We start from the raw sequence: 60948 nt of genomic DNA, 5'->3' as shown, positions 1-60948 counted from the left end.
GCCTCTTGTTGTAAAGTCTCCAGGCAAATAAATAATATGATTCAATCTCTGCTGATAGATTTGAACCTGAATTGGGAAAAGTTGGAGGAAGAGGCCAGTTAGGAGGATTTTGCAATTGTTAAAAAAAAAAATGTTTTTTTTTTAAGTAGCTGAATGCAAGCTAAGAGAGCAGCTGTGGGAAGAGAAGGAGGGATAATTTTTTTAAACTCATAATTCTAATCCATGGGACTTGGCGATTGTTTATACCTAAGGAGCTGAGGGGTGTGGCATCCCAAGACAACTCAGAGGCTTTGAGCCTGGACAGTGGGAAGGCAGTAAAGCCATCAGGATAAACAGAGGCCACAAATGCAGGTTGGGGTGAGTGAAAATGAGCTTGATCCTGGATACCCTGAATGTGAGGTGCTGGAATATAACCACAGGGGGAAGTATAAATACATATATCTAATCTTTGAAATGTTCATGATGACAAACTTTTGTTGGGTGAATGCGGGAAGGAGGGAAAGCAGGCGGGGAAGAGAAGAAGGAAGGAGCTCTCCAGGACAGAAAGCAACTGGATATGCAGGCCTAAGCCTAGGAGGGGTGTCTGTGTGGAGGTTCTATGTGGAGTCATGACATAGAGTCGGGAAGTGAGGAGACAGCAAGGGAAGAGGGCTGAAGACAGACCTCAGGCACAAGCTTCTTTAGGGGCCAAAAGACAAAGACTCAGCACAGAACAGGAAGAGCGTAGAACCAAGAACCAAGAGAACACAGAGCTGCCAAAATAGAAGAAAGTAGGTGTCTCTAAACAAGGAGGGACAGTGGTCAGAAGACTGAGAAAGGGTCCCTAGAGTTGATGACTCATTATGTGAGCTAATGATGTGCCAGGTCCAAGGCTAAGAGCGTTACCGGCCTTTCCCTTCCCAGCCACCCTGTAAGCCGGCACTGCTATTAAGCGCTGCACTAGGGGAGGCTTAGATCTGTTGAGGTCGCACAACTAGCAAGTGGAAAGGCAGGGTCACTAAGCCAGCTGGGCTTACCCAAACCTGTTACTCTCACACACCTGGCATTGTACTTCAATGACCACAGTGTCCGAGAGAGAGAGAGAGAGAGAGAGAGAGAAGGGAACAGGAACTCACAGTTATTCCATGCTCACTGTGGGTCTATATGAGACCACCGGTGGCAAAAGGAGAGAGAGGGGACAATAGCTGGAGGGGAGGGAGGGTGGCTATCTCAGGGTGAGGAGATGGTGCAGGAGGACACTGTGACTCTAGGTCCTATGCCAGAACGTGGAAATAGTTTCAGAAAACAGAAACCTTCATTAAAATGACCTTTGTTAAACTAGGATTTTACCATTATAACAGAATGTAGTGACTCTCTATTTCCCTTCTTAATACACATGAAAAGTGCTATTTTCTATATTTAATATATGTGTAAAAGTATTCATGCATTAGAATTGTACATACTTTTTTGGGTCCCTTGTTTTTTTCTGATGAGAATATGATATTTCCTTTCAAAATGATAGTGGCATTAAGCTCTGGATCATGGGAAACAAAAGGAAAATAGGCTATGAGAACATATGAGCTAGCAAAGGGAATACACACCAATGGTAGGAGTGAATTCTCTCAATTGTAGGGCAAAAGATTTTTGTGAGGGGAAGAAAATTCACTTTGCCCTTCTGAGGGAAAAGAGCATTTCTGCAGTGGCCTTTGTGGAACACACAGGTCTTCCCCTGGGAGCACAGGGAGGGCTTCTACCAGGGAGGCTGTCACATTTGTACGCCTCTGAGAGAAATACATTGCAGAGCCTGAGCTGGCTGCTCATCTGGACGCGTTTTTAGTCTAGTCATTGCCCCTTCAAAGCAGCTGTAAGCCTCATGCATCCCTGATTGTCAAGATAGGGCAGGAGGATCTCTTCTGTATCCCAAGTAGCATTCAGGGGAGGGAAGGCCAAACGTGTGCAAAAAGGTTTTAAAATCAGGGGAACCGCCAGGAGCAGAAAAGGTTGTTAATCAACCCTCGGCTTCAGTCTGTGAAGAAGCATTTTGATAACCTTGGAGCAGTTGTGTGCTGTTGGACATTCAGCAGAGGTTTTAATGCAGGGGATTTTAAATGAGTTCTCCAAGTCACAAATATTTGGGAAGTTTGAAAAGAGGTGAGATCATTAATGCTATGTCCACCTAGTGACAAAACAATGAATGAAAATGAGAAAAATCGAATCCACCCATTGTTTGGATGACCTAATGCTCAGCCTCAGGTCTAGAACTGCCCTGCCCCTCCACCACAACCCCACCCCAGGCCTGGATGTCTCTGTGAAATGCCCAAGGCTGAATTCCACAAGATCGCATGAGTTCCATGACAACCCCTCCATTCTAATGGCACTAGGGTCTTATTGAGGGTCCTCAACGAGCAGATTCAAACATCCAATTCAGACCTGACCTTGAGAAGCAGGTTTTCTGTTTGTACTAACCACCGACCATTGACGTTGCAGAATAGCACTACAAGAGTAGGACTGAACCAGAGCTTCCCCCTCTGACCTGATTGCCCACAGTTGGCTAGCATCAGGTAGAGAGTCTAAAGCAATGGCAAAGCTTGCAAACCGAAGGACCAGCTTTCTCCTAGCCCTCGCATAAATGCACCTCTGTGGAGGGCTACATGCTGGGAACCAGGATGGCTTGAGACCACAACAGCTTGCTTGTGCAGGTCTGACCTGCAGTCCTGGGCAGTCGTGAGCAGTGAGTGTACAAGCCTTCCTCTCTGGAATCTTCTAGTCTGACACTGCTTTTCATCAGAGGGCTGGTCTAGTCCCCTCAGCTCCTATCTTTGGCAGGGAACATAGGCAGCCCCAGGTCTGGGTCAAGACTTTGAACGCATCCCACATCCAGAAAGGGTCTGGGGTCACCATTTGCCTTGAGGTACCCCCATGCTAACTGTTCTGCTCAGGGGCCAGTGGGGTCTGTCCCCAAATTCTTCTGCCATTTCCAAATGGGGCCATGCCAGACTCTCGGGGAAAGCTCTCAGCACCTGCGCCACCACCAATACCAGGCATTACAGGGGATTTTTGTTTGTTGAGCTCTTAATTTGAACTATATGAAACTGCCATTTTTTGTAGATCAGACATGGACAAAAATGTCATATGTTCATTCTCATAATAGAAATTATGAGAAAAGTGTAGAGTATGTGGTAGAAAGAGCACAATTATGACAGCCAGACCCAGGTTCAAATCTCAGTTCTGTCACTTTTCTGTCACAGTATATTCAATATATGCAAATTCCTGCTATGTGCCTAGTACTGTTCTAGGACCTGGACACGTAGTGGTTATGAAGACAGACGGGCCTTACTCTTCATGGCACATTCTAATGGAAGCTTATCTTTGGGGGCTACTTCCTAGCTATATGATGTTGGGCCAGTCACCTGGCCTGTCTGAACTTCACCTAAGTATTGTGAAGGTTAAATGAGATAATGCCTGTTAGGCCAGAAATGCATTGATGGCCTTCAATAAGTGATAGTTTCTGTTATTTTACTGTGGCTCACATAGGACTCCTAATAAATATTTATTGGATGAAAGACCCTCGGAATGCATTGTGGGAATCTTCAAGCCCACCCTTAAGAGCCCAAACTGGACAGCCCTGCAGGAGAACGGTGCACCTGGGGCAGGGGCCACTGAAAGGGAAACCCACAGATCGCAGAGTTCACCACTCCGGCCCACCCTGGGACCTGGAAGAGACCAGCTGTGGTCAGCCCCCATTAAATCAGGAAGGCAGTAGGCACAGGAGTTTGGGGAGGTGCAACCTAGTTCATATTTCATTTAAAAAAAATTTTTTTTAAAATTTATTTATATTTTATTTTGGGCTGTGTTGGGTCTTTGTTGCTGCATGCGGGCTTTCTCTAGTTGCAGCGAGCAGGGACTGCTCTTCGTTGCAGTGCACGGGCTACTCAGTGCGATGGCTTCTCTTGCTGCAGAGCACAGGCTTTAAGCGCGCAGGCTACAGTAGTTGTGGTACGTGGGCTCAGTAGTTGTGGCTCACGGGCTCTAGAGCACAGGCTCATTAGTTGTGGCACACGGGCTTAGTTGCTCCGTGGCATGTGGGATATTCCCGGACCAGGGCTCAAACCCGTGTCCCCTGCATTGGCAGGTGGATTCTTAACCACTCTGCCACCAGGGAAGTCCCTAGTTCATATTTCTCAGTGTATGTGCAATCGTTTAATCTGAAGAAAATAATTGTCAAATTTATTGATTGAGGCAAAGCAGAGGTTGAGACCTCAAAAGAGACCTGGAGGGCTTCCCTGGTGCCGCAGTGGTTGAGAGTAGGCCTGTCGATTCAGGGGACACGAGTTTGTGCCCCGGTCCGGGAGGATCCCACATGCCGCGGAGAGGCTGGGCCCGTGAGCCATGGCCACTGAGCCTGCGCGTCCGGAGCCTGTGCTCCGTGGCGGGAGAGGCCACAGCAGTGAGAGGCCCGCGTACCGCAAAAAAAAAAAAAAAAAAAGAGACCTGGAAATCACCTGTAGGAACTTCCGGTTTTAGAAATCAAACACAGAGCTCGCTCCGGTTAGTAAGAGAACGTGCAGAATGACCAGTCCTTCCCCTGACAGTCTACCCCACTGAGGCACTGGCATGAATGTAGACATGGAGTTAACAGATTCCTTTTGCAGCTCAAGGGCCTATTTTCCAGGCTCTGTGTGCAAAGAGCCCGTAGGGATATTTCACAGGTCGCCCTGCATACCATTTAAAGCTGCATAAATCATGCCGGACAAGGTATGAGTAAGCGCACAGCTGCTATCTACAGTACAGCTTCTGACGGTACCTTCACTGTCATCATAGTCCTAAGCTCTGTCCAGTTCTCTGTGTCCGTTCATCTCAGGTGATGCACAGGGAGTTAAGACCAACAATTGCACTAACTTCTTTTCATACACGTTTCTGGTGGAAGCTGAGGAGGAATGTGGAGAGCAGTTAAGTTGCTCTGTTTGTGTATGTGATCTCACTGGATTCAAAATATTTCACAATTCAGGTCCTTATTCTTGTATCTTACATTATTGGCTAATTATGGCTTTTACAATAAGGTAGACCCCACAACTACTCAACTCACTCCTTTCCTTCCACCATCACTTAAGGTGGGACCTCTGTGGATTGGCCACGGAGTCAGGCATCGGGTACATCCGGGAACAAGACTGACTAAGTTGTACATCCTATCCATGGGAAATATGGACAATAAGTACATAAACAGTTAACACAGTGTACATACTAGAAATGCAAAAAGAGCCCAGGGTGATATAATCAAGAGTAACTGGTGTTTCACTATTGTTAAAAAAAAAAAAATCCTTTCTCTTTGGCACCAAATTTACTAATCTGTGAGTAAGAGCTGGGTTTTAAATTTTTCTCCTATTTCTATTTTAATGTTTTTTATTGCATAGGTTCCTTCCACTGTAAATAATTTTCAATCTTTGGAGGTAGCTTATAGGTAATCATTGAGTAGTCTCTAATACTTGCTGCATACGTATGTAGTATTGGGCCAGGTGAAAATCCAAGCTTGTCAAGTTCGTTCTGTAATTCAACATCACTCAGACACTTCACATCCACCATGGTGATAAAAGTTTGGTCTCTTTTCTGACAGTGGAATCCTTGAAATAGCAAAACATTAAGTTCCTTAAGACAGACTTACAAATGAGAACTAAAACTTTACCAGTCCACAGAAGTGTTTATGACCCCAGCTCCCCAGTCTTGAAGGCACACAAGCAATAAAGCAAAAATCACCATTTTCTGCCATTTTTCTGTCATAAATCTCTTCTGGATTTAGTGGCCTCAATGCAAATCTTTGGATGGGTGTCACTTTCCCCAGTGTCTTTGGGGTTCAATTATTTCTAACTTTTCTACTCAACCAATGGAAGAAAAATCTTCTGCACAAAATGAACAAATATTTCCATTACTGCTTAGGAACTCTAAGTTAAGACCCAAGCTCTGAGAGGAAGTTAATTAAACATGAAAGAGCTGAGAGAGATTTTTCAGTGAGTTAAATAAAAGTTATTTATCCCTGCCCTCCTTTTGATGAGAGCACAGAGAGTACAGAGCATTCAGTTATTGCAAACAGTAGTCTTTTCACACTTGTAATTTAACTCTGAACATAATGAGATGGTAGTTTTTAATTAACCGCCAGCAGACTTTGTAATTGCTGAATTGGCATTTGAAGAAAGTCAGCTATTCATTCTCTGGCACACAAATTGATTTATATAGATTTAGGCTAGTCTTGATATGGCTTTCCAAATCTGCACAGCCTCAAGTTCAATCAGTTTTATTCTGTTGATCCCTTTATCCCCTAAAAGTGACCCCTCCACCTACTTAACAAGATCCTAAAAAGACAGACGCATTTGTCAAACCTTTTAACAAACCTTTTAATTCAGGAGTTTATTTACTGTACCTCGTTTCTATTATGTTTCCAGTCTTTTTAATATTGCAGTGAAAATGACTGCAAGACAATTACTCAGCATAGGAGGATCTGGACCAATTTTAAGTGATGACTTTGCCTTTATTGTTGGTCAATCAATGTCCGATTAGGAAGAACATTGTATACAAGCTGGAAAAAGCTGCGAATTGTCGTGTATAACAGGGTTGTTCAAGAACACCTAGCTTACCAGTTCTCCACCTTAAAGCTATACTTTGACCAGAGTCACATTCTGACACACAGTAGGTTCTTAGTAAATGTAAGTTTCCTTCTTGTCTATGTGTTTGGGAAGCTGAATTGACACTTTCAGGCCACTAGTAAACAACCTAATGTTATGAAGGAAAAGGACAATGCACCTCAGACTTTTTTTAACTGGAAGCTAGCTTAGGCAGATCCTATGACACTTGTTCCCAAGACCAGCTGTCTGTTGTTTCACCACCTTCCCAAAAATAACCTCCAAAAGAGCCCTCATCAGTTTCAAGTGACACTAGACGATTGCTTAAAGGGAACACACATATGGAAGAAAAATACTCAAATGGAATCCAACTGAATGATTAATCCACTTACCCATTTACATGGTTGTCTAAAGTCTATGCAGTTGGGTTGGTTACTAAAACTGTGTGAGTTTCACCCAAGGGTTTCCATTAGCAACCAATCCCTTTTTGCCTGTTAGGTATTATGGTAATCATAATACTGACAGTGTGACATCAGAAGCCCCATGGCAACAGACTGATGTGAAAGTCAGATGATTAATTTAACCTGAGTTCAAACAGAAGGAGGCACTGGTCGACCTTACAGGCAGACTGCCATGGTAAAATGTCAAGAGACACAGAGAAGTTATCATTATGCACAGGGAGTAAGAAGGAGCTGCTACCAAACCAAATGGTGCCAAGAAACTGGGAAGATAAAGGTGAAATCAAACAGACTCAAGTGACTAGGCCATTATCAAAAGACTTACAGTAGTAGTTGGGTAATTTGGCCATATTACTCTAGGCGACAAGAGAAAGTGGCAGAAACCCATATTAACTTGTTAAGGAACTGCTCATGTAGGAATAAGAATCAGTATAGACTATAGATAAAGAATAATATGTCACAGAATTTTGATGGCTTTGGCCTTTTCAAAGCACTCTCATATCATCTCATTTCATCCTCTGCACACTCCTGCAAGACCTCCAGCACAGATATTATTATCCATATTGCAGAGGCTAGTTTTTGTTGTTGCTTTATTTTGTTTGAGGAAAATCCCTCAGACAATTAGCTTGGGTATGTCAAAAAAGACTGCTAAAACTTTAAAAACAATTATGCAAGACAATATAACTTTGTGAAAATACAATGCTTTCATTAAATACCAGAGATAGGAAGAGATCACTGGAAGGGGTTAAGGGGACAGTGGAGCCAGCCTGGCTAGTGTCAAATCCCAGCTCTGTCTCTTATCGGCTGGGTGACATTGGGTGGGGTAAGTTACTAACCTCACTGTGTCTCCTTTACTTCATCTGTAATGGGGATGAAAACTGTACCTATCTCACAGGGCTGCTATGTTCATTCGCTGAGTTATAATACACATAAAGTGCTTGGCACATAGTAAGTACTATATAGATGTTTTCCGGTGTTCTAATTTTTCATGAGCCCTACCCTCTGAAAAGTTCTACATCCAGTCTCTTTCTTAGGAGGCTCCATCCCACTTACACTTGCCCATGGGAGTCTATCATTTCAACACTTTCCAGATACTAGGAAAGGACTGACCATCTTTGCATGCATAGTCAGGGAGGCTCATTGGGTGATCCCAGGCTGTGGTTCCAAGGGCTATGGCTCTAGAGTTTCTGAACAGAGCATCAGTTTCCAAACAAACATGCAATGCAAACATTTGCCAACATATGAACACTGGATTTACCAAACAAAGACTTTGAAAATTGACACATTTGTCTCAGTCAAAGCAAACAAATGATAGGCTTGGGTTATTAGGATGCACAAGCGTTTTATCCACATTTCCCAGAATTGCTTTCAACAAAAAAGCAGCCAGCAGGTGGGACCGCTTCCATTTAAACAGACTATTGGGATGAAACTGGCATTTCTAAAATATTTTCTTGGTCAGGCCTGTGGGGTTTAAAACCAAGCTAGGTTGACAAAGGATTCAATCAGATGATCTGATTGGGTTGAGCCCCCTATTATTTGCAAACCATTCTATCTGAAGTTATTCTCTTGAGGAACCCACCAGCATATCCATGGTTCTATTCTCGGTGTTATTCTGTTTAAGAATTCCTGTACTCTGCAGTATCCTGAAATATTTGGTTTTGATGTTTACAGCAACCGTTTCCCTTGGTTTTATCTGTGAAGTCCTGGTCATTAGCTTGTTTTTCGTTATCCTCTCCACGGCTGCAAAGATGTTTTATTCCATTTCTCCAGGGAAACAAGTTTTAATTGCCAATCGACTAGGTATTCAACATGATAAGGTATCTAAACCCTGAGAGCTTCCTCCTTTCATTAAAATGTAGATCCAATTTCTTTTCCCTTAATGCCACATGCTGTTATTAAACTGAAATAACGGAAATAGTAAAAGCCAGATGTCACTTCAGTCTCAGGTTTGACATGGGGCACAATTTCCTCTCCTCAAGTTTAATCTGCTGTTATTTACTAACCCCATCTTTTGGAAGAATGAACAATTTAAATGTAAATGCAATTTACATAGGGGAGCAGATAGTAGATTTGCAGTTTCAATTGCCAATAACCATTTGCAAAGGGGGAAATCAACTAAAGCAAAGATCAGCGGCTGTCAGGCTGAAGTCTGCATCACTTGCCAGTCTCCTGCAACTTTCCTCCCGAATCCACCTGCCTCTGAACCTCAGCTAGGCAGGTACAAGGAAATGGAGAACTGAGGCATTTCCCCAGATATTTCAAGCTGTACTTACTATTGACTAGGGGAGAAAGAAGGAAGTTTGAGTTTCAGTGAGCTAATCCAGTTGGCATCATTCTTGAAACCATTAACTGACAACTTTATTTCAACAAATATTTATTGATCATCTCCTATGGGACAGACTTTATGCTTGGCCTAAGTTAGGGGAGAAAGAAGAGAATACAAAGATACAAAAGCTACGGTCCTTCTTTTAAGGAGCTCATTTCCTTAAAGAGAAAAGAAAGCAAATAACTACAAGAAAATAAGATAAGTTGTTAACAGAGTGCTCCAGGAGCCCAGAATTGGAAGGTTCTAAGGGTTGAAAGTTTCGTTTGGGCTTAGACTTCTAGAATGAACAGTAGTTTGCCCTGTAACAAAGGGGCTGGGGACAGTCATTCTAGGATGTGATGAGCGAGAGAGAAATCAACCAGGTGGACAGGTCTGGCCACTTTATGAAGAGTTCCATGGGCCAGGTTAAGGACTTATTCATCTCTAGGCACATTTGGAAGTTTGTGAGTGGCACATGGCATGACCAAATTTATGTTTGACACTAGGTAGAGGACGATGTGTTTATGCATTTGATACAATTTCAGTTTGATTCTGAGTGGAGAATGAGTTGGTATGGCAGAGTCTGGAGGCTACTTGGGGGAGTTATTGCAATAGTCCAGAAAAGAGTTGACTCAGACCTGGACCAGGCCAGTCTGTGGGAGGACAAGAGAGGAAGACACATGATTCGTGAACGATTTAGGAGCTGGAACAGACCAGACAGGATGTCTGACTGGAGGTTTCCTCTTTGCCTCACTTGCACAGGCACCACCTCAGTCTAAATCTTTTGTCTCAGCCATGAGCCCACTTCACAAGGAACTATCTGGAGTTTAGTCTACACAGCACTGACACTTAAAAAATTATTCTGTGCTCATGTAGTCAGCCCTTGATTCTCCACACTACTTTAAGGCGGCAGCAATGCAGATAATCCATAGCTCCCTTCTATTTGGCCTTGGAAATTATTACACTTTTAAGAGCAAATTTGCCTTCCTAATTAATCTTTCTTAGGCTAATATTAAAATTAACTAATATTCTCAGAGCCTGTGACAGTCGGGCAGGGGAAGAGGGGAGCAGGGGAGGGGAGGGCAGTGTGGCTCAGCTCAGTCTCAGGCTAAGCAGCAGGAGAAAGCCACGCCACACTAAGATCCCGCGTGGATCATCCACAGAGGCCACAAGCTGGGCCTGGCTCATTGAGAGGTGGCGGTGTAACTAGAGAGTCAGATCCCTTGGGAGTTCAGTTACTGAGCACCTACTACACACCCGGCACCCTGCTAAGACTGAAGATGAGCAGTTGGATAAAGCAGAGTGTCTGCTTTCAAGGAGCTGCCTGTTTAATGGGGACAAAAGAGGAGTGAAGGGATTGTTTAATCAAATGCAGTGAGGGCTCTGGCAGAAGCATCTTCTCAAGAGAATAAGGCATGAACAAGGTTAATGGAAAAAAAAACAACCAAATTTGTGTGAAACAAAGAGAAGAAAGTCGCTTAATTGCCATTTTATAAACACGACAGCAAATATGCTTTCAATAAGATTAAGTGCATACAGTTTCTTCTTTCAGCACCCAAATTAGTAAATGCTGCTTATGTGAAGTACAATAAGACATGATCTTCCCTAGTGGTTTTCAAGCTATGATACTCCAGCCCCAAGATTTCCTCTAACCTGCCATGGAGGGGTGGGGGGCACAGGACAGCCCCACTCCAGGGCAGCCAGAACTACTCCACCCCTGCCAGCTTTACATATTGGGCTCCTATGAGGATTGCCTTCAAAGGCAGAATTTCACTGCTACTCAAAGTTAGGAAGCTACCCGTCTACCCTGTTCTCTGTGCTGCTTCTTAAAACCAAAATGGTCTATCTTCTAGTCCTGTTATGAAGACAAACCATCCCTTAGATGCTGACAAATTATTATCTTGAGGGCTCCCTTTCTGGTATCCTATAGGTCCTGTACAGGGAGATTTATTGTGCATAACCCAAGTGCAAGAAACTTTGGATAATCTGTGGACAATAGAAAGACATCTAAAATGTGGTTTTTGTTCTCAAAGGGATTACTTTCTAAATAGAGAAACAAACAAAAAACATGTAAGATAAAAGGTAAGAAGTCGGGCTTCCCTGGTGGCGCAGTGGTTGAGAGTCCGCCTGCCGATGCAGGGGACACGGGTTCGTGCCCCGGTCTGGGAAGATCCCACATGCTGCAGAGCGGCTGGGCCCGTGAGCCATGGCCGCTGAGCCTGTGCGTCCGGAGCCTGTGCTCCGCAACGGGAGAGGCCACAACAGTGAGAGGCCCACATACCCCCCAAAAAAACAAAACAAAACAAAACAACACGCCCCCAAAAAAGTTAAGAAGTCAAAGTTCATAATCAGATACCAACACAGTACCCATAAACGCTGTAGAAGTTCAGAAGCAGAGAAAAAAAATCACCCTGGGTTAGGGGTGGGAGGTGTTCAGGGAGAGCTTCCTGGAGGAGGTGGAACTCGGAGTGGGACATACTGAACACGTAAAGTCTGGATACGCAGAAGTAGGAGGATGGGCATTACAGGCAAGGACAGACACATCATGAACAAAGACCTGGAGTAGTGATGGGGATGAGAGCAGTCTAGCTTCAGCAAAGGATTTGCTTTACATAAGTGGATGGTCACGCTTGGACCAGATGAGGCCTAGGATTTCCTACGAGGGTGTAGGGCCTCAGGTCCCTTATGCCTCCAGGATCCTCCCATTCTGGGGCCCTCCGATGCCAATGATGGGTTGCCCCTAGAGGCCTCTGACAGGGTGCTCAGTGATGACAGCAGGGACATCAAGAGGACTAATCTGACAGTGCAGGGCAAGAGAGGCCAGTAGGGAGGGAGGCGTGGGGGTCCTTCACCCTAGTCTCCCCATGGAATGATAATTAACAGTAGTAGAGGGAATTCAGGGAGGCTGTGGACTGCCAGAGTCTCAACCAGGAGCTCAGGACCCTCCAGAGGACCTCAGAGGCAAATGCAGAGTGGTTAGGAGAAGACTCTGGGGCCAGACTGCCTCTGTCTCTATCCTGGACCTGCCACTTACTATAAGCTCTGTTACCCTGGGCCTTGGCTTTCACATCTGTGAAATGGAAATATAGTAATAGTATATTCTTCATAGAATGACTGGGGACTGAGTTAATGCACCTCAAGTGCTTAATACACTATTTTCAGTAGTGCCCATAGTAAGGACTCAAAAGTGTGGGCTGTGGGTAAAACCCCATTATTCTGCCGGGGCACCAGTGTCCTATCCCAGGGTTCTTGGTGGGGCGGGACACAGGTGGGATAGGGCATCTCTCAACCTCATTTAGTATCATAGCCTACCTTTGGGAAGCTGAAAGTATATAGCTTGTCCTCCTATAAAGACCAGTCAGGGATCTGCTTTTCCTCTAAGGACATTTGAGAGAGAGAGAATACACTGGAGGAAATGGGCTCACACTGCAGGAGGAGAACAACCCACAAAAGAATAGCCAAATTTAATAAAAGACAAGACAAACCAAGATGGAGAGGGCATGGTGGGACATCCATTCCTGCCCTTAAAACCAAGGAGAAGCGAATTCCCATAGCTTAAAGGAGAGTCTGTGCCAGCAAGACAGGCACAGAAAGATAATCAAGGTAGAAGCAAAAGAAGAAAGAACAAGCAGGAGCATAAAATGGAACCAAGAACGAGGTTAAGACAGATGGAAACCCCAATGGCCTAAATATACATTTACTGTCCTTGAAGGAGGAGCTCCAAGCTGACCCAGCTTTCCAGCAGCCACATGCACACAAATCTACAATTCTATACTCATAAAATGAAAACAAAACTACTGTTCCAGAGAATTCTAACTGTTCCTGGTGCTAAGAAGTGTGGATGGGGACTTCCTTGGCGGTCCAGTGGTTAAGACTCCGCGCCTCCACTGCAGGGGGCGCGGGTTCGATCCCTGGTCGGGGAACAAGTATCCCACATGCCATGGGGCATGGCCAAAAAAAAAGAAGTGTGGATGTTTCACGGGGGTCCTCTCAGTGTGCAAAGCAATGGGGTGACCGGCAAAGGGTGAGGCTGGAAGACTCAGGGGCTGGTGAGTGAAGGGCATGGGAAGAAGCAGCTCCAAGGCTTTACCCTGAGGACAGTGGAAGCCACTGAAGGTTTTATGATGGTTTTTTGCTTCCACAGTTTTCAAATTCAATTTATTTTAAACGGTTTCCAGCAGAAATAAATTACAAGCAAGTAGAGTGAAAGTATAATGAAATCCACACATACCCTTCACTCTGCTTCAACAGTTGACAACATTTTGCCTATTACCGAAGGGGCTTTGAGCAGCCGAGTGGCATGAGGACATCTGTTTGAGGAAGATGCCTCTAGATGCTATGGAGAGAATGACAGGAGTGGCGCAGGGACAGGGTACCATTAGGTTGTGGCAACCCATTCATTCATTTACTCATTCATTCCTTCAACGAATATTTCCTGAGTCCCACCACGTGCCTGGCACAGCTCTTGGTGCTGTGGATTGAAAGGGTAAATGAAGCAGAAGGGGGTCCTGCCTTGCTAGAGCTTATGCCTCTGAAAGCATACAAACAAGCAAATGAAGTGAACAAGAGAATTTCAGAGTGTGATAATGAGACTGACATGGGACAGAGAAGGACTTGGGAGGGAGGGGTCTAAGTTTTAGAATGGGTGGTCAGGGAGGGTCATCTGTACCTGGAACAGCAAGAAAGTCAGGGTGGCTGGAGCAGCATCAGGGAGAGGGTGGTAGAGATGAGACCGGAGGGCAAGGTGAGAAAGGATGACGGCTTGGACTAAGGTGGTGGCCGTGGAGACGGAAGTAAGTAGATTTGAGGGAGATTTAGGAGGGAGAGCCAACAGGATGTGGTGATGGATCGAACGTGGGGTGGAGAGTGGGAGGTGTCAAGACGACTCTCTGGCTTGAATTGAGGGATGATTTCTGGCTCGAATATCTAGGTGGTCCAGGGTGCTGTTCACTGAGTCAGGGAAGAGGAGTAATGGGAAGAGACCAGGCCCCCAGATGGCCCCCTCACAGCCTTTCAAAATGAGGGCCTGGCAAAGTGAAGCCACTTCTACCACCAGCCCCAGTCAAGAAACCAACTAGCTGTGTAACTTTTGGATGAGACAGTTCCTCAGGCAATTCTGAATGATCATCACCTCCACCCCTAACCCTCCAAAGCAGGACCAACCCACTCTTCACCTCCAACACACAGACAAGTACAGAAGGACGCTTGTGAGTCCAGCTTAACTTGCTTGGCCAGTAAAGGAGACGAAGGAGATGCCACAGCAATAATATAACACAGCCGCACGGGAAGGGGGAGCACTGAGCCCACCCAGTGAAATATGGTATCCGTGGTGATGTTTTTTATCACTATAGCAGGGGTCCTCTGAAGCCATGTCAGTGTCTCATGCCATTTTGAGGCTTGGCCCTATTTCAATGTCCCGTCTCAGGAGGATATTAGGGCTGAGGTTTAAAGGGAGCAATATACAGGTCTGCCTAGAGGGAAGTCTGGAATTAGAACAGTGTTACACCCTCACCCTGTGACTTTGCATGGTGCATGGATTTACTAGAAGGGACATAAAAAGTGGCCTGTGAAGACAGCTGGGTGGGAGAGGGGAAGACCCTAAAATGCAATCTGGACAGGAGACCACAGGGGCTAGGACAGGTGTCTGTTTCTGGAAATGACTCCTCCACTCTCTTCTGCCTGATTTTTAGCTATTATCTATCCTTGCCGCCCTTGCCCTAGAAGGGCATTTATCCCAGCTGTCCCTAGGGGGAGGGGGCCGGCTGGGACGGGCATTCGGGGTCATTGTCTGGGAAAGAATCCTGGACAGCAGGAGGCCGCTGCTCTCACTCCTCACCCCGTCATCTGTCACCCAGCGAGGGCAGCCGGCCGCCAGGCTGCAGATTTGCCTAATGAAGACAGAGAGGTGGCTCTGGCTGTGTGCAGGTGTCGCTTCCCCATTAACAGAGGTGACATTCCGAAACAGTACTCATTACAGAGCAGACATTGGACGGGGCTGGGACACATACTGATGGCAGCAGAGCCAGCCAGCGTCTGTCTCAAATCCTACTGCCGCTGAGAGAGCGAGCGACAGCCAGAAAGAAGCGTCACAAGCGTCAAACCCACAGGCTCTTCACTTTGCAGAGAAAAATGAATTCTTGCCATCCCTGACATTTAAGGCTAAGTCATTCTCTCCACTGCTTGCAGACCCAGGGGGCCTTAGCTTCAGGCCCACCCAAACGTTGACCAGCTCCTGATGAATGCCCCAGCCCCTTCTTTCCTGGGAAGGGCTCTGGTATGGCTGTGTGTGGATGGGGGAACTGGTCCTCAAAATGAGACCTAGATCCGGAGCCCATGAGGTCTTGCTTTAGAGTTGGAATGGGCCTAAGGTGTAGCTAGGAGAGCTGATGCTAGGCTAGGGAGAAGAACTTCCAGGCTGAGGTTATCAGGGACTGGGGAGGGGTGGACAAGCAAAGCCGTGGAATCTCCTTCCCACTGAACCCTAAGAACAGGACAGATCTCCATCTTGGCTACGATAGGATGCGCGGTTTCCCTTAAGACTGGGGGAGCCTTCCCATCAGCTCCGGAGAGGCAGGAATGGCAGATTTGGGTTTCCGCGCCTACCAAAGCTCTGTGCAAAGTGGCGAAAGGAAGAGGCCGCACCCACGCACGCACCGCCTCATGTACAAGCATCGCCAGGGAGCCCCAGCACCCCGGAGCCGCTCTGCGCGCGCGCACTAGGCCCGCCGCGCCCGCCGCCCCCGCTCCCCAGCAGGGCGCCCCCGCCCCCGCCCTGCTTGATTTTAAACCCGCAGCAGACGGAACTCAACTTAAAATAACTATTTTGACAGTTCAGATGTAAATATGTGAGCGATGCGTGGGGCTGTTTTTCCTTCACACTTCCCTGCACCCCTCGCTCCCTACGGCAGCCCAAACTCTGCTGACGCGGAAATGATGGGAGAGCGCCGCCTGCAGGGTGCTCCCCAAAATGTGGCCAGGGAAGTGACTCGTCCTAGACCGCTCAGCCCTGGGGGGATGGACGGGGAGAATCAGAAGTTAGAGGAAACCCTGCTGACTTTCACCACACCATACTACTGTGCTAGAGTCAGTACAATACGTGAGATATGCAAAATCTCCTGCCACTTTTAATTCTTTCAACTAACCCCCTCCGTTAACTCATTGAACTCCTGCTTTGTGCCAGGCACTGAGCTAAGTAAGCATTTTAGCACATGCTGTCTTATTTGATCCTCAAAAAAAAAATGGGGCGAACATTATTATCTGTATTTTACATATGGAAAACAGAGGTTTGGGGAGACTGAGTTCCCTAGGTTGCCATAGCTAGAGAAGAGCACTGAGATCAGAACCCATGTCTTGTGTCTTCCCCACCATAGCCAGTTGAGAGGAAGAAAGGTGGAGGTAGAGATCCACCCATTCTATAAGGAGGGAAACCAGAGTTTAGACAGATGAAGTCACACGTCTTTCTGGCCACTAACAAGCATCTTAGCTGGAGCAGATCCAGGACACAAACACAGCATCTTTAGGACAGCCAGCCCATGCCTCTCTCCCCAGTCTGGACCCGGGCAGTGTGCTGGGACATGATGGGACATCCTTTGGAAGGAGGGTAGGAGAAAAGGTACTTGGAGAAAGAAAAGAGGAGGAAGGGAAAAGGAGGGAGGAGGTCTAGAGAGTGAAGGAGCTTAAGTAGGCATAGACTGCATAGCCTGGCCAGGCAGAGCTGTAAAGTAGGGGAAGTTCATTGTCAGAGCTCCCAGCTACCCCTTTCTCTGCCCCCTTTCCCCAACCAGGTGCCCTCTCCTCCCACCAACCCATGCCGCCCTGAGGCCAGATGCCCACTGATACTCTCATGCTTTTCTCCCATCCTAATGAGACCTGCTCTGGGAGGGAATCCAGTGTATTCTTCGATGCTGTGGGCAAATGCCTGATAACTGTCCAGTGTTCAACATCCTCCTGGATGACAAGCCCCAAGGAATCAAACCCTGAAGTAAAAGAAAGGAAGCACTACTGAAATGTCAGGCTCCTGGAGAGGAAAGGAATTTGGGAGCAATAGGGCCCACCTGCGACAGGAGAACAGGAGAGACTACGTATAGCACCTGTTTGCAAGGTGACTTCTGGCTTTGCATGTGCATACAGCTATGGGTAAATGTCGTAAACGTTAGCAAAGTGGAGAGAGGGGTCCTGGGATCTGTGCTTTGAACACGCCTTCTGGTCCATCCTTCAAGCCTCAGCTCAAATTCCACCTCCACTGTGAAACCTTCCCTGATCATTCCCCACTTTCCAAACACTTTGCTTGTACTCTACATCTTGCACGTTGCATCCTTCAAGCCTTTGCATGTTGCTTCTTATTAAATTGTGAGTTCCTCAAAGGGCAGGGCAATGTCTGATTTCCCTGTGTTTCTCCTACAGCTCTTCCCAGAGGGCTTTGCACAGTCGGGACTCAATATTGATGGGACGGATTGAATTGACAGGAGTGCACAGCACACATTTCCCCACACAAGGGGTAAGGACTGGGATACTGACAGCAGAAGGGCCAGGGGCAGGCACCCCAGCTGACTCCTGGAGACTGAAAGGTGTGGAGCACTTATTTGTCCCAGACCATCAGCGACCACTATTGAGTGCTCATGTACTAGCATTGTGGTCGCTGCACCACGAGAAGGGGCAGCCCCTCCCGGGAGCAGTCAATCCACCCTCTAAACTATAGAGCAGCACGTGACACTTCAGCCTCATCCTGCCCCAGCTATTCCATGCCTTACAGGATGCTGGCTTTGGGGTTAAACCTGATGGCTCTAGCTCTCTGGCCTCCTCAGAGCCTCTTGCTTCAGTGATAATTTGGAATTGCTGGGCCTCCAGTCAAAGTGGAGTTATGATATAATAATTCTTTTAAAAGATAGTTTTATTGATATATAATTCACATACTGTATGATATAATCATTCTTGTTCCTAATATTATGCCATCTTACAGCATCTGTCTCTCCTTCTAAGTCTGAAAATTCCCATTTGTTACATCACTAGTCTTGAGAAGTACAACTAAAGGTCTTTATTCTCCTGTAAAAAATAAAAGTACCTTTATATCTGTGTGATCATATTGTAGTCCTAAACCACCTTCCCTGTTCTCTACCTCATCTCCTCCAGCCAGCTTTATCCCACTATTTCTCTGAGGTGCCAAGAGGCAGGAGGCCGGCCTTCCCCCAGTTTCTAGATAGCACAAGTGAGGCTCACAGCCCCAGGGCTCAGTATATCTCCTGAAGCCACCTCCTAGGCCCCATCACCTCACTTTATGTTCACGCTCTTCTCCCTCCCAATCTCCCTTCTCCGCAACAGAGTTGGTGGAAATAAATGTTTAGCTTCTGCTGCTGCCGTGTATCACAGTGCAAAATAAACACTAGGGTAGATGCCCCATCTACTCTGACAACATAATTCATTTACTGCAAAGGGATATAATAAAGTCTGTTTATTACAGCAATTAACAGAGCAGCATTTGCCGGCATGCTTTTCAGAGGCAACCAGAAAGGCGCTTACTCCAGATGCATAGATTTTGGAAACCATGCATCTTGAGCCAAAATGAAACCAATTAGAGGCTTGGTGAATGGGTCCCAGCCCTCCTAGAAAAATTAGCCATCCAGGAGTCAGTTCACCTCAATGCAGGAGCCCGACACAATATGATTGTACTTTACTGGGTTAAGACCTGGACCTGTCTCCAGGGTCATGGTCTTAAGGACATGCATGAAATGCTCCCTCCGAACCCAACCACCCCAGCTGTTGGGCTCAAATCTCACTGACCATCAAAGCATATAGGTGGGGAAGGTTAGCACCATTGGCTCTCAGGGGTACCTTGCCACTGAGATGGGTGGTGCGTAGGGAGAGGACCAGAGGCTGGGCCAGGGAGAGAGGCTAAGAAATCCTTTCATTAAACCCTGCCTTCAAGAGCATCATCAAAGTTTAAGACCTCAAGCCTCTGGAAAGAAACGGCTGTTGGGGGGGTGGGGCGAGGGAAGGAGAGAAACCCATGACTCTGCTCTCCGGCCTGGAGAATATATGCTAACTGGCTTTGGGCATAAAAACTGGACAAAGGCATGAAGGAAGCCCAATTGCCCCAGTTCTCTGGTGGAGGGGCAAAGGAAAGGGAGGTACCAGTTTAGGTTCCCTAGTGATGTTAAGTATATCTGATTACTAATAAACCAAACTTAGCCCACCAGCCCCATTCAAGGGGCCAGGGGTTGGCTTGTACCAACAGGACATTCTTCAGAACCAGCTCTGGTTTCCCCAAGAAGGGCAGCAGCCCCAGTGTCATAGCTTTGTGGGAAAAACTCATTGCAAGCAGCAGCTCTTCCTTTTTTCTCTGGAGCAGACTCTCAGGAAGACGATGGGGAGTTTTGATCTCCTTAAAAACATAAAACTGAGCACCCAAGCCACTAGAAAACCAAAGGCTCAAAAGTGCAGAGGCAAACCGCTGTCAGACAGTTCCCCTGGTTGAGGGGTGACCCAGTGGGTTCCTGTTTCCTCCATTACTCTTTTTCCCTCTCAGGCCTCTGGGAGAAGGTACTGCTTTGAAGGATGAGGGCAGAAGCCAGCCTGGCCTCTCCGGAACAGAGAAAGTCAGACCTTTGAGCATCATGAACAATGGGATAAAAATAGCAGTGTTGCCATGGCAACGAAGGCTGGGAGAGTCCTGAGGATCTCTGGGTCCTGCCATCTTCCCCTTCAGCCTTCCTCCCGCCTCTCGCCTCTCAGATGGAACACAGGAATAAGCTGAGGGAGAAGGAAAGGCTGCCCAAGCGGAGGGAGACAGACCAGTAACCCACTAGGAAACGCTTAAACTCCAAAGCCTGAGGCTTCTGCCAGAGCCTGGGCTGCCAAGTCTTGGGGCTCCTGGGTTTTAGAATTTCTTCCTCGGTATAACAAGTTCATCCAGGGATGTCCAGGGTACCCCCCACACTTCACCCTCCTGGTGGATGGTCCTGACATCCTGGGCTCCCCTGTGAACAGCCAAGGTCGCTGTTTAGTCTTCATGGTCTGTGGTTCTGATCCCAGATAGGACTGGCCACAACAGCTGAGCACAGTGCGCAGTGACTTGGGAGTATGGCCTGAGGGATAGAGGATTAACTCCCATGTTCCTCCATTGTTCACAACTTGGCCTTAGGGAGCTGTTTGTATTGGGAACAGGGTTACAGCAGGGACAGCTATCTCTTGCTCTTGCTTTTGTGTCCGAGGGATGGAGCATTCACTCTTTGGGAACAGATTCTGGTTCTTGGTTCTCGTGGTGACAGCCCCATCACCTGCTGGACACAGCAGCCACCTTCAGGGTGAACACCACGCTTTCTGGGCCAGCATGCAAGGAGCCCACCAAACACAGCAGCCTGAGATTTTCTTCTCTGGTGCAAGTGCATCTTCATGGTTGTGGAAGACACTTGTGTCTGTCTCCAAAAGTTCAAGCCACACCTGGGCACATCTGATCCAATGTACCCTTGCAATGTATGCCTTCCTGTGAGGTAGGGAGGAAATGGGTCTTGTTGCCACCTTTTATAGAGGCTGGGAGAGAGGAAGCAAGTTGCCACGGTCAGGAGTCAGTCATGGCGGAGCTCTGGGAGACGGGCGGGGGGCTACAGCTCTCTATCCAAAGATGGTCATCAGCCCATCCCACCGCCGCTGGCACATCCCAGACCACTGGGCAAAATGCACAATCAGTCTGTAGACAGCAGATTGCAGCCTGAGGCACTTCCCCTTGCAGAAGGCAAGGTAATAAGGTGGGGTGGGTCAGTCAGCTTGGAGATGGGCTCACCAGCAGCTGTGCAAAGGGTTACATAAACTGGGGCAGGGAGTGGGTCCTTGAGTTCCATCTGCAAGGTGTGTGTGTGTGTGTGTGTGTGTGTGTGTGTGTGTAAGAGAGACCGTGCACAAAAGTGGCACTTGGCATGGCCCCAACAGGGCCTGGAATTGGAGTCCTGGCTACAAGAAGGAGAGACAGAACTTCAGGGCATCCTGGTTCCCTGAGCAGGGAGTGCTGGGTAGGATTCTAGCAGGAGAATCTCTGGGTGCCTTGGCTTTCCTTCTCACTCCTCCCACCCTTTCTTGGATCTACCATATCTCTCCCATCCACCCTCCCCGCACATTTGCTGCATGCACAAATCACACCAGCTGGGGCACAGGAAACCTGCAACCCCTCTGGTTCCATAGCCTTGAGCCCCACTGAGGTTCAACTTCTCAGACCCACAGAGCCCTGGACTCTGGAGGGGACTTAGAGGACATTAGTGCAGTCCCTTCTTTATAGTTGAGGAAACTGAATCCCAGAAATAGGATATAATTAGCCTAAGGTTATGCCATCATCAGTGACGAAGCAGGGCTAGAACCCAGGAGAGCTGGTTCCCAGCTCAATGCTCTTTCCATCCCACTGTGCTACTTCGTGCATATTTCGGTTAGTTAAATTATTGCTGTTTTTTTTTTTTTCCAAAAATAACAATCTCCCTATATATTCCCATTGACCCATATGCTACATGCAAAAAACCCTTCTCTGGGAATGGAGAAGGAAATGACATTCTAATAAAAAAAGACCTGAGACAAGAAGCTCCTTGGGATCCCTCCGGCCAGGGTCCCAGACAACACTCAAGTCATAAGAGCCTCAAGCACCCTTCACATCTCTTTATCCCGTCACACAACAGCCCACATAACTAGAGGGGAAATGAACCGGCGGAGTTCTCCCTTTCATAGATGGGAAAACTAAGCCGTCTCACCTGTCTGCAGGAGGACTCAGTGCCACGCAGCAAGACCGGGAGGCCCGACCCCTCCTCAGAATCGTCTACTCATGCTGCCACCTGCCTCACCCCTGGAGCTCCTGGTCCCCACCTCAAGGCAGGGTCTGGGAGAGAACATTGGAGTGGAGGGAACTAGAAACAGGGAGGACAAAACAGTCCAACCTGACCTCTGGGAAGGGGTGAGTTTCAGGGCAGGAAACAAGGCAGCCAGACGCCACTCCCAGCCCCTAAAAGGAACGGGAGGAAGAAAAGCCTGGGCTACAAGTCAGGTGCTTGGGGCACATGGTCTGTGGATGCGGGGGCTGCGTCTGCCTTTTTGGGTTAAACTTCTCCCCTGGGCTCCCCTTCGAGATGCTGAGAGGGGCCAAGTCCCCATTTCCTTGAGAAGGAAACTGAGGGACGATAGATTGTGGGGTGAGTTGGCTAGAAGCTGCTGCCGCCTCCTACTCAGCTGCAGTGTTGGCCTCAACCTTAGCCCTAGATGAAAAAGGGGCCACAGCTTGGAGGCCAAGGGCAGCTGTCTGCAGGTACAGCTGGGCCTTGACCTTGGGACCTCTTCATGTTCCCATAGCAGGGGCTCAAGATATCCAGTATCCCTCCGGAGCCAATGGAGGTCCCCTGGGGGAAGCAGCTCTCTGAACTGGCTCACTGCCAACCCCCTGCAGCTGAAATCCCTGCCAAGCCTGAGAGCACAGGCGAAAGCTCACATTCGCCACCCCTCCCGTATGTTTCCCACTCTCCTGACCTTTCCTCCAGGTGAGCCCATGTGGTCAGGACAGAACACCCAACACCTCTGTCTCCAGGGATACAATTTCATCCTCCACCACAGAAGTGACTTCGCTGGGGCTGCAGCCTCGCAGGCAACTGCTAGAGACGTACCTGGCCCCCAGGTGGGCTCTCCCGCCTACCAGGGGACCCTTGAAAGAGTTTCTGCCCATCTCTTTGCCTCACCGGAGCCCCTACTGTCCAAGAGGCTGAAGAACCAGGGGGTTTTTCTTCTGTCCCTTGTGACCCCACTGGCCTTTATTGCTCCTTCCTCGAGGGAAGGACTTCTGTTTATAATTCTTTGGATATAAAAGGAAATAACAGATTGCAGAAGGATGGGGCTGGGCAGTAAGGGCAAAGGAGGGGGTTGGAGGATGGGAGGAGAGAAATCTTAAGCTGTGCTCTAGCTTTGCAAAGAGGACCTGGATACCACCAAATCCGCCAAAAGCCCAGGAAATGCCCCTGAGTGTGGGGCTTGAGGGAGACAGGCAAAGGCTGCCAGGATAGAATGTGCCCTTGCTTCTGGATGAAACAGTGGAGGAGGTGTCCTGTCCTCCCTAACTACCCAGAGAGGTCCACATTCCAAGGAGAAGGGTACACAGCCCCTCCTGTCCTGGGGCCCTGACCTCCTCTACCCAGGTCACTTGTTATGTTTCAGAAAGGTTATTCTGTCCCTGGATGCCAGAGGGGATGTGACTTTGTTCCTGGGCTGAATTGTTCCTGTGATGAAGTAGAGGGCAGACTTGCTAAAGCTACAGAATCTGACTAAAGTGTCTCTGCCACTGGCGTTGCTGCGTGACCTGAGAGGTCCAGGCACAGTGACAGAAGGCCGAGTTTCATCAAAATGGGAGGCAAGGAAGGAAGCGAAGGAAGGAAATGGTTTTTAGTTTGCTTCCTACCTCCTGGAAATAGGCTGGGAGTGGGGACAGATTCTGACCCTGAAGGTTGCTGGAGGTAAGGAGATTAGGGGACAAGTCAAGGAAAGTCTTAGAGGGCCCCCTCCTCCCAGAGTGTCCCCTAAAGGCACCACATGCCAGCATTTCCCCCTCTATGGCTTCTGAGAAGAGAAGGAAGGGGCAGGTGAGTGAGGCAAGGAGATGGGAGAACAAAGGGAGGGCTCGGTGTAGTCCAGGAAAGGGATCCCCCGGTCTGGCCCCGGAAGGCAGTTCCTGAAGAGGGGAGTCAGGGCCTGGGAAAGAGGCCGCCCACATCTGAGCTGCTGCCCAGGAGACATAGTGCAGATGAGTGGGCAGAGAGGCCAGGCTGGAGGGAAGGCTGCTTTCTGGAGTGTGGGAGAGAACAGTGCAGAGGAGACACAGAGCCTGCTGTGAGCTGGGGCAAGGCGAGGACAGGCGTCTGCCCGGCCTCTCACTGTCCCTGCACAGCCGCACTACTCACAGCCAGGTGGCCTCTCTCTCAGGCCTGGCCCAAAGGGACGCTGGGAGGGGACAGACGGTAGAGGGCTCATCCCCCGGCCACATTCCTGTGGACTCGGCTCTGGGCTCTGTGGAGGCTCCTGCCTCAGATCCTGGCATCCCAGGAGAGACTCCGTCCGTCCTGGGCTTAGAGCGGGTAAGTCTCACGCGTCTACCTGCCTGAGGCCTCTCTTACAGTCAAGGCTGCTGGGAGTTTCTCTGGCAGAGCAGCCAGTTTCCCATTTAGCAACAGCTCCCCTGGCCCAAGGCAGCATGTCCCTCATGGGAATGGTTACCCTGAGCAGAGTCCCAGAGCCCTCGGGACCTCAGGACAGGAAGAAGCTCCGTTCCTGGGGCCTCCCTGGGGCTTCTCAGTCTCTGGAAGGCACATGGCAGGTCCTGGGCTTCCCCTGGTGTGACTGGGGCCTCTCTCCAGGGAGGTCTCAGGATTGGAAACCAGGGGCAGGAGGAGGCCAGGGCACACAGGAGGCTGATGCTCGCAGGTTAGATGGGGTCAGGTGGTCGGGTCGCCTGAGAAGAGCCCTGGCCAGATGGAAACTTCCTGCTCCAAGCCTCAGACAGAAGCAGGCGCCTCGGGCCTAGGACCTGCTGGGGGCTGAAGAAGGGGCCCTGGTTCCGCTCACACCGCCGTTTCCCGCTCTCTGTGAACTTCCTCCTTCTTCCTCTTCATCTTGCAGAAACCGTGGAGGCCACAGAAGCAAGCAAAAGTGAACTGGGGCATGCCCTGGGCCAGGCTGGGGGCTGCTCACCAGAGAAGATCTGCAGGGAAAGGCAGAGGAGGAAGAGAGGACAGGAGAAAGGCAGGAGAGAGAAGCAAGCCGGGGTTAACATCCTGGAGCCCTCCTGAGGCTGCCCAGGCCGCGCTAGACCTCTCACACCGGGCGCACCACCAAACAAAGGCCTCTTTGAAACCTCAGTGTTTCCCAGTCTCGGTGGAGTTGATGTCATTCCTCAAATTGGAGCCTGGCTGAGTCCAGGGTAGGGAAGAGAAGGCCCTGGCTGCAGCCACCTTTGTCCCCCTCCGCCCCTCTGCCTCCCCTCGTCACCATACACCTATGCTTGGGAGCAGGAAGCAAGTCAGCTCAAAAATAAGCTCTGTCTGGTGCCACCTTGCACAGGATAGAGGTGGGGGGCTCCCACTGGATCCTTTAGATCACACAGTCCGATAATACAAGTGTGGGACTTTGGGGACCTTGAAGGAAGTCCCTCATCCAGCACAGCCTCTACCCTGACACCTGGCACTGAGTCTCAGATTCCTCCCTTCCCTAACAGCCCCAATTTGTCTGAAATCCTTAGGGAAATCTATAGGGAACATAAGGCACTTCCTTTGACCACTCCGGGCAATACAAATCCCCATCCTCCTCAGTAGAGAACAGACAGCACAGAGTTCTTTTAGCCAACAGGCTATTTTATTGAGCACCTATGCTGGGCAAAGGGGTTGGGAGGTAAGAATATAAGGGTAAGGGTATATGCTTTCTTCCCTGGCACAGAAGTCAGTCTGAGGTAGGGGCTGCGGCTGGATTTACCCCAGCTGGGCATGTTGTCCCCCACCTCTGGCTGACACGACCCTCATCACAGGGAGCAGGGGCCCCTCTGGTATCTGCGGCATGGGAGGGGGCTTCAGAAGACCAGCTCTCGGTCTGGGAAAGTATCCCTTTCTCCAAACACTCACTGAGGTCTCCTTGGCCTCAGCCATCCGCAGATGCCTCCAGCTTACTTCTCTGCACTTCCTCTGCCCTTGGGCCTGCGCTGGAGGGAGCAGAAATACATTTAAGTCAGCTCCAGCAGGGCAGCCGGGACAAAAGAATGCACGCTGCATTGAGGTCACGCCTGCATCCTGGGCCTGGTTTGATCACTTGTCTCTCTGGGAAGAACACACCAGGGACAGCCCAGATGCTGAGAGGAAGGGGTTTGGAATAAGGAAGCATGAGCCATGTCCCTGGCCCAGCCCCTCCTACAACAGAGATTGAATAGAATGTCCAATGCCCCAGATGCTAGGCACACCTGCAAAGTGCTTCCATTGTCTTTGAGGAACTTGGCAGGTCCCGGCTGGTGGCTTTCTGGATAGTTCCACAGGCCTGGCCAACCTGGCTCCTTTGGACAAACTTCCTTCATGTTTCTCCAGGCAGAGCAGAGGGCCCAGCTGGTAGGCCCTCAGCAAGCACAGTGCCCACAGTGGAGAGGGTCCTGTCAGGATTCTCCCCTCCCTCCCCCTCTCAGTTTCCTGGTAATCCAGCTAATGACTGTAATTAATAGGTGCAATGCATTTCCAATGGCCAGCTGAGCGGGCAGGAAGCCCAGCTTGAGTCAGCATGGGTAGGTAGACTGGTTATTTAAATACCCGCTTTCTAGCACCATCCACACACCCACTCTCCTGGAGTATATATAGAGAGCAGAGAGCAATCTCCAGGATATATATAGACAGAGCCAAGACACAACTACTATATTTCTAGATCTATCCACTGCAGCTATCTCTGGATCCCTCCCGTGACAAACCTAGAGAAAGACTGGGATCTTAATGGGGGCTTAGGTGGCCTGGGTTCTATTCTTGGCTCTGACGCCGGCATGCTGTGTCACCCTAGGCAAGTGACTGTGCCTCTCTGGGCCTTCATTTCCTCATTTCAGTGTTTCAGGAGATTAATCAAGGTTTAACACTTAGACCCCAAAGCTAAGGGGCTGAAAGGGCACTAGGAATCCTAGCCTGATGAGGAAGAAGAGAGGGAGGGCCGTGGGTTTCCTTGTGATCAGTAATTGTTAATGCATACACTTTCTTCGCTGCAGGAGGTGGGGTATATCAAGGGTACTATCGACAAAGCATTCCCACAACTACAGGAAAAGTATTTGGGGGGGATCAGTAGGCGCAACACGTTTGATCTGAGGTAGGAATTCACAACTAAAACAAGTCCAGCAGGTAGCTGTGACCATCACTCCCCCATCACCACCCTCACAGTCTCTGGTCCCAGGGTTCAGAGATCCTCTTCCGTCCCCACCCTACTTCCCATCCAATGCCTGCTTTCTTAAAAACAGCAAAATGTACACAAAAACACGCCCTACATTCCCCTCCCCCTTGCCAGGCCAGTGACTGTGCCTCCCAGGGATCCTTTGGGGAAGATGAGAACGTGCAAGGTGGGGGCTGGGAGAAGGAACCAGGACCTACACATCAGAGGAAAGGTCAAGTGAAGCCGCTCAAAGCTGGGCTAGGGGCTGCAACCTGGCTCCCGCGGTGTATCTGAGAGGTGTATCTGAAAGCCAACTGCCTCACTGGCAGTGCTGGGTCCTTGTTTCTAAGGGCAGAGAGTATACCCAGGGGAGCTCAGGTCTTTGATCTGAATCTCTACCAGGGAGTGGCGGGAGGGACAAGAGTCTTCACTGCAAGGTGCTGACTCCAAGCCCTGGTGGCACAAAGGTCCCTGGGTCGGCCTCTGCACTGGACAGACCTGGGGCAGAGAGCCCCATCCCACTTTCAGGCCTGCTGTGAGCCCCTTCTTTCTCCCTCGGAATTCCTCTGCCCTACCAGCAGGAACCTGGGGACCCCCTTTGCCTGGGCTGTGGTCTCTGCTTCTCTCTCTGCTCTGTGCCCCCTGCCTTATTCTCTTCACACTAGCTGGGGGGCTCCCTGGAGAAGTCAGATCCTGAAGAACCTCCTCTAACTGTTTCTACTTGAGGGGAAAGGGGTCTGAATGTTTGAAATGAACAGTCTGGGAGTCTCAGTGAAGTCTGGGGCACTCCCCACTCGCCCCCCCCGCCCCGCCCCTGGCTCATCTGTGATCCGTGCTCACTATGGAAACTTCCGCTCCCACTCTGCAGCTTTCCCCTCTAACCTTAATTTCCATGCCCAGGAGGGGCTAAGGATTTGAAAAACAGCCCCCCAAAACCCAGAATAGGGAGGAAAGGGAGGTGAACACTGGACAAACGGCTGCTATCCCATGGTTGGCTGCATCTGACTGCAAGCTGTTGGCCCTGGTTTCTTTTGCTTCCTCCTCTCTGGCCTGGCCCCAGCTCAGGTCCAGATGAGATGGTGTGGGGTATGGGGGCGTTAAATATCCTCTGCCGGTCAGCTTTGTGGGGGCCTAGCAGAAGCACCGCCAAGCCGCAGAGCATCATCCCCAGCCACTAGGAGTTTCTCCAACCTCCCTGCTGCCCCCTCCCCAAGACTCTCACCCCCACTTCTCCTCTCTTAGAGGACCCTGAAGATACCCTCCAGGGTCCTCCGATTCTAGCCCCTTCAGCAAAAATGGGGCAGTGGGTCAGACTGCTTGAATGTTGGAAGAACCAAGAGGAAGAAGGGAGTCAGGGCTGGCTAGAAACTAAGGTAAGGAAGAAGCTGGGGCTCCAGGCTTGCAGACCACAAACTCCTAGGTGTCTCAAATTTTGGCAACGTCCTTCATCAAAGTGGGGGCAGTAGGGGTTGGAAGGATAGGCAGATATTTACAAGTGTTGGGACAAGCCTGGAATTCTCTGACAGACAGAAAAGGGACATATCCTTCCCCTGCCCCCCACCCCAATCCCCTCACCTCCCGAAGCAGAGTAGCTTCCAGCAAGGCCCTCCCACCTTCACTCTGCCCCACCGCCACCTCAGGTAAAGGGCAAAAGAGAAGTGACCCAGAGAGGAGGGGTGCCCTCAGCCTCCAGGACAATGCTGAGCCCCCGCCCCCTCCCCAGCTCCCCTCTGCACCGCGCCTCAGTAATTAAAATATGAATTCACCTTCCCTCCCCGAGCCATTCATCACTGCGAAGGGAAGCAGCTGCGGCTTAGGAGACCGGATTTGGGGGATTAGCTCCGGCGGTGGAGCAGACACACCAGGAGAAAGAATTAAAAAGGGAGTGCATTGGGTTTTCTCTCCCCACCTCCTCCCCTCTCCCTCTCGCTCGGGCCTCCTCGGAGCCTCACACCCCACCCCTTTCCCCAAAGCCTGGCCTCGGTAGGTTTCTGGGAACTGTAGTCTCCAGCACTGTGTTGATAAACAGGAAGGCCAGGGGTGGGTGGTGGTACAAACTACAGATCCCAGGCCTTCTTCCCAGGGTTGGCAGCAGCAAAACTGGGCACAGGCTTCCAGTCTGGGAGAAGCCCAGTTCTCCTTGGAGATTAACTCCTTCTTGGCCTGCTTGAGACTGAGTTCCAGCCTCTGGCTTACTGAGTGCCTGGAATTTGGAGCCAAGGTCCCCTCTGCCTTTGATGTCTTGCCTAAGCCAATCCTCCCCCCTTTTCTTGCTTGCCCACTGATGGAGAAAGAGGGAAACTGCCTCCACCTTTCAAAAGTACAAGGGCAGCCTTGCATTTACCAGTGGTTCTGGGGGACTTGGGGGCCTTGGGAGCTCAAGGGGTCAAAACACTAAAAGTCTTGAAATGTCTACCCTGGCTTCCGGGGTCTTCCAGGCCTGCTTGTCTGAGGCTGGCCTATCACAAGGGTCATCACAAGCATGACTGGGGTCATCAGCTTGACATGGTGATGTGGTGGTCCAGACCACCAGTGCTATAAGGGCCCCAGAAGTCAAACGTTAAACGTTAATGCCATCCCCTTCTAAAGATGGGAGAGAGATTTTTTTCAATAGTCTTTGCGGAGTTTTAGCAGTCCAACTCCATTTCCATGGGACGAATACAACCAGAGAGATTCACTCGAATCACAGCAAGTGTTAAACACGGGCCCACTCTCCCAAGGGAGGCCTTATGCTGGGTATCTCTGAAGACCGTGAAAAAGACTTAGATGGCTCAGAATATTTTAGGTTTCAGCTGTCTGCAGGCAGGTGACAAGATATATGCAGCCCTCTGATCTGTGAATCCTCCGGGAGGGGGCATGAGGCCAGCTTGCCTATTCAATTCAGTTCAACAATTATGTGAACTATATAACTGCATATCTCCTCTAGGCCTGCCCCAGTGGCAGTGGTCGAGTCAAAGAAGAGAAAGGAGCTGCAACTTTTTAACCCCAGAAGCACCCCAGGCCCAGGCACAGCAAGGTAGGACTGTCTCAGGTGAGTTGTGGGCTTGGTCTTGTGCCCCTGCTTGTGGCAGCTGACTGCTTTTACCCCACCCAACTGTTCTCCCAGTTCACAGTTTATTCAACAAACATTTACCCAGCAACCCCTACTGAGAGCCTTGCCTTGCTGGAGCTTCACAGAGGCATAATAATCCTTGCAGGGGTCAAGTACTGTCCCTTTCTTCCCAGGCCCAGCCCAGGGCCAGGGCCTTCCTGGCAAATTGTGCAACAGGATTCCTGGGAGGGACTCAGCTGTAGGCAGGAAGGGGGCACGGCTTCAACCTGACTTTTCAATTAGGACATGGGGAGCTAGGGGGAGCAAATCAGGTGCCTGGATGTCCTCGTAGGAATAGGATAGGCTCATTCTGAGCAGGGGTGAGCAGCAGGACAAGGAGAGAGGTGGGGGAAGGTACCAGCCACCTCTGATCTCTGGCCAAGAGAACCCGGAGGGAAAGTGGGAAACCCTGGCAAATTCTCACCCCTGTTCTTGCACCATCTAAGCTGGGGCAAGAGGGGAAGTGGCTTGGATGAGCCCCAGCAAAAACCCAGCTGGCTCAGGCTTTCTCTTTGCTTCTCCTATTGTTTTAATTCCCGCCCCCCCTGCTCCTGCTGGAAAAGGAAAACCTGTGATGGACAAAGGGTGATTAGAGTTGGACCATTGGGCCATTTGTAGACATACATCCAAGAGACTTGGTGAGAAGAGGCCCTGGTGTGAGAGCAGCACTTTCCCATGCATCTGCCTGTTGGCTCTCCCAACACCCAGAATGATGTGTTAAGAACACAGATTTGAATTCCAGCCCTGCCTCTTTCTAACCATATGAACTTGGGCCAGTTTCTTAGCTCCCTTGTGCCTCAGATTTCCCACCAGTAAAATGGGAAAATGATAGTATTTTTTTCATAGGGCTGTTTCCAGGATTAGATGAGTCAGTACAGGTGAGATAGATAGAATCATGCCTGGTAAATGTTGGCAGGGGAAATTAAGGGCTCTGAGACATTCTAAGTAACTTGCCTTCTGATTCTCAGTACCAAATATAGTACCCTCTGATTCTTCAGTGGTCTTAGGCAGACAGGGACCTGGAAGGAAAGGGGAGGCGAGGGTTGTTCCTCTGCTGCCCTAGCCAGACTGCCTTATTTGCATCTGCTAGAGTCTTCCAGGATGGCTGGGATGGAGTTAGGCAGATTTAAATGTGAGAGCAGAAATAGGCTTGGGGAGCTCGGCCAGATGAGTGGCAGGCAGGAAGGAATAGGGAGAGCAGGTACCATTCACAGACCCAGAAGGGGGGACGCAAATGCCTGGACTGGGCGGCAGACCAGAGGCTGGGGACCCTGGGCTCCAACTTGCAGCCCATGGGGAGCAGCTGCCTTCCTAGTTTCACTCTGTTGCCTGAGCTCTCTCATTTCAGCCACTGAGAAGTCCCGAGGTCTCTCTCACACAGAAAAAGGCTGAGGATTCCGAGCTGACCACAGAGACATGAGCAAGGCCGAGAAGCAGAGGCTGTCCAGGAGGCACCGAGCAAAGGCCTGAGTGCTGTGCTGTGTGGTCCAATGCCCCTGACTCCAGTCCCCAAAGCTCTGATGCAAGACACGCCTCGGTAACTTGGCAAGGGGGAAGGAACCAACTCAGAAATCCCAGCATTCCCTGAATGTTTTCCTCCAGCCTAAGGGAATTTCCCTCTGGAATCACTCATCCAGCCTCTTCATCTCAGAGTGAGAGACCAAGTCCAGAGAGGGGAAGTGACTTGGCCAAGGTCACACAGCCTAGCCTCGATCCCGGGTTACCAGATCCCCTGCACGCACAGCCCCCAAGCGGAGTCCCCTTTGTGGCTGCCTCCTAGCCTGGTCCTGGGGGGAGATGCAGGTGCTGCAGGAGTAGGAGCACGCCCCTCACTGTAGCCCATGGCTTTTAGCCCTACATGAGTTTGGAACAGTAATCACATAGGAATGAAAAGCCATAGGCCACAGCAGAGCTGAGGGGGTCCAGCGGCAGGAATCTCAAACTCAAATGGACGCAGGGAGCTGGGGGTACCTGGGGAGCCCTCACTCACCTTCCCACCAACCCCACTCACACACCCACACTGCCTCCCTGGGAGTACCCGGCCCCCCAGGTCACATTCTCTTACCATCCCCCACCACCTGCCCGGGGCCCCTGAAGCATTAAAGCCATCGCAGTAATGAGTTTCCAGTTCTTGCCCTACAAAAGCCCCGCACAATGGGCCTCACTCCGGGGTATGAGGAGGGGTGGCTTCCTGGCCATAAAGGACCTCCTCAAATTTCCTTAATTAGCCTTCAGCCCCCCGCCCAGGGTCCTTAACTACCTCCTCCTCTAGAGAATAAGGCCGGATCTTTTCAAAGCTACTGCTGCCGGTGCCCAAGACCAGCCCCATATTAGGCTCTCTCCTTACAAAGCTTAACCCTTTCAAGTCCAGCCACAGGAAGCAAAGAGGGCCGAGGAAGGCCTGGGCTGAGAGGGGTGAACGAGTTTCCTGAGCACCCCCAAGGCTGGGGGCTGGCCCGCACTTCCTAGACTAGTCCAGGTGGCTACCAACTGCACCCATTCTTGCATGACACACCAAGGGTGGGAGTGGTCGGAAGGATCTCTGTCTTCAGACCTAAGTGGAGGCAGGAAAAGGTCCTGACCTTGAAATCCCCACCAACTGAGGGCAGCCAGCTTTGGAGCCATCCCCGGGCGATGCCGTTGGGGGAGGGGCGCTTGGCGCCCCGCCTCCCTCATCGGCAGGATATGGTGGTTGGTACAGGCACCTCTAGGACTAGGGTGAAGAGCCGAGTCGAGGTGAACCAAGGTCTCAGGACCCTGGAAAAGATGTGCTCTAAGCACAAGTACTGTCTCTTCACTCCCTCTCCCGCGATGCGTCAGTTGTGGGCATGCATCAGCCTCGGAGAAAAGGAGTTCAGGGAAGCCCCAAGGGATTCAGATCCCTGCGCATGGCCTTGACCTCTCTCAGGGACCCCGAACAGAACGGTAAGAGGCCTTAGGACCAGATTAGGCCCCAGCTCTGCCAGGGTGCAGCTGCAATCCCCACCTGAGCCCTCCCCCCACCTCAGAGGCCCTGGATCTCTGCAGGACCCTGGCTGGAGCAACCTCCTTCAACTGGGCCATGCACACTCCCCAGCAACGCCACACAGCACTCCCCAGTCTTACTCAAACTTAGGGCCAAACTACCCACCTGAACTTTGGGTCATCGGCCCCCAACCCCAGAAGCCTTTGGTTTTCCTTCCCTTCCTCTCCGGTGGGTCCCCAAACCCCAGACTCAGGACTTGTAAAAAACCGTGGGCTCCAAGCAGAATGACCACAGTCCCCTCCCAAGGGACACTGGGCTCTGGGCAGGGGTCCAAGGGGCTGCTCACCTGGTGGACCCAGCAAGGGCCCCTCTCCCTCGCGGTCTCCCTCACATTCCCGCAGAGCAGAGCCACTTCCTGACTTCCAGGCAGCCACTCACTCCTCCACTTACCCCCAGAAGCTCCAGGCCCAGCCCTGAGAGGGCAGGCCTCCTCCCTCTTCCCGCCCACCACTGGCCGGGTCTGAGCTGTGCCCAACTCAACTTGACTCACTAGTGAAGACCTGGCCGCCCCTCCCCCAGCCGGTAGCCGGTGGGTGAGGGCAGGCCGGGCAGGCAGGGGAGGTCAGGTATTCCTTCAACCCTGACTTGGGCCTGGGTAACAAAGGTCTCATTGAGCCTGTGGCTGTCTGGTTGGTGAAGCACAAACCTCTTGTATCTACTCGCTTTTGATCTCACTCCCTCTGAACTAGCCATGTATTACTCACGTCCCCCTGCTGGGCTATTGGTGTGGAGGGGCTGTTTTGTCTCCTCCCTCCCTCCCTCCCCATCTCTTTTCTCTCCTTCCTTCCCCTGCTGCTCCCCTCCAGCGTTTTTATGGTTTAATTTTTGGCAGGAGACCTGAGGCGGCTCCCTGGAGGCCCCCTCTTCTGCCTGACTGCCTCTCTCCATCTCTGCAGGCCTAGCCCCTCTCCACGCTCCCCCAGCCCCCGACTCTGTGTCCCTCCACATCCTCTGCTCCCTCACTCGGCCTGCCTTCTATTTCGAAGACCCTCAGACCTGTCTGGTCCTTCCCTGGGATTCCTGGCCTCAGCTGGGATCCAATCCTGGCTTCCAGGCCCTGAGCACAGGAAAGGGTCAGCCTGCCTGCCAGCCCCAGCCCACCTGACAAGCCCAAGGAAGCTCCAGAGCAGGGCAGCCTCTCTCCACGATGTTTCTGGGGCCAGGACTGGAGGGTGAGGGGCAAGAACAGCTATCAAGTCTCAGGTATTAGCCTGTCCAAGACCTCTTTGGAATGTGGAGTAAGGGAAAGAGGTCACTAGGCCTCACCTCCTTTTCTGCTTCCTCCAGTCTTTTTTTTTTTTTTTTTTTTTTTTGAGGTACGCGGGCCTCTCACTGTTGTGGCCTCTCCCGTTGCGGAGCACAGGCTCCGGACACACAGGCTCAGCGGCCATGGCTCACGGGCCCAGCCACTCCGTGGCACGTGGGATCTTCCCGGACCGGGGCACAAACCCGCGTCCCGTGCATCGGCAGGCGGAATCCTAACCACTGCGCCACCAGGGAAGCCCCCTCCAGTCTTGAGAATCTGCTTTCTAGTGAAAGGCCACCACTTGGTAAGAACCCCAAGGATTCACCCTCTCAAGCTAGGACCCCCACCACCACCCCAGTTCCTGTCTCCTCTGTGGCTGCCTCTGAGCCCTTCTGCAGCTCTGCTGAGGGTGAAGACTGGGTGGGGCTCAGGCAGCTCAAGGAGCAGTGCATATAGGCCACCCCACAGGGTCACTGGTATGACCTCTCTCTGGCTTCCCTGGTTCTGCTCCCCAGGACAGGCCACTCCAGGGAAAGAGACAGTCACCTTTGAGGTCTGAGCTCTCCATGGAAAAGCCAACAGAGGCTAAGAATTCCCATGCTAGTGACCCCAGAGGGCCCTGCTAGTTCCCCCATGCCTACCAGCTGTGGCCACCTCTCCACCTCTGGGAGTTTCCACCCCTCCCTGGCCCCCAGGTACTCCCATTCAGCTGAGCTGAGGATTTGGGAAACTTCTGCCCTGACAGAGGCCCCATTCTTCCTGCTGCTGGCTCCCATTGTCCCTCATGACTCCACACATTCTTGGGCCTCTAATGAGAAGCCGAGACAGCCCTTCCAGCTCTGCTGTTGTTGTCAGCACAGCCTGGGCCCAGCCACCAGCCTGTGGCAGGAGTTGGGGGGTGGGGGTGGAAATAACAGGGAGTAAATGGAGGTTGGAGACAGAACAGAGGAGGGGAGGAGACAACTGGGAGAGACAGAACAGAGACGCTGAGAGAAATTGTGAGAGGAAAGGAAGTGATATAGGAGAAAAAGGGAAAGGAACTAATATTTTATTGAGTGAAAACTGTGTCATGCACATGCTAGGCCCCTGTTATTTATAATCACTAGGTTAATGCAAACACTATCGCTATTATTCCCATTTGGTAGATGAGAAAACTGAGGCTTGCAGAGGCTCGGTGGGCATTTTGCTCTTAGAGAAGAGGGCAGGAGAAGGCAGAGAGAGAGAAAGGAGAGAGCTGGCAAAGGAAGAATGCTGACCACGAGGAAAGTGGAGGATTGCAGTGGAAAACAGGCAGGACAGGAGGAAGCAGAGAGGGATGGGGGAGCCGGCTGGCTCGTGAAAGCAGACCTGAGGGATTCCTGGCCTCCTGCCCTCCCCTCAGGGTTGTCTGCCTGACTGGAGAGCAGACACCCTGAGGCCCTGCAGGTGTGCTGTCCCCTCTCCACGAATAAGTTCCTTGATGCCCACACATGCCGCAGAACAGAAGTCCAGCCTGGAAACTGAAGCCTGTTTCACCGGGGAATAGGCTGCAGCAGCTCCCGTTCTGGAAGCCCCCGGTCCCACCATTCCCTTCGAGGGCACACAGTCACCCTGGATCTCAGCCTACATCGGGGCACTGGGGCTGGAGATGGTTCCAAGCTGAAGGTAAGCCAGCTGGGGGATGCACTCTTTTGCAAGGAGAGGAGTAGGGATGGGGCCGGTGAGCCACTCACTCTCCAGAGAGAAAGCCACAGAGGAAGGGGCGAGGGGTGCAGACTGGGCTCAGCCCGAGAAAGGACTGGAAAACTAGAACTGCTCCAGTGCGGGCCAGTGTGCTCCCTGCCACTGAAGGGTGTCAAACACAAGGTGTACAACCACTTCTCAGACCAAGGCCAGGCACACAGCAGGTGCTCAGAAGTAGAACACTAGTGTGGAAGGGGTTTTTGCACCTGGAAGTAAGTTAGAGCAAAACTTACGTCCCGTCAGCCCCAAGACAATGAATCTACATTGGAGCTGACTTCTCCTCTCAGAGCTTTTCATAGACTTTTGTACTTTTGGGGGGCAGCGTGGAGCCCAGCAGCCCTGCCTCTTTGTCCATATTGGCAACAAATCAGGACATTAGGAAGGTACTGAAAAGGAGGCACTCACTCTCACCTGGAAGAGAGTAAACTGGAAGCATATCCACGATTATAAGGATGTTGGCTGAATGATATGGTTATGGATTTGTTGAATGAAGGAATGAATGAATGATGAAGCTTTTGGAAACAAGGGCAAGAGATATCTAGGTTGCCCCATATTTCAGGCTTTGTGTGTGCCTGGAGTGCCCTCATGCCTGTACTCTCTGGGAGGAGGGTCCCTGTACTGGAGCAGGTTGTGGGTAGGAAACACACCCTGGCATCTGACTCCACCCACAGAGGATGGGGGGCGAATTAGTGTTGAAACTTCAGAGGAGCCTTAGGGGGTTTGATTCTGCTGCCTCTGTCCTAAACAGGCCTCCAGATTTGGAGTTGCAATTGGACTGTTGCAGTCCCTGGCACAGAACCGACCCGGGAAAAGACTAGTTCCAGATGGACCTGGAAGTCTCCCATATATCGTCCTCCAGACCTGAGCCAGACCAGTGGTGTGCTTGCCACCAAGAGCAGGATGACCATCCTATTTCTGGACCCCTAGGTAGTAGCCTTCCCCATGGCTCAAATTTCCTGTTTCCCAGCTCCATGTCTACTTCAAAGTATGATCAGCTCAGGTTCCTGCTCAGTCACTGACTTAGGAGCCCCAGCCTCACTCCGGGAGGGGGGCGGGGCACAGGGGGTGCTGCTCCACTGAGCAAGAAAGCAGAGAGGTCAGGCAGGAATTTTCTTTTTCCCAAAGGCTTTCTCTAGTTGTCTCGGGAGCCTCAGTTCTGAGCCTTCTCAGGCAAACAGAGAGAGCTCCTTGCCTGGCTGCAGGGTCCCTGAGCTCTTAAGGAAAGAGAAGGGAGACCTGGTGATAGCCTCAGGCAATGAAGGCAGACAGAGACTAGGGAAGGAGAGAGCCTGGGCGGAAGCTGGGGGCAGGAGGTGGTCCCTACAGGCTTAACACCTCCAGCGCCTGCCTCTGATCTCTACTAAGCTCCAGTGCTGGGCTGTGAGAGGGAGAACACAGGGAAGCACTTGTGTCACCAGAATCCAGCCTCCCCAAGCACAGGACCCCGGCCACAGTTTTGCCTCTCAGAGCAGTCAAGCTGTTAAAGAAAAATACAATAACACGGGTCATTGGCGAACTCTCATTCGTTTCAACCTGAGCAGTTTGTTAATGTCAAAAGGTTCCAGTGCCTTGCCCAGGCCCTATTCCTCCCCTGACCCCTTTTCTCCTATGCCCTCCTCAACTCACATAGGGCAACTGTGGTCCAGTCTAAAGAATTACACAGCTGGGCTCTTCCAAGCCCCAGTGGAGTACCTCTCAAAGGAGGAGGTAAGCAGAGATGAAGGGTGGGGAGAAGGTCTTCGGGCAGCCCCTCATTTAGCAAACATGCACTGAGCACATACAGTGGGACAGGTACCATGCTGGGTACTGGGAGACAGCACTCACTAAGGCACGGCCACCAAGCAGGCAGTCCAGTGGCAAGACAGGCCTAGATATGGATGTATATGATTGCATTCAGAGCAGTCCTACCGCCCTGCCCCTGGTCTTCCCCACCAACCAGAACCTTCACAATGCCTTTTGGGGGTTAAACTGAACTTGACCCTTCCCCTTATTTGATGGTCAGTCCTTCCTCTTCATGCCTTTAGGAGAGTGGCCTCAGCTGGGTATTCTGTGTGTGTGTGTGTGATGTAAATAGGGTTTGCAGGCCACCAAAACCGCTCCCCAAGGGGGTTTCTTAGAGGACAATCAATTCAGAGCTTTCTGATCCTGGGGCTCCCATCTCAGCCTCAGAAGAGCTGAATTTCTCTCCAAAGTCAGCTTAAGGCTTACTTAAGTTGGGCTAGGTTGTTCACTGGCAGATGAAGGTACATTGAAAAACCACCAGGAAAAAGTAAATTCAAACCTGAAGAAGAATTTGTCAATGAGGGTTGAGAGGAGAAGAGCAGGATACTAGTGCTTCCAAAAGAAGACTGTGGAATGTCGGTCAGGAAGGGAGGGCTCTCCCTCCAGCCCCCAGGCGCCCTCTCCTGACCAGTTTGGTAGAGGCAGGGGCTGGTGGCCAGCCAGGTTCCCTAGGGGCACCCTGTCACGGACCCTTTCTCAGGAAAGGGAGCAGCCATCCTCTCCATAGCTGCCTCCCCAACCCCCAGCCAGGCCAGCGTTCCTGCTCCCTGGCTCGCCTCCAGCTCCAGCCCCTCTAAGGATGCCAGGGCCCTAGGTTGACGAAGGAGGTGGGAGAAGGACCTAGGGCTATGAGTTGATGGTTTTGCCCAAGGAAATGGCTTCTCCAGCCTCCCAAGCTGGCTCCTGAGGACTTCTGCCCCAGGGGTACCGGACACCTCTGCTTTTCCCGTCTCAGTGCCAAACAAATGCACAGGTGTCACAAAGTCCTGATCCCCGCCTCGTTTATAGCCCCTTCTCCGTCCCACCCCATACCACGGGGTAAAGGAAAGCGGAGAGGCACCCAAAGCAGGTTTCTCCCAGCCGGGAGAGGGAGACTCGGCTCCCTCCCGAACCAGGGCTCTAGCTTCCATCTCACACTCCCCCCTCCCCTGAATCCCACCAGCAGCAAAGACCTTTAAAGGGAACAAAGACAATGGGGTCGGAGTGGGGGGCTTCCCTTCGGCGGACCTGGGGCGGCAGGTTGACGCAGCCTGAGGCTTGTCAGAGCTGGCTTTCAGGTGAGTGCCTGAACCCGCATCCTGGGGTCCGCCCAAGGCTCAAGGACACCTCATCGCCCAGCCAAACCACCCCCGGCGAAGAGGAGGGTCCTCAGCCGCTCGGCCCTCAACCCGGCCCAGGGGTTTGCAGCACTTTCGGCCTATTTGTTTTCGCTCAGTACTCACAGTTCGGATGCCAAGCCGTCTCCTCTCTCGCACTCACTTCCTTTGTCTCTTTCTCTCTCTCTCTCTCTCCCTCTCCAATCTCTTTCTCTCTCTCTTCACTCCTTGTCTGATTCTCTGCTGTAGCTTCCAGTGGAGAAAAATAATTATTCTTCTCAATGGGTTCGCACGGGGCGCACGCACACACACGCGCGCGCGCACACACACACATACACACACCGCCATGGTACCCAATCAATGCACAAATCTTTGGGGTCCCTTTAACCTCTGCGGATGCTTCGGGAGTTAATTATGAAGCCTATTTCGGCGCTGCATAAATATGCATTAAGGTATGAAATGACAACCGATGCGCTGAACTTCAGGGAATTGGCATTTAGACAGACTTCGTCTCGCCGCCTCCCATTCCCTCCATAGCCCCACGAGCCACCTTCGCAGCCTCGCCCCTTCCCCGGGCTCGCAGTAGCCATCGCGAGCGCCCACCCCGGGGCCAGGGGGCAACGTAGCGGCGTCGGCGCCGCGCTCGGTGCCCGGAGACCCCCTGGTGCGCCCCCTGCGGTCGGGGCAGATCCTTTGCGGGAGGTTCCACTCCCCCAACATCCGCGGGCCCGGCCCAGGCCAGCGCGCCTCCCCGCACAGTGCCTGTCTAACAACAAACTCCGAGCTCAGTCCTTTGAGAAGCTGGCGAGAGCGGGACGGCTACCTGCTCGCTCGCCCGAGTTCCGGGCAGAGCGAGAAAGACCCGGGACGCGATTCAACTCCCCTTCGGGCACAGCAGCCTGGCGCCCTCGGGTCCCGCCATCCCCGGCCGGTCCCGACCCGCACACGCAGGCATGCATTTGCACACGCGCGCGCACACAGGCACGCACACACAGATGCACACACTCGCACACAGACACTCCCGCGCGCGCTCACGCCCGCACACACTCAGGGTTATAACAAAGGAAGAGGGGGCAGCGCTGCCTTACTTTTTTCTTTCTCTTCTCCTCTCTTTGGCAGCCCCCCAGCCTCGGGGTCGGCGTGCCAGACCCCCCACCCCGCCCTCCGCGCCCCCCGACGGCAGCGGGCGGCCGGCATTCCGGAGCAGCGCGTCCGCAACTTCGCGCCCAGGCGCCCGCGCCTCGCAGCCCGGCGGGCGGGAGACAAAAGCTGCGGCGCCGCCAGAGGCCGCGCGGCCAAGGTGTGCTCGCTAATTGTCAGGAAATGTGTGTGTGCGCGCAGGGAGCCGGCAGGGGCGGGGAGGGGCGGCCGGCGGGAGGGGAAGAGAAGAAGAGGAGACTCCCCCCTGCCCAGCCCCCGCCACTCGCCAGCGCCCGGCACCCGAACCGGGATTAGAGAATAAATTATCTGCTCTCTTCTCATTGGGCTGTGGCTGAGGACGCCGTCGGCGGCGCGGGGCTGGGGGCTCGCCCGGCTCTTTGCATTCACCGCACAGCTCCGGCTCGCCTCGCTTCGCGGGCGCCGAGAGCCCCAGGCCTCGGCTCCAGACGCCAGAGGACACCAGCCGGCTGGCCGCGCCGCCCCTCCCCCGCTGCCAAGCTTGGCCCGACCCCTCTCTCATCCCAGTTCTGGCTGGTGTCTTGGGGACGGCGAGACTGGGGAAAAGAATCCCAGAGGGTGGCGATCTCCGAGTACCCTACCCCTTCGCTCCTTTCGCCTCCTCCCCAGAAAGGCGAGGGCAGCTGGGGTCAGTCACCTGAGCCAAGCCCACCTCAATGAGAGAGGACTTTGAGAGCCCTTGGAGAGGATCCCTTCGATGACTAAGTCCCCTCCCTTGGGGCCATCTCCTGCCCTCCACACCGCAACAATAACATGGAGGAGATGGCACTCAGGCTGTTTGCTTTCTCCTCTCTCCAGCCCCATCAGCTCCTGCCTAATCCTGCTTCCCATTTCCTGGGCCTTCTGTTGGCCAACCTGGGAAGACAGCTCATTAACTGACTGCAAAGGAAATGCCCTCTGGTTCAAAGCAGCTCCCTGCCAAGAATTCACTCATTCATTCCTTCAGCAAGCAAGCAATGCTCAGGACCACCCCTGTGCCACAATGTGGGCTAGGCACCAGGAATATAAAGGGAAAAGATTCAGATGAGACAGTCATGTAAAAAAAATAGAACCAGAACTGTGTGAGAGGTGCTATACCAAGACAGAGGCAAGTTTTGAACCCAAAGGTAGAAGTGACTAACTTCAGACATTTATTCAACAAATACTTTAGCATGTCGTAAGTGCTAGGCTCTGTGCTGAGCATTGGGGATACACAGGCTAACTGATGGGCTTGGTGCCCACTTCCCTGGAGCTGACAGGCTGGTGGACAAGATGGAAACTGACTGGTGTGATATGAGTTAATCAGGAGACACTGGGGGTAGGGTGGGGATGGTGAATAGCAGGGGCTCTTAATCTACTCTGGGGAGTCCAGAAAGGCTTCTCTGAGGAAATGAGATCTAAGTGGAGACCTGAAGGATGAAAAAGAGATAGCTAGGTTAAGATGGGCTGGGAGGGGCACCGGAAGAATTCTGGGCAGAAGAAACTTAGAGAAAAGCCCTTGATCTGCTGGTAACGGGCCCTGAAGAAGGCAGGTAAATGTCCACCGTGCAGAGAGGGAGGTGGGTTTGAAGACTCAGACCCTACAGGCTAATGTTCTGGAAAAGGCTCACTTGTGTGTTGTTTCTCATTCTAGGCCAACCCCACACCCTACCCCCATCTTACTTCCAGTCACTGTCTGCTGCAACTGGACTAACTCTATGCCTGCTAAAGACAACCCTGAAATAAAGAACATAGATGGGGCTTCCCTGGTGGTGCAGTGGTTGAGAGTCCGCCTGCCGATGCAGGGGACACGGGTTTGTGCCCCGGTCCGGGAAGATCCCACGCCCAGCCGCAGAGCGGCTGGGCCCGTGAGCCATGACCACTGAGCCTGCGCGTCCAGAGCCTGTGCCCCGCAACGGGAGAAGCCACAGCAGTGAGAGGCCTACATACCTCAAAAAAAAAAAAAAAATGATGATAACTGATTCTGTTTATCATATCCCAGCCGCTTGTATTGAGTTGGCTAAAAAGTTCATTTGGGTTTTTCCACACTATCTTATGAAAAACCCAAATGAAAATTTTGGTCAACCCAATTCCACACTGGCCATAGGAGCCCCCTAAACTCCTTCCCATATGCTGGAATTATATGCTTTCTAAGAACTTCTGCATTTATTATCCCTAGATTCTCACAACAGCCCTTTGAGTTAAGTTTATTGGATGGTTAAGCTTATCCCCATCAGACAGATAGGGAAACTGAGAGTCAGAAAGGGAGAATGGCCTGCTTAAGTGCCATATACAAATTCCGTGGCCAAGCAGCGTTTGTGAAATTTCTACTACACTTCAGGCTATTTGTCGGCCTCCTCAAACTCTTCCATGAGCCTGGTGAGGGTAGGGGCTAAAGTGATCCCCTGCCTCTACAAGAGCCTTCAGCACCTAGGACAGGGCCCTGCACACCCAGGCTCTCGAGCCAACTCTGCTGAGACAGTGGCTGTGGAAGGAAAGCAAAGGGAAGGGAAGGGTGAAACTGCAGACTGGGAACATGTTAGAACAGAAACTGTGTGGGCTTTGGACTCACACATACCTTGAGTGGAATTGCCACTGTTACTAACACACTCTGTGCACGTTACTTAGCCTTTCTGAGCCACAGTGCCCTCATCTTCCAAAGAGGATTCGCAGTACCCACCTGAGAAGGCTGGTGCGAAGATTAAGTGAAATTAGATATATGTGGAATATCTATAGAAAAATACACAAGACATTGGTAACAGTAGTCACTTCTGGGAAGTGGATCTGAGTGAATGGGGCACAGGAATAAGTAGAGAAACTCACATTTCATGGTTTACCCTCCAGTAGTTCTGATATTGCACCCTGTGTGTGTATTACCTGTCCAAAATGATTAATGAAATATCTTAATGAGATAATATGTGAGGCAACATAACAACAACAATAAAATAGGCACTCCATACACATTTGTTGAACTGAATTGAGTTTTACAGTGTGAAACACCAGGATGTGTTATCAAGGAAAACCACAGAGTCACTTTCAAAAAGTGACTCTGGCCTGAAGGTTTGCACGCTGTTCTGTCTACAGGCAAAGACGAAGATGTCTAACTGGGTAAGATATTTTCCAGCCCAGAAATTCTGTAGTTCAAACTCTCAGTCACAGAGGGAAACAGCATCCCAGCAGGCTCATTGTTCTCCTGAGAGACCAAATCCCTGCAAGAAACATGAGATGGATGGGGATGGAGCAGGGGTGATGAGGGGGAAAGGCCATGGAGTCTGGGCAGCCTCTCAGCAGGCCCCATTCTGTCCAGAGAGGATAGGGCAGGAAGGACTCCTGGACCTGCTTCCTAGTGTTGCTCTTCTAAGGCTTAGCAAGCAAGCAAGCTACCTGCCCGGGCACCCTGTGGCCCCCGAGGAAAGCTGAGAGCAGCAGGTGCAGAGCCTAAGGAGGGGAGTGGGCTTTCTCCTGTTACCTTCCAGGTATTGAGGTCCTGGACAGGACAGGGCAGCCATTCATCAACCAACACAAAGAGACACTCTCTCAGCCACACAGAGACCAGGCCAGGTCACCTCAGACACTGGGGCATAACATCAGTTGGAACTTTAGAGGCCTCTTAGAAAAAGCTTTGGACTCATATCTAGTGGTATTGGGGGAGGGGTTGGGACAGGAGGGAAGCATTTTGTGGGATATTCTGGGGAAGAAAAGACAGAGATAGTGGCCCCAGACTCAATGAAACAAAGAGGAGACAAATGAGATGAGAGAAGCTAGAAAAATAGGAGTAAAAATATAGAAATCATTTATTTTGGAGGAAAAGCACCTAGAGGGAAAAGGAAGGAATGCCAAAAGCCCAGGGCTGGTATGGCCATCTTCATTCTAACAGAAGGATGTAGCTACTCTTTATTCTGCGCTGAGTTTCCAGAGAAGGACCTGCAGTGATGGTGCTGGGTTTTAGTCTGGGGCAGGGGCTAGGGGACAGGGATGTCCTGAATCTCCAACTTGGAACAGGTCACCATCCTATCCCCACCTCTGCCTCCTGTCCACACCTTGCTAATTAAGGCAGAACACAACTACACTCCAGCCCCTGGTCAGTCTAAATACAGGAATGACTTTCATCAGAAGGGACAAAGTGCAAACTATTTCCATATTAAGCAATCAAAGGTACTTAGAGATTATCATCACCCACAGGATTCAGAGCACCTACTGTATGCAATGCTCTGGATTATGACTTGCTCCTATTACAGTTACCAGAGCATCAAATATATGCAGTTTTAATCAATGAATATGCCATGTGCCTGGCACAGCACTGGACATCTCAAGGATACAAGAGTTCATTTCATTCATCTTTTTCTTCTCATACTTGCCAGCTAAATACTCTGGACTGTATGTAGCTTTAACTGACCGCCCATATTTCCTCAATGACAATGTCGGAACATGCCCCATCACGCCTCATATCACAAGTCCTAGCTTCCCATATCATCCATAATCCCATAGACCAGAATCCCCAAACCTCTCTGCATAGCTACTAATTTAATCCTGTCTCCCACCTCTCTCCACCCTCCTAAACCTTTCCGCTGTATCCTCTGGCATTCAGTCTGCAACCAGTCAATGCCCCCCTATCCTGAAACCCTTGCCTGAGCATTCCCTTCACTGTCTCGCTCTACTGACATCTGGCTGTCCCCTGAAGATACTGCGTCCTCGACAGCCCTATCTACAGGCAAGGATGAAGGGAAAAGAAAACAGTGAAGGGTGTTTTTTTCTCTTGCACCCCACATATCTCAGGGTCTATGGAGGTGCTTCCAAACTACTTCTCCTTCCTCCTGCAAAAACTCCAGCATCTTTGATATGAAAGGGGTTAGGCCCCACCCCTTGCTACCTTTTTGCTATCTTCTCCACTGACTTACATGATCATACCCTAAATGCTGCCCTCACCAATACCTGCACCTCCAATAATCTCATTTCAGGCATCTCAGTCACTGATGCCTCCTACGCTTCCAATTCACTTTCTGTGGGACCCTCCTTCCAAGTATTCTTTGACCTCATAGGGACCTTATCCACCAAAGAAGTTTTTATTGTATTCTATGCTCTACATGTGACCACTTCTTCCTTATCGAGCTTAATCTCCATGGTTCATTACTATGATCTGTCTCTTACGAACACCCTCATCTTCCTTGCCTCTCTCCATTTGGAAACTCCCTTGTATTTATCTGGTAAAACTCCAATCCTAGTTAAATCCTGCTAGCCACCTCCCCTTCACCTGTACCCAAGCAGTTGAACATTACTGAAGAAAATAGCACAACCATGCCTATTGACTGGCTGCTATAAGAAAGTACCACAAACTTGGTGGCTTAAAATAAGAGAAATTTATTTTCTCACAGTTCTGAAACCTAGAAGTCCAAAATCAAGGTGTCAGCAGGGCCATGCTCCCTTGGAATCCTCTAGGGGAGGATCCTTCCTTGCCACTTCCGGTTTCTGGTAGCCCCAAATGTTCCTTGGCTTGTAACAGCATCACTCCAAATCTCTGCTTCCATCTTCACATGGTCATGTTCCCTCTGAATCTGTGTCTTCACGTGGTGTTTTCCTCTGAGCGTGTTTGTCCCCAGATTTTCTCTTCTTATAAGGACACTAGTTATATTGGAGTAGGGCCACCCTAATGACTTCATCTTAACTTATATCTGCAAAGACCCTATTTCCAAATAAGATCATGGGTATTGGGGATTAGGATTTCGATATATTTTTGGGGGGAAACACAAGTCAACCCATAACACATATTTACCAGATATTTCAAACTTAACAGGTCCACAATGGAATTCTTTTTTTTTGTGGTACGCAGGCCTCTCACTGTTGTGGCCTCTCCCGTTGCGGGCCACAGGCTCCGGACGCGCAGGCTCAGCTGCCATGGCTCATGGGCCCAGCCGCTCCGCGGCATGTAGGATCCTCCCAGACCGGGGCACGAACCCATGTGCCCTGCATCGGCAGGTGGACTCTCAACCACTGTGCCACCAGGGAAGCCCTGGAATTCTTGATTTCCATACCTCTTGCCTCCAAACTGTTCCTCCTCTGTTTTTCCCATAGCAGTTAACAGTGCCATGAGCTCTGTCCAAACACCTAGAGAACATTCTTGATTCCTCTCTTTTCCTCACACTGTATATCTAATCCGTCAGCAAGACCCATTGCCCAAACCCAACCCTCTCTGCCTGTCTCCCCCTCCTGCCACTCGAGTCTAGTGATGACCCTTTCCCCTGGACCCCTGCACCAGCCTCCTGCCTCCTTCCACTCCTCCTTCCCACCTTGGGCTACTTTCCATCTCAACACCAGAGTGATTATTTTAAAGCATAAATCAGATCACATCCCTCCCATTTCTTAAAACCTTCCAAAGACTTCTTACTGGAATTATAATAAAATCCAAGCTTCTTAACTTGGCTTATGAGGTTTTATATGATCTGACCCCTCTTCTCTATTTCCTACAACTCTCCGCCACACTGCCTCCTCTCTACGGCACAAGCCTTCTGCCTCCCTCAAACATTCTGAGCTTGTTCCTGCGTCAGGGCTTGCCCGTTCCTTTTGCCTGGAACACCTTTCCCCCATCTTGGCACGAAGAGCTTTTTCTCTCATTCCAGTCACATCACAAATGTCACCTCCTGAGAAAAATCCCCACTGCAACAGACACACTCTCTCCCTTTACTCTCTCTCCCTTTACTCTGCCTTTTTAAATTCAGAACTTTATTCCCATCTGAGATTATTTTACTTGCTGGTTTCTGTGTTTACTCTCTGATTCTCCTGTTGGACTGCAAATGTCGTAAGGGCAGGAGTCTAATCTGCTTTTGTCACTGCTGTATCCCCAGCACCTACAGCAGAGCCAGTGCAGAGTAGGTGCTCCATATTAATTAAATAAATAAATGTACTACTGTATGCCAGGCACTGTACTAGGGTCTAGGTATTCAGTGGGGAATGAAAAACAAAATCTGTTCCTTTTCCATGTATTGGACAGTGACCATCCCTCTGAGAAGCATATCACAGAGACAACAAGCTCTTGACCAACCTCTTAGCAACACAATCTATAAGGATGGGTATGCACCCTCTCTCCAGCCAAAGAAGCTTCTACAAACCTACACCACTCCTGAGACTTCACTGCCTCATCATTGCAGTGGCTGACTTTGTTTTCTATTTCACAGAGAAAATTGAGGCCTAGACCAGGAACTCCTGCCTTTACCTTCCCTTTCCTGCCTACCCTTCTGGAAAGAGTGTGTGGCTTTGTGTTTAGGCAGGACGTGGGTGCCAGCCCTGGGTCTGTGAGAACTGGGGACAGATCACGTAACCCACGGGTCTCGGTTTCCTCATCCGTAAAATGGTCATAATGACGCCAGCCTCATTAGCTTCTCCTGAGAACTAAACGACATCCTATGTCACATGCCTGTCTATTCATAGATGCTCAATAAATGTTTCATTTCCTTCCCTGCCCCTCTCCCCGACACCCTATGAGGTAAGTGTTACCGTTCCTGTTTGACGGATGGAGAAACTGAAGGCAGGTCTACAGATGTTCAAGTGCGCTGTTTAATTTACCCACAGTCACACCCTGCTAAGTGGCAGACCCCAAGTGAAATCCCAGATCTCCAAATCTGGGCCCAGGGCTTCTTGCTCTGCTGCAAGAAGCGAACGTAAAGACAATCTTGTGACTTTTTAATAAAGCCAAATTAATTCAATCTAAAGGATTGTCCTTCAGTCTGACATGTTGTCCTCTCTCTTCTTCTCTCCTTTAGTGTTAGAATGTCCTTCGTCTTAAGAAATTATTGTTGTATTTTTTTTCCTCACTTGACAAGAAGCCAGCTACACACGCTATTACAAAACCGCCTCAAATATGCCACGTAGGCAGCCCCTCACTCCCCTCTGGCAGAGGCGTTCGATGGGGCTGAAGGGTATAGTTTGGTTGGAGGGAGGGGGTTTAGGAATTGAGTCGAAGCTCGTTGCTGTTAACTTTGGTTTGGAAAGATCAACGGAGATTTCAAGAAGTTAGAGTCCCACCCCAGCCACCCTCTGTGACTGTGGTGTCATGCTTACACAGGCACAGACCCTTCTGAGAAGGAACACCAAGCTGCTTGGACATGCGGCACACTTCCTGTAGTCCTCCTTCCCTGGCTGCTCCTAGAATGGTCTCATCCTTTTTCCTCTGAATGTTTTCCAGCCTGTCCCATGGGGGAAATTTTGGATTTGGATGAGGAGCATAGAAATGGATTGAGCATATTGGCCCTGGTATTTTATTTTCTTTATTCCAAGCAACCGACCCCCCGGAGGTGACTGACAAGTTGGGCAAAGTGCACGGAAAGCGCAGTCTCTGTGAGCCCATAGCTCCTGAGCCGCACAGACCCCTGAGGACCCCACAAGATGGTGGAGAGCCATAAATCCAGCAAGCTGGAGGCTGGGAGCTCACTGATTGCACTGGGGAAAAAGCAGCCCTATCTGATTGCTAGGTGAGCTGGAGAGAGAAAAGGTGGTAACTGGAGTGCTGGAAATACAACCCCTTTGGAACAAAATGAAGCAACGGAGGGATGGCAGGGGGGACTGTGGTTTTTTCATCTGCACAACAAAGGGGCTGCATTAGACTGCATCTAAGGCACTTTCATCACAGAAATTCTGGGTTCCACTTTGTAACCAAGGTCAAGTGTGATCAAGCAGATGTAGGAGAGGCCAGGGTAGGAAAGCAGGATTGGGGGACCCAGAGAGGCCAGAAGGAGGCAAGGAGGAAGAGGAGACATTGTTAACCGATTACTATCACTTTTAATCCCCCAGATAACAAGGAATTTAGATACAGTTATCCCCACTTTACAGGGAAGAACCCTGAGGCACAGAGGCTAAATTAATTTTCCGGGGTCACATTGCCAAGTGCTCGGGCTGGGATTCTAGCCCAGCCAGTCTGACCCAGAGCCTCCCCTCTTGGGCATGGAGCTGTCTTGCCCGAGTATGTGGTGTGACCAGGAGAGCACTAGAAGAAGCATGTTATAACCCCTGCTTCTCCACTCTCACTCTGCAAAAGAGGAATGGAAAACAGACGGCCTCCAAGGAGTGGACTGTCCAAAGTGTGTACTTGTCTTCTAGAGGACAGGAGTGTGAGCGTGTGTCTGTCTGTCTGTCTGTCTGTCCATGAGGGATATGGCAGATAGAACCACAAATGACACAGCTGAAAATATTCCATAGGGATGAATGTAAACTTCTGTCCCTGGGCACAGCATCCCTAGTCTATAAGAATACGATGGGGACGTTAGGACCAAAAAATATCAAGTTAGGGGTTTCACCTGACAGTGATCTCAAATTGAGTCACCAGTGTGGTAAGGCTTCCAGAAAAGCCCACCATAGGGCTGCATCAATATAAGGACAGTGTCTTGAACCAGAGAGGTGAGAGCCCCCAGGAGCCCCCGTGCTGGGTTGAGTCCCAGACCCCTTGCTGTAAGAAGGGCGGGGATGGGCTGTGGAGGATACAGAAAAGAACACCTGGGACCAAGATGGATGCCTGAGGAAGTGGTAAAACATCCACCAGTTGAAAGAACTAAGTGACCTTGTACAAGTTATGCAATATATGACAGTCCCAGTTTTCTTTTTTCTTTTTAAATTTATTTATATTTATTTTTGGCTGCGTTAGGTCTTCGTTGCTGAGCCTGGGCTTTCTCTAGTTGCGGCAAGTGGGGCCTACTCTTTGTTGTGGTGCGTGGGCTTCTCGTTGCGGTGGCTTCTCTTGTTGTGGAGCACGGGCTCTAGGTGCGCAGGCCTCAGCAGTTATGGCACATGGGCTTGGTTGCTCCACGGCATGTGGGATCTTCCTGGACCAGGGCACGAACCCGTGTCCCCTGCACTGGCAGGTGGATTCTTAACCACTCTGCCACCAGGGAAGCCCAGTCCCAGTTTTCTTATCTGTAAAGGGGTTTAACAGTAGGAGTGGCATAAAGAATAAGTGAGGTAATACATGTAAAGTGCTTAGCTCAGGGCCTGACACAATAAATGTTAGCTGCAGGAGCTGTTATTAAACACTGGGCATGCTCATCTCAGACAAGGGGAACCATCAGAGACAGCCTGGGGTCAAGGACAGGGGTCTCCATGTCGTCAGTGTGTTCAGAGACACTAGCTTTGTGGAGTAGACGAGGCTATCCAAAGGCCTGGGGTCTTGTTTCTCATCCTCTGACATTAGTCCTGTTAAACCTCAACAGCCCATTCTTCTTTGTGGCCTGGTGAGCCCTCGTGGTGACTAAAGCAGAGAGGTGTCTAAGTAGCAGTGTTCCCTCTTTCCAGGCAGGCTGTTCGGGTGGGCAGGAACCAGCAAGCAGCCAGTTAACTTCCAGGGTCTGAGTGCACGCACCTCCTGTTTGCCCACTCAGCCCTTCCCACCCTGGTCTCTCACCGTCCCCAGCCTACTGCCCCATCTCAAGCCCGCCCTCCCCACTTTCTTGCTAGGAGCAAGGACAGTGTTGCTAGTCTACTGTTTGGCTAGTCCCCTGAGCCCTGGCTGAGCTTCAGTCTCCTACATTGGCAAGATTGAGGCACACAGTAGGCTCATAATGACTAGGAAGATAGAGACTGAAGGCTTAGGAGATGGAGATGTATGTCACAGGCTGTCACATTGGAAACACCTATGGGATCACCTAGTTTCATCCTTAGTCTGGGTGGTTTTCTAACTTTACAGAGCGTAGGATTATTTGAAAATATTGTTGAAATGCAGATGCATGGCCCCCACCTGCCTCCTCTATTGAAATACAATCTCTTGGGTGGCTACCGGGGAAGGTCATTTGTAACCAGCTCCAGCAGGAGGTACTCCATGCAGGTGGTCTGGGTGGACACTTTGAGAATCACTGCTCTGATTCATGACTCCTCTCTGTATTTCTACTACATACCTGGACCCATGGGGAAACCATAGCAGCTACAAAAGGCACCATCCCCAAATGGTTCAGAGTCCAGTTGGATAAAGAAGACAGCCATAGAAGCAATCAGTGCTAAGGTCCTGAATGATGGCAGCTGCTGTGAGAGTTTAGAGGAGGCAAGGTTTGAGTGGGGCAAGGAGAACCAGGTACAGTTTCCTTCCCCAAGCAGCTAAGATGTGTTCCACCGTGGAGGTGCTCAGCTAGCCACACTCGTGAATTCCATATATCTAGCCTGACTTCCATCGGCTCCCCCTCCTCCTTTCAGATGGGGCCCTCTGCTCCTTGGGACATAATTACAATATCCAGCCTGTTTTCTTCAGGTCTTTTGTGTTTTTTTAGGCCACACCTCGGGGCATGTGGGATCTTCGCTCCCCCTGACCAGGGATGGAACCCACGCCCCCTGCCTTGGAAACGCAGAGTCTTAACCACTGGACTGCCAGGGAATTCCCTATCTGGCCTGTTTTAATGAAAGCAAACATATTCAGTATCTGTATGTGGCTTCTCCTGTGTTGGAGAGGGTTGGAGGGGGCGGGGCAGGCAGTTCTTTGGGAGAACGAGAGACTGATAACCCCACCTGACACTTCCATCAACTATCTCAGTTCACGAGCCCCATGCACATGTATCTTCTTCTTTTTTTTTTTTTAACTTTTCATTTTGAAATAATCATGGATTACAGAAAAGTTGTAAAAATAGTACAGAGAGTTCCTGCATAATCTTCACTCAGCTTCCCCTACTGCTAACAAATTATATCACTACAGTATAATTATCAAAACCCAGAATTTAACATTGGTGCAATAACTAAAAAACTATAGACTTATGGAGAATTTTACTAGTTTTCCCACAAATGTCTTCCTGTCTTGGGATTCAATCTAGCATCCCACATTGCATTTAGTAACCATATCTCCTTAGACTCCTCCGTCTGTGACATTTCCTCAATCTTTTCTTGTTTTTCATGATCTTGATACTTTTGAAAAATAACAGCAAGTTATTTTGTGAAACGTCCCACTGTTATCTTTTTTTTTTTTTAACATCTTTTTTGGAGTATAATTGCTTCACAATGTTGTGTTAGTTTCTGCTGTATGACAAAGTGAATCAGTTATGGATATATGTGAATCAGCTATGTATACATGCAGCTGATTCACATATATCTTCTCATCCACTCCCCCACCCTATCACTGTGGCCAAGCATTTTAGAGCCATTTGTGTCAGCAACATGTGCCCACGTGGTTTTTACAATGATGTTGAAGTTATGTCAGTTGAAGTAAATCAGTATTTCCATCTCAATTAACTTTTTTAGCTGGGAGTTCACAAACCAGGACATGGGTTAACTCACATGACCCCACCATCAAAAATAAGCCATTAAGGAGTCTGTTTTTACTTCTCTTATTGTTCATAGTGATATTCACCAACCTCTGCCTAGCATACTATACAAACCTTGGACCACTGATTGTAATGAACACAATTATTTTACAAACCACTAAGAAAATAAATAGCACTGCCAATTACTACACAACTACTGGTTGTATGATGCGTGTTGATCTCAAAGATACTAAAATCTGAAAAATAATGCACGTTAAGACCAGTGAAATGGAATGAATGACAGAGGACACAACAGTATACATCAGTCCATCCAGTCTTGGCATATAGATTTTTTTATTGACCATGTATCCCAAATTCAATAGCAAATGGGTAGTGGGTACAGGAAGAGAGAAATGAGAGGCGGTGCTTCCCTGGTGGCACAGTGGTTAAGAATCTGCCTGCCAATGCAGGGGACACGAGTTTGAGCCCTGGTCCGGGAAAATCCCACATGCCACGTAGCAACTAAGCCAGTGCGCCACAACTACTGAGCCTGACCTCTAGAGCCCACAAGCCACAACTACTGAGCCCACGTGCCACAACTACTGAAGCCTGCATGCCTAGAGCCCATGCTCCACAACAAGAGAAGCCACAACAATGAGAAGCCCACGCATCACAACGAAGACCCCACACAGTCAAAAATAAATAAATAAGTAAATTTATTTTTTTAAAAAATGAGAAGCAGTTTCCAATTTTTCAAGCTAAAGAACCAGTTCGTTTCTCTTATCCTCTGAAAGGGCATGAGAGATTTAAATATTTACAGTTCCATTTTACAGGTGAAATTGTCAAGGCTCAAAGACATTCCATGGCTGCTTACGGCCACACTGGTAGGAGTGGTGTGGGACTCAGTGCAAGGGCTTCTGTTTCAAAATTCAGTGCCTAAACAACCCGTGTCCATCAGCTGATAAGCAAAATGTGGTATAACCGTATGGTGGAATATTATTTAGCCAGAAAAAAGAATGATGTACTGTTACTTGCTCAACATGGATGAACCTTGAAAATATGCTAAGTGAAAGAAGTCAGATACAAAAAGGCACATATTGTACGATTTTATTCATATGAAATGTCCAGAATAGCAAATCTATAGACACAGAAAGCAAATTAATCGTTGCCAGGGGCTGGGGGGAGGGCAGAGAGGCTGTTAATGAGTCTGAGGGTTTCCTTCTGGGGTAATGAAATGTTCCATAACTAGTGGTGATGGTGCTTAATCTTGTGAATGTACTAAAGGTCTCTAATGATAAATTTTTATGTTATGTGTATTTTACCACACTAAGAAAGAAAGAGAGAGAGAGAGGGAGGGAAGGAGGAAGACAGAGGTACAATCAGGCAAAAAAAAAAAAAAATCCATTCCCTTTCTTCCCTGGAACTGCTGTACTCACAGTCTATAGGATGGCATAGCCAGTGCCTAGCACATAGTGGGCACTCAGTAAATTGTGATAGAATGGGGAGAGGGGGTGGCTTCTATTTAGAGAGTTGCCAGGGGACAGGAAACCCCAGAGAGAGAACTGTACACTGTTCTGGAGGCCACAGTCAGAGAGGCTGGGGATGGAGGGGGCAAAGAAAGAGTGAAGGGAGTAGGGAGAGCTGCAGAGAGATGGGCACAGGACGAAAAGGGGAAGAGAGAGGAAGGAAAAGTGGAGAAAGGGGAAAGGGACTTGTCCCAAGAGTAAGGAGGGGGCAGGAAGGAGAGGAGGAAGGACAAAGGTGAGAGGAGGGCGGGGGCAGGGGCATGGCAGAGAAGGAGAGAGGATGGGGTGCTACGGGCTAGCCACAGCGCCAGAGCAGAGGGCCTCCCCCACTCTCCCCAGGGCACTTGGCAAGCCCTCCCACCCCCTTGCCCCCACGTGGTTGTAACTCTCCCTCCTCCAGCAGGAAGATGAGCTGAGCTGGCCTGGGATCATCTGTCTTCATTACACCATCCCCACCAGCTCTGTCACTTCTTGCTAGAAAGCTCATCAATATTCCCCTGTGGCTTGGCGGACTCAGTCCCCTCCTCCCCTGCCCCGACTCTGGCTCCTCAGAGATCCAGCTGTGCCCTCCCTCCAGCTGCGAGGTCCCTGGATACATTCTCTGGAGGCGGGGAGGGGGCTTCCGGGAGCCAGGCTGAGAGTGAGTGCTGTCTCAGTGTCATCAGCCCCTTCAGAAGCCATACTGACCCTTCTACTTGAAATATCTAAGCCCCCCAGCACTCCGTATTCCTTGTGTCCACTTTTCCCTGTAGTCTAAAACCTTGATCATTTTCTAATGTTATATGTTTATAACTTATAGTACATATTTATGTTGTTTACTGTCTCCTCTTATTAGAATGTATGCTTCGTGAGGGCAGAGCTTAGGTCAGATGTTCACTGCTGCACACTCAGCACCTAGACTAATGCCAGGAACTAATAAGGGAATGAATGAATGTTTGGGGCCTGGGTTTGGATGCCCAGCAGTAGGTGTTAGCACCTTTGGGAGCCTAACAGGCTCACTAAATGTTGGGTTACGCAGTTGCAATACCTCTGGAACCCAATGGCTTTGATAGAAAGAAACAAGTGTAAATTAGGTCAGAATTCTCCTGCTCTCACCCATTCAGTGGCCTCCGTTTACCCTTAGGACAAAATCCAAAATTGTTTCCCAGCTTGGTCCCCAGCTGTATTTCTGTTTTTTTTTCTCACTGCTCTCTGTCTGCCTCATTCACTCTGAATGTCTTGTTGTTCCTCCAGCACGCCAAGGTTATTCCCCGCTCAGGGGCTGAGCACTTGCGCATCCCACAGTCCAGATTCCATGCTCTTTCCATCAGACATTTAACTGGCCTTCAGATAGCCTGTCCCTCGCTTCATTCAGGCATCAGCTGAAGTCTCTTCTCCTCTGAGATGCCTGTCCTGACCACCTGAGCTGACACAACTATCTTCATCCCCCTCCATCCCCTTACCCTGCTTTATTCCCCTTATGGAGCTACCTGTGTATTACATATATTGGTTAATATCTCTCTCATTGAAGGGTAAGGTCTGTGAGGGCTGGAACTTTGGTTCACCCCAGGGAGCAGGTGCTGTAGTCATTGGCCAAGGGGCTTGACTTCAGCTGCCAGCATCTGCATTTTTTTGCTTTCTCCTGCTGTACTTGCTTTGTTTGCTTCTGCATCAAGCAAAGGGGAATTGACAGGAAACTCACACACACACACACACACACACACACACACACACACACACTCAACCAAGGCTGCTGGGAAGTGGTGTATACATACCCCTTCCCCCTTGCTCCTCAGGTGGGATGTGACTCTAAAGTGCTAGTTCTGTACTGACTCCCAGACTTACTTGAAATGGCCTTAAGCTTCAATTATTCTCAGTGGTAATTTGCTTGATAGTGATCCTTTATTGGCTGCCTTCCTTTCTTTTTTCTCCCTTCCTTTTTTTCCTACTGGTGTTTCCTGGGACCACTTTCCAAATAAAATCTTTTCTCAGGTTGGAATGCTCATGCATTGATGTTGGGGGATGTAAAATGGTACAGCTGCTTTAGAAAACAGTTTAGCAGTTTCTCAAAATGTTGAACACGGAGCTACCATATGACCCAGAAATTCCACTCCTAGGTAGATACCTAAAAGAACTGAAAACATATGTCCACACAAAAACTTGTACACAAATGTTCATAGCAGCATTATATGTAATAGCCAAAAAGTGGAAACAACTTAAATGACCATCAACTGACGAATGGACAAGGAAAATGTGGTCTATCCATACAAAAGAATGGTATTCAGCCATAAAAAGGAATGAAATGCTGACATATGCTACAACATGGGTGAACCTTGAAAACATTACGCTAAGTGAAAGAAGCCAGTCTCGGGACTTCCCTGGTGGTTCAGCGGTAAAAAATCCTCCTTCCAATGCAGGGGACGCGGGTTCGATCCCTGGTCGGGGAACTATGATACCACATGCCACGGGATAACTAAGCCCATGCGCCATAACTAGGGAGAGGGAAAATCTGCATGCCACAGCTAGAGAGAAGCCCGAGTGGACCATATGCTGTAATGAAAAGATCCCACCTGCCTCAACAAAGGTCCTGTGTGCTTCAGCAAGACAAAACGCAGCCAAAAGAAAAACAAAAGGAAAATAAATAATTTTTTTTAAAAAAAGCCAGTCTCAAAAGACCACATACTGTGTGATTCCATTTATATGAAATATTCAGAATAGGTAAATCTATAGACAAAAAGTAGATTCATGGCTGCCATGGAGCAGGGAAAGAGGAAAATGGGGAATGATTGCTGATGGGTACAGTGTTTCTTTATGGGGTGATGAAAATGTTCAAAAATTGATGGTGGTGATAGTTGCACAGCTCTGTGAATATATGAATAATTTGGTGATTCTTCCCTTTAAATGGATGAATTGTATGGTATGTTAATGATATCTCAATAAAGCATTTTTATTTTTTAAAGCCCTTGTCTCAATATCTACCTCTTGGGACAACCAACTGAGATACCCAGAACCTAGAATTGTACCTAGTACATAGTAGGCATTCAGTCAATATGGAAGTACATATTGAATGATTAAATGAATGGAAAACAATTGCAAACACAGGTTGGATGATAGTCACACAAACAACTTCAAACAGAACTACAGCCACCATTCCCTCAAGCTTGTCCTCGGCTATCACTTCATTCCCCACTGGAAACAAGCTCAAAACTCAAAGACATGTCTGGAATTGTCTCAGCATGTGAAGGGGGCAGAGTGGTGTGTGTCTGTGTGTCAATGAGACGGTGAGGGTGGGAAAGGGGTGTGTGTGCATGCGTTTGTATATGTGAGTGGAGGTGTGCGCGTGTATGTGCATATGTGACTGTGTAAGTGTGTGTGTGAGAGTGTGTGTGTTTGCGCTACAGTGTGGGGGGTGTTTATGTGTGCATCTGTGTGTACGTGCATGTGTGTGGTGATGCAGGAGTAGTCACCGTAGTGTAGGAGTTGCCAACAGAACCATGGACGGTGGTGAAGGAAATCTCTGAGCAGCAGGAGACCACTTCCTGACACCGTAAAGTCAGCCAGTGCCCTCCAAGCCCCCTTCTTGTCTCCCTCTGACCCATGAATTGCCTCCTATTGGAGTCCCTGCCCACTGGGGTGTTTGCAGCAGGTCGCTGTCACCTTCTGCAGGATGTTCCCAGCCAAACAGGGGCTTGGCCACCATTCCCAGCTGTTCATTGCTTGGCTGCTCCCATCTATAGGGGTCGAGGACTAAGAGGAGAAAAAGGAGCCCAACTTTAAGCAGGTTTAGAGAGCAGAGAGACACCCCCCTCCACCCATAACCCAACACTTCAGGCCTTTTCTTGTCCACTAGCAATAAAACTAGTTCTTTTTTGTTGTTGTTGTTTATTGTTGTTGTTGTTTTGCGGTACGCAGGCCTCTCACTGTTGTGGCCTCTCCCACTGTGGAGCACAGGCTCCAGATGTGCAGGCCCAGCGGCCATGGCTCACGGGCCCAGCCGCTCTGTGGCATGTGGGATCTTCCCGGACCGGGGCACGAACCCGCATCCCCTGCATTGGCAGGCGGACTCTCAACCACTGCGCCACCAGGGAAGCCCAAAGCTAGTTCTTAATCGATGAAGAACGTGCTTCCGATTATCTGTGACTCATCATCCTTTTCAACAGAGTGAGGCTGTCAGGGTCCCCTGCCCCACCTGTCCAGGGCTCTGCTGAGCTTCAAGGGCTAAGGTCCAAGAGGCCCGTGTGCGTTCTGCAAGGCTGTGCGATGGGTTGGAGCACACTAGTGACCGGAGTGTGAGGCCTGGCCCTGCACTGAGCCCTGGGAGGCACGGAGCAGGCCCGTTTCCCTACAGCGTGCTCAGGGCATGGGGCTGGGCATCTGCTGACCATTCCTGTCCGACACGGGACAGCTCTCCCTTCCATCTTGGTGGTCACCAGGACCATCCCTTCTTTCCTCACACCCTGGGCCACTTCAGGGGTGCCCCATCCATTCTGCAGGGCCACGTGGATTCCCTCTAACCGTCCTTGGTCCAGGAGCTCGGTGGCAGGAGCGTAAATCCTCTAGGCTGGCTCCAGACTCTAACTCCCTGGGCACCTGCCCTTCCTGCCCCCAGCAGATGGTCACAGCGCCCTCGGGAGCTGCGAGCAGGAAAAGAAGAAGCATAGCACCCGGACCAGGCGTCCCCTGACGTTGCCTCCTGCGACTCTGGCAACTCCCCTCAGGCCCCTCCCCAGACAGAGAGCCCGCCCCTTCCCGGCAGCTTAGTCTCTCTACCCAGCCCGTCCCAGCACTCCTACTGACCTTTTAGTCTGTCGTCACTCTACAAATATTTTTGGCCTGTCTTCTCTGAGCCAGGCGCTGTGCCAGGTCCTGGGGATACCAGGATGAATGAGGAAGTCAGAGGCTCCCTGCTCTCAAAGGCTTCGGGAGAGGCAGGCAAATAGCACAAAGTATATCATGGTAAAAGTAAATATAATGCTCATAAAACACGGAGAGCTTATCAGGTGCAATCACTGTCTGTTTTTCTGTGATTACAGTTTTAAGCACTTTACATATATTGTCATGTAATCTTATGTGTGTGGATATTACAAATACAAAAGCTGAGGCTCAGAGAGGTTAGGTAACTTATCCAAGGTCACCCAGCTAGTAGTAAAGGGGGTGAGGAGGGATTCAAACCCAGGCAATCCAGCTCCAGAGTGGAGCTTTTGAACAATGCTAGATTGCTTTTGGACGAGTCCAGAAGGGAGAAGCACAGGGCCCGGGGCATCCCAGCTGCCCGGAGGGGTAGTGAAGGATTGTGGATGGTCTACCTTCTCTTCCAGCCACCTTAAACTACCTTAAACTTGGGTCTAAACACAAGGGACTGGAAGGAGACTTTGAGCTTCACAATATTACGTACATCCTAAAGGGTCAAAGCTCTTTCACGCACTGAAGGGCAGCAATGTCGGTCCTTGGCATGGGAGGGCAGGGAGGCAGTCGGTCGTGCCAGAAGCCTGTGACCACAAGAGACCACAAGACCCCATGTCCCTGGCACCGGTTACCACCGTGTGAGCAGAGCAGTCCAGGGGGCCCTAACGAGGCCTGCCCCCATTTATTTCATTCCTTCCTGTTATACTCTATTTCTCAGTCATAACTCGCCGCACTTCAACTTCGTGGTTTCATCATCTGTTTCATAACTCTCCAAGTTCCCCGGGAGCAGGAACTGTGCGTGTCTTAAGCAAGGTTGTGTCCCCCACAACAAGTGCCATGCCTGGCGCGGAAAATATTTATTAAAGTTATTGAATGGCTGGCTAGCTGGCTGGCTGGCTGAATAATAGGTGAGTGGATGAGCCATTCGATAGGGGGACAATGGAGTAGGTATTATTATCCCCATTTTATGGGGTTCAGGGCAGTGGTATGGCAGAGCTATGGGACCATCTCCTTGATCTGACTCCAGGAAAGGGAACTTTGTTGGGTCAACACTAGGGGCAGGTTCCCAGGGTCACAAGAATCCCTGAAGACCCAAGGAAAGTTGGGGGACAGCAGACTTCTCACCACCTCATGTCCTGTTATCCTTTTCCTTTGCCTCTTCCCCCTGCTGGTCCCCTCCAGCAGCACATCTGTAGACCCCAGAAGGTTCCAGGCCCTTCCCCGGGCTTGGACCATCGTTGTGATGCTCATTACCGTGTAGTAGACGTGCCTGGGGGAGGGACACAGATATTGAGGTGTCTCTCTGGGACCATGGTGACATCACAATATCCCCCTACCTGAGCACCCCTCACTGCGATGAATACCCAAACCCAGCACTCTAGGAGAGAACGTTTCATTCATTCAGTCAGTCAGTCAGCACACATTCCTTGGGGGCATGCTGGGTGCCATGCAGAGTTCTAGGCACCAGGGACCCAGGCCTGCCCTCAAGGGGCTCTCAGTGCAGCTGGGGAGGCAGACAGGATATCAGGCAAACAAGCCAGCGAGACAAGCAACAAGCACGGTGGGCGCACTGAGGTGGGGAAGAGGAAGTTACCTGTTTGAAGTGCCCAGACCTCAAAGATGAGAAATAGCAAGATTTGCCGGCGGAATTCTTATGACTAATTCTACAAGAGCCCAGCTGCCGAAGCGAAAGTGTGAGGCAGGGAAGGGCAGAGAGGAAAAGGCAGAGGAGGAGGTGGTAACAATCCCAGCTCTAACTGCTTTGCACAGAGAAACGCACTTC

At 50.3% G+C, this 60948-nt stretch overlaps 2 protein-coding genes and 2 long non-coding RNA genes across 5 annotated transcripts; 2 read left to right on the top strand and 2 right to left on the bottom strand.

Annotated features, from left to right (window-relative positions):
* Positions 1-3581: 3581 nt before the first annotated feature.
* Positions 3582-5559, bottom strand: LEMD1 (LEM domain containing 1). The gene is given in 3 exon segments (XM_067024956.1): positions 3582-3638; positions 4779-4906; positions 5478-5559. Coding segments are annotated over 3 exon segments (267 nt in total).
* A 13243-nt stretch (positions 5560-18802) lies between these two features.
* Positions 18803-39650, bottom strand: BLACAT1 (BLACAT1 overlapping LEMD1 locus). 2 transcript variants are annotated; one of them, XM_067033317.1, is made up of 2 exons: positions 39548-39650; positions 18803-25059 (listed from the first exon to the last, which is right to left on the bottom strand). In XM_067033317.1, exon 2 carries the CDS (start codon positions 25019-25021, stop codon positions 24920-24922), a length of 102 nt encoding a protein of 33 aa, XP_066889418.1. In that variant the 5' UTR covers positions 25022-25059; positions 39548-39650; the 3' UTR covers positions 18803-24919. The 2 variants fall into 2 exon arrangements, with proteins under 2 accessions (XP_066889418.1, XP_066889417.1); XM_067033316.1 differs by lacking the exon at positions 39548-39650 and adding an exon at positions 29006-29148.
* LOC136794141 (uncharacterized) lies at positions 28582-31837 on the top strand. The gene is made up of 3 exons (XR_010840509.1): positions 28582-28612; positions 30166-30270; positions 31679-31837. It is a non-coding gene; the product is annotated as an uncharacterized lncRNA (long non-coding RNA).
* LOC136794143 (uncharacterized) lies at positions 35806-42279 on the top strand. The gene is made up of 3 exons (XR_010840510.1): positions 35806-35891; positions 35983-36245; positions 42213-42279. It is a non-coding gene; the product is annotated as an uncharacterized lncRNA (long non-coding RNA).
* The last annotated feature ends 18669 nt before the right edge of the window (positions 42280-60948 follow it).

This window comes from Kogia breviceps, chromosome 1, assembly GCF_026419965.1.
Source record: "Kogia breviceps isolate mKogBre1 chromosome 1, mKogBre1 haplotype 1, whole genome shotgun sequence".
In the NCBI taxonomy this organism is placed as follows: domain Eukaryota; kingdom Metazoa; phylum Chordata; class Mammalia; order Artiodactyla; family Physeteridae; genus Kogia; species Kogia breviceps.
This window is presented reverse-complemented; position numbering and strand designations above follow the sequence as displayed.

Excerpts from the sequence above, each read along its gene's own strand:
- BLACAT1 (XM_067033317.1), bottom strand. The coding sequence starts at position 25,021 with ATGCCCCAGTTCACTTTTGCTTGCTTCTGTGGCCTCCACGGTTTCTGC.